Source organism: Cyprinus carpio, chromosome A17 (assembly GCF_018340385.1).
Source record: "Cyprinus carpio isolate SPL01 chromosome A17, ASM1834038v1, whole genome shotgun sequence".
Classification (NCBI taxonomy): domain Eukaryota; kingdom Metazoa; phylum Chordata; class Actinopteri; order Cypriniformes; family Cyprinidae; genus Cyprinus; species Cyprinus carpio.
In genome coordinates this window covers 6,354,756-6,426,347 of record NC_056588.1, presented here as the reverse complement: position 1 = coordinate 6,426,347, position 71,592 = coordinate 6,354,756, and the positions used below count along the sequence as shown (strand labels likewise).

The window sequence follows — 71,592 nt, the reverse complement described above, 5'->3', positions numbered from 1 at the left end:
AAATAATGTTGGGCAACATGCATAATGTCAATACACCAATGAATATCTGGTGCAATTACAGATATCTGTAACACTGCAATAAGGTCTTATTACTTAATGTTAGTTAATGCATTGAATAATGAGCAATTCAAACTCTATACAGTTAATAAAAATAAACATCACACCAACACACAACACATAATCCAAAAACATTATTATATTTTAAAAGCTTAATAACATTTAACTTTAGTAATTCAATACTCTCATTCTGCTGGTACCCATTCGCTGCATTGATGTGCAAGTGATGTAATGCTAAATTTCTCCAAATCTGTTTTGATGAAGAAACAAACTGATCTGTTAATGGCCTGAGGGTGAGTACATTTTCAACAAATTTTTTGGGGTGAACTATTGCTTTAATCAATGCTTAAGAAGTATTTTCTTGGTTAGTTCATGTTAATAACAAATGGATTCTCATTGTACATTGTTAACTACATATCTGATATCAAACCAAATGGCACTGAAACATCACATTTCACAATAAGTCCTTGATGGAAACGGGACGGGACATCATATGTTTCCTTAAAAATAACACCAGTTGCTTAAGTCTTTGCAAAGACGGCATATAAAATTGAAGTTACTTCTGAGAAAAAGTCTATTTTGTTATCTAACGCAACTGAAATCTTTTCAATCTCATGAAGATTTCACAAACCCCTGGCTTGGGTGGGTGATCTGGAGGTCTGCCTTTGTGTCACTGTCACAGCAGCAGATGGTAAGGCTCTTTTTTCATGCATTTTTCCTCCCACTCACTCAGCTCTGGCTCTACTGCCACTGAAACTCAGCTTATCTGGGATTTCACAGCAATTCTGTGCTGCCACGCCCCAGCTCCGTATCCACTCGATGCCTGCCACTGAGCTGGAGCATCGCCAGTGTGTCACTAAAGGATCTGTTACATAAAAGTTTGTCAGGCCTCTCATATTAAATGGATAAATCTGTCCCCTGCACAGCCAGGGCTTTTGTGTTGCAGTGTTTGCAAATCAAAATGGAGAAATTCAATTGGAAATATAAACAAAGCTATCCTTGGACCTTTTATGTAAAGATGGACTGGTGGCACGTAGGAGGCTCTCCAAACGTGCCGTGTCAGTCTCATGATATCCAGCCCTAACTGTGTCCAAATGAGTACTCCCACATTGGTTCTGCGCTAACAGCCAAGTGACAAAGATTGGCAATCTGAGTGACTCTGATTGGAGGTTACTGCTCATGCAGAAAGGCAAGATTTTTTTGAAGTGCGGAACAAAGCACTGTAGGGCTCTTTTGTGTTAAATTTGCTCATCTCCTCCCTAGATGACAGGTGGTGGAATCATTCTCACCATTCAAACTGCTGGAAACCTCAAATTGTGGAGTAATGTTGCATGCATCACTCATATTTAGATAATAAAAGGAGAGTGACAACAATGTTGTGTCTTTTTCACTGTAATTTTTTTAGCACAGATCCATTGATTGTTTGGCAAAGTGCAATGCTCATGTAAACAATGTCATACTGAGACATCCGTTTTACTAGAGATATGATGAAAGAATTGCACAAAATATATGTTCAGTAATGAAATTACAAGTGTTACTCTAAATCATAACATAGAGATTATGTACAGCCAGGTGTTATGCCATTTATTAAATGGCTAATTAGCATATCAATTAAAAAAGTGACATGATATATTGATTTGAAAATCAGTTGCCTGGGAAAACAGTCAATTATGCAAAAATATTTGAACGCCACAATTTTCCCAGTCAGAAACATGTATTCCGGAGAGCTGTGTAAGTTATTCTAATAGTCATTTTGTTATGATTTCTCATACTTTAAATACAGTAAATAAATAAGTGACATAAAATATTGACCTGAGCTGATTTGATCATTTTGCTATGTTTTTATATATTGAAATACAGTAAATATTGAATGAATGAATAAGCGACAAGGAATATTGATTTGAGTTGAAATAATTTTAGTATGAGAAAAAAAGACTAGAAAATCACTTGCTTTAGACAACAGTGAATTATGCAAAAATATTTGACTGTCAAGATTGGACAATCAGAATTATGTATTCCAGAGAGGCATGTAAATTACTGTAATATTAATTTCTCAGACTTGAAATTCTCATAACATAAGAGGTCCTAGCCTCAAAGATTATTTTAATTACAAATCAGATATTGGAGCGATAATAGATTTTAAATATGTTGGAAATGACTGCAAGCTCAGCATAATCCAACAAAGACGAAAGATAAACCAGTTATAAAACTTTAAATTAATACTGTGGGATAATTATTAATTTATGAATATTTCTCAACATTTATAACTCAAGTGAAGCAGACAGACTGACTGTTTTAAAGTGCATCAATCTGAAATAATTAAAAGTGTAAAATCTGCATACTTTTTTATGTGAAACACAATTAATTATAAGCAAACTAAGTTGCATCTCTGCATACTTTTTTAGTAAGGCTGCTGAACCAACAAAAAGCAAAAAACACAAATTAAAAGTGTAAAACTCTGCATACTGTTTTAGTAAGGCTGCTGCTGCAACTCTCAAAGCCATAGCCCTGCTGGTCCTGAATCTTAGAGAACTTTTTAGGTGCAAAAAGCTGGACACATGCTTTTTATGTGAGCCTTTAACACAGACACTGTAAATGTAAGGCTTTTAAAAGATACACAATAGTTTTGGTGAAGAAATATGTGACGTATAAATTACTTCAATGTAATATTCTTCTTGAAACACTCTATACATAAAGAAAAGAAAGAGATAAACGTGCAATTTTTCACAGAGCTTTATGAAATGATCTTCAGTTGCCTTCAAAATCTGTTTCCTAGGTGATAAACATAAAAACGTTGTTCAGTACTGAAGGTTAATTATAGACAAGCAGATCTTTGAGCTTGTTGTTTCGTGCAACATGTATGATTAATTATCTGATATTTTTTCTGAACTCCAGCAATGTGACATGCAGCTTAACTGAAAAGAATAAAAAAGTAAAGCATCTGTTGTCATTAGCCTTTAACCTTACAGCACGAAACATATGCAATCAGAAGTGAAAATGAGGCCTGTTGTTACCATTGCCAATACAAGGGAACATAAAAACGTAATTTAAAAAATGCATCATTCTTTTCATGTTCTCATCTCATTTAAAAATCATTTGTTAGTTTATTTAAGCATATTGAACTTTTTAAGTGTGACCTTCATTTCCCTTTTACGGGGGTGCAAACAAATTATGGCATTTGAAACGTGAAAATAGGTCACAAACAAAAAAAATTGTTAAATTGTTAATTTATCATTAAATTGAATGTTTGCCTCGGTTCCTGACAAATTGAAATGGTTCTTAGATTTGCTGGATGCTGAGAGCCTAAATTATAAGTTATCTTTAATGAGGCACTTCTGAATTGTTAATAATATTCGGGCTGCATATTCATGTGTCAGCGGGAGGTAAATTCACAAGTCAGATCTGCTGTTTTTCCTCCAACTTTTTCATTTCGTTGGGGAAATAGCGAGGTCAGAGAAACGCAGGCTGGATGCTGGGCTGTCCTCACTCATCACAGAATCTGGGGCTGTTGATCAGGGCCAATAGTTATGCAACAACAAAGATTACTTTTAAGAGAGGTTGAAACTGAAGAGAGTTCCTCTGGACTTCAAATCATCTCGCATCATTTTATCAGCTGTTTGGATTCTCATTCTGACGGCACCCATTCACTGCAGAAGATCCAGTGATGTAATGCTAAATTTCTCCAAATCTGTTCTGATAAACAAAACTCATCTACATCTTGGATGGCCTGAGGTTGGATACATTTTCAGCATATTTTCATTTTTGGGTGAACTATTCCTTTAACAAATTAAAGCTATTGTAAAGTTTTACCAAAATAACAAAAGATAAATGATTTGTGCTTCAATCATAATGTTGCACAATAACAAGCAATACGCAAACTAAACTAAGAAGCTTAAATATACATTGAAAATCCATCAACAGTGTGTATGTGTAGCACACAAGAGCAGATGTATCTGGATAACTTGACATGTGTCTGATGTGTACTTCATGTCTAACAGCACAAGTTACATGAAGACTGCTCTCTTTTCACAGAATCAATGAAGACCATGTGAAGAGCCCATAAAGCCTTTTCTTAATGTGGAGCGACAGCTTAAGTCTTGAAGCAATCTAATCCTCTATGACAGCCTCTGATTGGTACATTCACTATAGCTGCTGACTAGTTGTGACTGAGAACTACGGCTGATAGATTTAAATTACATTCGTTTTGACATGGCAACAGCAACACTATTTAAAATGCTGCTAGTAAAGAGTCCTTCTTTGATTCTAATATATTCACACTAAGAGAGAGTTTCTAGTTCTTCACTTCACCCATGTGTCTTAACAATACATAAGCGCAAAAGGAAAAGCCCTCAGTCACAGATGCGTCCCTGCTCTCGACTAAGTAAATAGCGTTTGGCCCTCTGATAGAGATTATAATACTAAACATGAAATTGTCTTACATAACACATTGTAGTTTCACTACAGATGATTTAGTGTCCATCCAGAGAGGAGCAGCTCTTGCGTAAGCGGCTCTGACCTCATGAGATTTACCCATCAGGCTTCATTGCTGAAGCAAAGGTATCCCCTGGGATTAGCGCTGGTTCTCTAACCCCGCAGCGAGACACTTCCACTGCACACGCATTAACCCTGACAACACACAACAACCACTAAAATCAGTTACATGATATTAGCGCCGGGGCGGAGACGGGACCTTGTACTTCCTGTGACGCCAAAGAAGTTAATTGTTCCTTGCAAGCAAAAGCTAAGTGTGGATGGCCTGGAAAGAGAAAAGTGTCTGATTCAATCATCACTTCCTGCATTTGGTTAAATGTGAAAATAAGAATCATATTTGGAAACAAGACATTATGAATTAAGAAATATGTCTATTATAAATTTAGATACGTGGTAGTGAAATAAAATAAAAAAAACTATTTTCCCGTAGTTGTGAGTGACAAAGAAAGGGACTTTTTTTTATTTATTTTTTAAACAAAATCACTTTCATTTTTTTAAACAAAATAAATATGCTGCAAATTAACATAAATTTTTTTTATACTCAATATGGCAACTGTACATGCCAGTGGTTCTCAACCTTTTTGACTCTTAGACCCTTATTGTCAAACACATTTTTTATATACAATATTTTCTCAAGTATTTTTGCTATAATTATGATAAAGATGTTTGTTTTTAATATGTTTTGCAAACAGAAACTACTGTATCAATAGTTATTGAGGGGGGAAATAAAGAAATAGCATTAGTTGTTTAATTATAATATTATTTGTATTATAATAATAATTCATTTGAATTATTTAAGTCATCCTGTGCCCCCTTGGAAGTTTGAAGAGGTCTTCTAATGGGTCCCAGCTCCTTGATTGAGAACAACTGGTATATGCAAAACAACCAATCATATGCTTGTTTGTTCATTTAAAGTTGCTGAAATGCTTCAATTACAATTTTAATTAAATGAATAGACAAAAAAATTCATAACATCAAGTCAGATCAAAAAAAAAATCAACAGCAGATAAAAAAAAAAAAAACATTAAATTAAAAATTAAATTCTACTTTTAATCAAAATCAATTTTTTTTATTTTATTTTTACTACGAATAAAAAAGAAAACAGAAAAGATATTCGTGCCCTAAACGTGACAAAAGTATGATCTAGCACTTGTGACTTTTAGCACAGATTTTTTTCAAGGTAAAAAAAAATATTATTGAAAAAACAAAAAGGTTGCATTCTTTGCAAAACATTTAAAATATGGACAGCTAAATTAGTTGTGCAATATATTTAATGTACACAGCGGTCTGTATTGTCTATTTAGACAGGTAAAGAACAGTAAATGGCCCTAAAAAAGCTGCTGAAAAACTGAAATCACAAATTTAAGTAAATAAAGAAAGAATATGTGAAACTGAATAGCTATTTAACCATCAATAACAAAGTAAAAAAATGGGGCATTCATTTTTAATTTTAACCAATTAAAAATGTATGTAAAAAAATCACTTTCTTGTTTTACCATGTATGATCTTGCATTTGTGACTTTGGAAATTACTTTTACCATGTTTTTGTGAGAAACTGTAGCACAGTTGATTGATTTTGAGTAAAAAATATTAATGAAAATAACAACAAAAAAAGTAGCTTACTTTACAAACTTTGCATGAACAGCTAAGTTAGCTGTGCAAGATATTTAATGCACAACGGAATCTATATTGCCATTTTGGATCACTGAAGAGCAGCAAGTAGACCTGAAGAAGATTCAAAGAACAAGCGAAGTCTGTGTGAAGCCTTCACTCTGGAGTCACTGTAACAGGATGGAGGGCTTTCAGTGCTCTTCAATGAGGATGCACCTGAGTCCCGTTTGGCACGGTCTGCCTGCTCCACCTCCTCTGGCTCAGAAGCTTCCGACTCCTCTGCACTTTCAAGCGCACGTCAAACACCTCTTCTATGGCTTTCTTAAAACAGTGGAAATTGTAATCGATAAGTCCTGGGTGAGCAAAGACAAGTGTAATTAGCCTGCGGTAGGAAAGTTGTTCGACCCATTCCCAAATTGGATCTTTGAATTAAGATTGTGACACACATAACAAGAGATGTCATTTAGCTTTGATCCAGAGAAAGAAAAAAATTGATCTACATAAAATATTTATTAACACCTACATACAGACATACTTTGAAAGCTAGTGTAAAACAGACAGTTCCACTTGACGGGTGCCAACTAAGATTTTTGAACCCACAAATGATTAAATATTCATTTTGAACAGAAAGAAGAGAATGAGTTCAGTTGAATATAGTGAGAAAAACTGAATAAAATGTATATATTACTTTATGATGCAGAACATGTAAGTTATGTCATCCAAGAAGCCAGTGCAAATCTACGCCTTTGTAAAATGCCTTGTTTTCCCCGCTGACTAACATGATTGCTCATGATACTCTCCCTAACCCCCTTAGTAATTCCTAGCATGAATACTGTATTTCAATCTTCATTAGCCTCCCAAGGATTCCACTAATTATCCCATTCTCTCATGTGAGTGCCGCTTTACACCAGCAGGTTCTTTTCTGACTGATTTAAGACAAATGAAGTGTAGTTGTAATTGCTAAAAACAGCTTGTAGGCAAAAGCTGATCTTTAGGTCTTTATTGTAGTCCCTATTGAATCCATATGTGCTGCATGAGGATTACTGGGGGAACTGTTAATAGTTAATAAACATTTTGCTGCATGCTGTTTTTTTTTAGCCTTTTATCATCTTTTTAAATTTTCAAAATTTCACCATATCACACTAAAACACTCAATACAATTATCTTACACATTTTTTTACTCTTGTAAATATTTCTATTTAATTTTTTTTAGTCAATTTCTGTATAGGAACAAACCTAAAACCCAGAGCAATTGCAAAGTGAATTTTTTTTTACTCAATTAAACGTGCATATACACTACTGTTTAAAAGTTTGGGGTCAATAAGTTTCTTCAGGTTTTTGGAAGTCTCTCATGTTCACTAAAGCTTAATTTATTTGATCAAAAATACAGAAAAAAACACTGGTATTGTAAAATAGTTTTAATTTTATTATATTTTAAAATGCATTGTATTACTGTAATGACAAAGCTGAATTTTCAGCATCATTACTCCAGTTTTCAGTGTCACATGATCCTTCAGAAATCATTCTAATATGCTAATTTAATGCTCAATAAATATTAATTTAATGTTGAAAATAGCAAGTGGTAAATTTGTTCAGGATTTTTTGATGAATAGAAAGTTCAAAAGATGACCATTTATTTGAAATTTAGTAATTTTTGTAACAATGCCTTTACTGCCAGTTTTGACAGTGATTAAAATAATGCAAATATATAAAACAAAACAACATAAATAATAAAAAAACTTTTCAACAGTAGTATATAAAATATAAAACATAATAAAAACTAGATGATTGAAACAACATACAGAAGTGCTGCAAGAGAAATCAGCTATTTTTATAAATGGACTTTAACAATAAATTAACAATAATATTTACACCAAATAATCCAGAAAGCTTTTGTGTTTCTCCCGTCTCGCAAAAAAAAAAAAAAAAATAAAATCGTATTTGTATTGATATCTTAAAGAGATTCATCTGGTTGGAAACCTCTTACATCTACACACCAGGGCAAGGAATTTGGTGACCTCTTTTAGGTACTGGACCGTAGTGTTGTTCAAGTGGATTATGGCCATTGATTCTTTATCATAAGGAGTTCCCACCTCATCTCCAGTCAACCTATATAAAAAATAACAACAATAAAAACAAAGCACAACCAAAAACACAACTCTCTCATCATGTCTTCCCTGGTCTCAGCAGTTCCAGAGACATCTCATGCTATTTTTTTGCACTTGTCCTTCAGTTTGTATGATAAATGCACATAATGACTGTGTCCCTGACGGGCGGCTTCCTGTGAGGATGAAGAGCAGCGTGAATTACTGCTCCATCAGGAAGACACTTTCCCAATTCAGCTTGAGAACAGACTGGATACAGCTGAAAAATTGTGCAGTGTGGAACAGATGTTGATTCATATCATAATTATCAAAAATGAACAGATGCCCTGTCATAATCCCCCCTTTTATAACCAAACAAATTCATGCTATTATGCATGGATGTTACAAATATATAAATATTTTCCCACAAAAAAAGAAAGTACGGAAAAGATGATGAGCAAATTGAGTCGACATAATAAAGCATGTAATTTGGAGCTTCCTGAAACTGAGAACACGAATCAGTGTCAATATGATGAATAGGGAACAAATAAGCAACTTATTAATTTCAATGAGTTACAAACAAGGCTTGCGGAAATTTATTCCACAGCAGCTCACCAAATCTACATAAAAGCCATATACTGCATATTAATGCACAAGCTGTCAGTCATGCTGAAATGGGCTGAACTGACATGAAAATCTTGTGCCTTAAAGGAATTCACACAAAAATGAAAATTTTATGATTATTTACCCCCAAACCATTCAAGATGTATATGACTTTCTTTCTTCAGACGAAGGGAAATTAAGGTTTTCATAAAAAAATTACATACTTTTTAACTACAAATACTCACTTTGGTCCAGCTCTCCAATACACGTTCATGAGACGGTTTAGTTCACAACCTCTTGTGTGACATAGTTGGCAAGAACCGGCCAGTTGTTTACAGGTGTGGAGAACAAGCACTGTCCAAAAGTTGAATGGTTGCTGCTGTATAATTGTGTTAATTTGTTGTTAAAAATGGTCCGGGCATGTGTGTATCATAGCTTGTGAGGCTTGTGCCGCCACGTCAGCCTCCTCTATCTAAGTTCTTCATCCATGTACTTGGTATCAAAGAGGTAGTGTTGAGTGAAAAACATCATCATCATCATCATCATCATCATACAACATGGTTGTTTTGCACTGTTTTACATTGTGAAGGATGCTTGACATGTAGTCTTTGCACGTTCCTCTTAAACCAAGTTGAACCAAGGCCAGGCCATTTGTAGTTAAAAATTATGTAATTTTTAATTTTTCCTGAAAATGACTGATTGTTTCGCTAGAAAAGAGCCTTATTTGTCATGTGGATTACTTGCTGCCTAAATAAATGCTGTTGTCACAAAAGGTCTACGTTGGGCTCTTTTCACCTGGAGTGTGAAATTCTGAAATGCTTTCTTCCAAAACCTTAATTTCTTTTTGGCTGAAAAATAGACATCTGGGATGGCCTGTGGGTGAGTAAATAATAAGAAAAAATTTAATTTTGGGTGAACTTTTCCTTTAAACTCCATGCCTCTCAGTTAAAGACTAATACCTATTCATCAGATAGTGATGAGGTGGCCCATCTGCTCTTGCAGGCCACCGAGAACTGACATATGTGGGGCCCCGGGTCAGGCCTGTGTTCCTGTACCTACCCAGACCGCTCTGTCCCGTCAAATTCCAGGACAAACTGGGTCAATGGCGCTGGAGGTGCCACTCTCTGCCCTTCCAATGTTTATAGCCAGCGTTTACATATCCCCAAGTTATATGCTACTAATTCACAAAAAATTAAATTCCATCCAACAACAGCTATAGGGAAACAAGGTTGTTGGATTTTATCATGTATTTTTTAGATGAATGGCAAAAAAGAATTATAGTGCTCTATAGGGTACAAACATGTCTCGCAGTTTAATGTGACTGTGGTGTGATTGCCATCCGGCGTCACTCACCCATAGATGCATGAGATGTCGATAACCACATCTATCATGTCACAACACAATTCATAGGTCTGCATGTCCACCGGGCTGCTGTCGGTTGCTATGTAAATCTTACTGACCACATCAAAGAGAAAAGCCTTTTCAATCCCTGAATTCTGCAATGAGAGCACAGGACGGGGTTAGGGGTCAGCTGTTATTCTTAAGAAGAAATGCAGCGGAACAGGACATCATATCTAAGAACACTTTGAAGTGGAAATGAATTACGCAACCAAGTAATCAACTGCATTGCAAGTACTGTTGTTAGAAAATGCATTTAATTCTATAAAAGCTGTTGAAAGCCTCTTCCCAAGTTATGTGACTTTTCCCATGTGACTTTTTTGACAGTTTTTTTAAGCATAACAGTAAAAAATTATAATCAATTATATTTGTACTTTATTTAAATTTATATTTTACATTTAAATTCATTGATTTACATTTATTTAATAAAAAATACAGTAAAACAGTAATATTGTGAAATAATATTACTACTTGAAATAACTCTTTCTATTTTAATATATATAAAAAATATATTTTTCCTGTGATGGCTTTATTTTATATTATTCAATATTATTCTTAATGTTGAATACAGTGAGAACAGTGAAAACTGCTTAATATTTTTGTGGAAACCATAATATTTGTATCAGGATTCGTTGATGAAGAGAAACCTCAAAAGAACAGCATTCATTTGAAATAGAAATATTTTGTAACATTATAAATGTATTTACTGTCACTTTTGATTAATTTAACGCGTCCTTATTGAATAAAAGTGTTTATTTTATTCTTTTAAAAATGTATCTAAATATAGTTACACAACACGAAACAATCAATCAAAACAAACAATTCAAAAAAAAAAATTAAAATAAAAAACAGATTAAAATAGATAAGAGATTTTAGTCTTCATAATAAAAAATCCATAAATTGCTCAGTTATTGTACTCATGTAGCAGTCTTTTCATCCTTTCAATTTACCCTCTGCTGCCACCAACTGGCTAATTTAAAAAACTAAAAAAGTATTTATGATTCTGCTAAATGTAATTGCTTTCTTGCTCAACATTATAATAAATCAGTTTACCACTCTTTTAATTCTAAACTTTCCATGCATCATTGATTGCTAACATTGACGTCTTAGTTAATCATAAGTTTCACTACCTCAGCTAAAAAAATGAATGAATTACTAGAAATTGAAATGTTCTAAATGATCAGTCATTGAGCAAGAACATAATTAATTCAACACTAAGCACTGATCAGAGATTCACTTTGGTTATCCATGCTGAAAATAAGAGAAACTAAGATATAAAGAGGTGCATGGGCCACACATCTACTCACAGATATAAAAATGTTGAGCAGATTCTCAAGGGTGGGAAGCTGAGGGATGAGTTTTTGCACAACTTTACTGAAGGCCTCAAAGATTGAATGATCATAGATGCTTGTCAAGTAGAAGCTGAAAGAAATAATACATTTCACATCACAAATCCAACATCTGATGATTTCAAGAAAGCCACATAATATCTGAGCTGTTATGATACCAACCTCAAGTGTATTCTTTCTAAACCAGCATCGGCTAGATCATCATTGGTTCGTTTGTGTATGTCCCTCTGTTTCTCAATCTTGTGGTCATCTGAAAGGCCGTCCACCTTGTGGATGAAGACCTCGAAGTTGATGTCAGGATTGACCTTGTAGGCTCTTGTCACGGTGAGGTGAAGTCTACTCAATGCCTCCACGTAATCGTCCTGCACAGTAACACATTTGTAGTGTATTTTTAGAAAACAGACAGACAGATAGATAGATAGACAGATAGACAGATATTTCACCTGAGAGTCTATGACAAAAATGAGAGCCCCTGTGCCACGAAATATCATCTCATAGTCGAATGTGGGGTCGAAGAAATCAATCTGACCAGGAAAGTCCCAGATTTGGAAGCTGACAAAGGAACTGTTGGAAACATCCTCTCGACAAATCTTATTAGTGCTCTCCAGAAACAGAGTCTCGTTGGGTGACATCTTGTGGAATACAACTTTCTGAATGGAAGACTTGCCACTTCGCCTCAGGCCCATGAGCAGGATCCGAGGTTTCACCTCACAGCTGAGTGGATCACTGAAGCCCAGCACTGTACAACAGCCAAACACAGAAACACTGCTTGTGAACCATCAATCATCATAAATACATAAGCCACATTTGGTTAATGGTAAACCAAACCCAGGAATCAAACAAAACTAAACCGAGCCCATGAACTGCTAGTGACATTTATTTTAATACTTTTACTCATCAAAGCAGCAATTACTGTAAATTGACTAAAAGTGACAGTAAAGACCATAAAAGCTGTTTTTTTTTCCAGAACTTTCTATTTATCAAAATACATGACCATTTTTATAAACAGTCTGGGCTCCAGACTAACATTTGAGAGCAGTGGCATTAGCAACACTAAGTTCTACATATGGTGTGGCCATAAGCAGATTTGGTAGCGCTGGGGGTGTGGGGGTAGTAAAAATAAATAATATATCATTTTATAAAAATAAGTGCAGTTAATAATAATATTATATATATAAAAATAAGTGCAGTTACTAATAATATTATATGTAATAAAACATTTATTTCACGGTAATACAGAAAATTTATATATTCTACTCTTATTAAATACCATCATTAACCTTCAAAATCATAATAAAAGAAACACTTTTTGCTTACTTTAACTCTTATTAAATGTACCATTATTCTTCTTTAAAGGGATTATAAAAGAAACACTTTTTGCTTACTTTATGTGTGATTCAAGGCATTTTGTGGCTTTTCTTTCCTCATACACACACACACACAAAAAAGCAAAACTCTGACATAATTTGATTTCTTGACGATTTGATATCTTATAATAGTGATTTTATCATCTTAAAGTATAAAGCAAAAAAGTGGAAATGAAATGACTAATAAGCCAATAAGTGCTCCTCTGGTGCCATCTACTGGTTACAGTGGTAATAACTTTTTTGTTTAATAATTGTTTAAAATTATTGTTTATAATGTTTAATAATTCTGACTGGATTTGTTTATATAGTCAGGTTAAGGCGACTGGTACAGTGGTCTGTTGTCATCTCCGTGTGGTCCTATTTGGTATTGCAGCTTGACTTGTAGTTATTATAGAAAATGCTGTAAACAAATGTGACATTTATATTTTCCTTACATTTTTTGCTGTTGAAAATTGTGAATTATGAAAATTAAAAAAATAAATGCTTCACGTCTTAATAATACTTCAACTATCAATAATCAAAAATCAAAACGCCTCAATACTTAATATTCTTTCATACTTTAAAACAATTATCTTTATTTAAAATGTTTCAAATATTTTTCCTTTTCTTATACCGTGATAAATCATACATACATATACACACATATACACACACATATATATATATATATATATATATATATACACATATACTGATATATATATTATATATATATATATATAATATATATATTATTATTATATAATATAATATATGTCTATAATATAATATATACACCGTACAGACCAAAAAGTTGGAAAAATTACTATTTTAAATGTTTTTGAAAGAAGTTTCTTCTGCTCATCAAGCCTGCATTTATTTGATCAAAAATACAGAAAAAAAACATTAATATTGGAAATATTATTACAACTTAAAATAATATTTTCTATTTGAATATACTTTAAAAAAATAATTTATTCCTGTGATGCAAAGCTGAATTTTTCAGCATCATTATCCGAGCCTTCAGTGTCACATGTAACATCCAGTCTATCACATGATCATTTAGAAATCATTCTAATATTCTGATTTATTATGAGTGTTGGAAACAGTTCTGCTGTCTAATATATTTGATGAGTAAAAGGTTAAAAAGAACTGCATTTATTCAAAAAAAAAAAATCTAATAATATATATTCTAATAATATATTTTCTTTATTTTCTTTACTATCACTTTTTTATCAATTTAACACATCCTTGCTGAATAAAAGTATTGATTTTATTTAAAAAAAAAAAAGAAAAAAAATTACTGACCCCAAATTACTGACCAGTAGTGTATATTGTTATTACAAAATATTTATATTTTAAAAACATAGCTTCTTTTTTTTTTTTTTTTTTTACTTTTTTATTCATCAAAGTATCCTAAAAAAATATCACATGTTCTGAAAAAATATTAAGCAGCAGAACTGTTTCCAACTTTGATAATGAATCATCATATTAGAATGATTTCTAAAGGATCATGTGATAATGATCCTAAAAATTCAGCTTTGCATCACAGAAATAAATGATAATGTAAAGTATAATAAATTTAAAAACAATTATTTTAAATTGTAATACTATATAAAAATATTACATTTTTTCTGTATTTTTGATCAGATAAATGCAGGCTTGGGCATGAGCAGAAGAAACTTCTTTCAAAAACATTAAAAAATAGTAATGTTTCCAAACTTTTGGTCTGTACTGTGTATATATATATATATACATAAATATACACCATACATATATCTGCACACACACAAAAAAAAAAAAAAAAAACATATAAATATATATATATATATATACACACACACATATACATATATATATCTTTTCAGTCTCTCTGGTTGTCTTGAATGTATGTCATATGCCCATAGTAACCACCAGAAACCAGCTCATTATGCCCTTGAGAGCGGCATGTCCTGCAGGTACTGACTACTGCGGTACACAATAACACCTGATTAACATGCCGTCATCAGCCAACAAAGGTTATTAATTACTTTAGTCAGTGTGCTGCAGATTTTGACAAAACAGTTAGATGTGGAGTCCCTCACCTGAAAAGAAAAAGCATGCATTTAAATGAATAATAACTAGTCTAAAATGAAAGTACACCTAATTTTAATAGAAAAGGTATGTTTAAATATAACTGCAGCTGGCTCTAATGTTTAAAACAAACCTAAAAATGACATTTAATAACAAAAATGATGGCTAAACAAGTTTTTTCTTTTATACGAGACAGAACATTTTGACATGAAACGTCGTAAAGGAGGTTTTAGAATAACTGTCATTTTTATTTGATTTCAAAACAGTATCATTCTGCATCACTGCACATACTTTATCTAAAAGAGATGCCAAACCACCAATAATACAGGCTTGTGACAAGTTCATACACTCCCAAGTAGACATGTAGCAAAGTGAAAAGAGAAGTGGCATACTCATCCCATCAGTTTGAATCATATTACCAGAATTTGACTGCTGGAGAGCATGAGTGTGGAGTTGTGGGCAAATCCTACACTGGAATTATTCCACTCCTTCATATCACATGCTGCAGCTGATTTGATGACTGTGACCTTGCTAGCTCTCAGCTGAGGAATGTCAACTGCATTTGGTGAGACTGAGGGACACTTCTAGTCTCAAAATACAGCCTCAGGAATCCTGCAGTGTTTATCGAAGTGTCCAACTGTGCACCACGTAGTGTTTGTTGAATTGGTAAACAAATGTAAACTCGAGTCAAAAAAAACTTCAGCTGACTGAGCTGAAGATAACAGTTTGGAGCTAAAGCTGTGTAGAAACAATGAGCTGTAAGCAATGCCTTATAAACATATAAATCTACCTGCTTTCTAGGAAATCTTGCCTAACAGGTATTATGAAAGTCAAACAGCCAAATATGCTAAAAGCCACAAATCCATATAGACTATATATAATTTAGACATTCTTTAAATAAACCAGTTGAGAAACCAAATGTGTGCACCCTTATTAATAAATACCTTAAAAATAAATTTTATGGTATTTCCAACTTCCAATTTCCAAAGTACCATAGTTACTAAAAACCATAATTGTTTTCAAGTAGCTATATTTTATGATATTGGTGGCCAATACCAAGTTAGCAAAGTTTTACTGTACCATGATTAATATCATGGCGACCATATTTTCCACCAAAACACCTTAGCGTTATTTATAAAACCATAATACATTTTTATGGGTTCTCAATTGTTTATGAAGCTTGGAGAATATTTAATTGAATATTTACTCTCATTTATTTATTAATGACATTGGCGGACATCTAATTACATTAGTTCATTAATAAATCCATCATAAATATTTACTAAACAGGGTTTCCACCAAAAAATTAAGTTACTTAAATTATTGGCGACACTTTCAAAACCATAATAAATTTATATCGGATATCACACAGTGGAAATTTATATAATTTAATGAAATAGTTCTTTATTTATGACTTTGCTGGCTATCAAGTTATCACAGTTGTGTTATAGTAACAAATGAACCTGTCTTTTAAGAGGGAAACATTGTTACAAAGGTAATTGTTTTGTAACGGCTTTATACTTAGCGCTCGTTCAGAAACACGTAAAATACACACGAGCCCTTATTTATGGGTGATAAATGAACACTACCCTCTAACCTCCTTCATCACAGCCGCAGTCTCCGTCCTCGAATGTGTCGAAATCATCATCATCGTCATAATAATCGAACGACAGCGCCTCGTTTTCTCCGTCCACTTCATTATATTCCCGTTCGCTTGTCATTCTCCGAGTTTGAGAAATTTAATCTGAGGAGGCAGCCAAACTTTTGCACATTGTCACCTGATATGGCCAAGCCATGGTGAACTTTCACCTCCCCCTCGCTCTCTAGCTCTGTGACACACACACAGCAGCCCGCCAGGAATCCCAGCACACTGTGACTATTCATCACTATCATCACAGAATGAAGAGCTGCACTGCAGAAGAACTTTTTGAGAGAAGACGGAGAGGAGAAGACGCCTCCCTTCTTATCTCCTTCCTCAAACAAACAGGCTATGCATGGACTCCAAAGATGGCTGTGGATCTCGGGAGATGTAGTCTGTTCTTCACAAAGGAAACTTGTTCTATTATATATATATGAGAATTTATAATGCATTTATTATATTTAGTGAGCTTATAATAACTTCTTGTTCTATTTTTATATATATATATATATATAGATATATAGATATATATAGATAGATAGATAGATAGATAGATAGATAGATAGATAGATATAGATATTCTTATAGCCTGTGTGAAATATAAATGATTAATAATAAGTAAAAGACTAACTATAATAGTAACACAATATTTTACTAACATACATAATAATACTGAAATGTATCAAATATAATAGATATCCAACGATCTTACAAAATACTAATAATTCAATATCAATAATTGACAACAGTAATGATAATAACATTTTTGCTTTTATTATTAGTATTATATACAAATGTATTTAATTGTTATTTAATTAAATAAAACATTATCAACTAACATATATCTAAACAAACTAAATAACTTAACTTATTTCAAATGTTGATTTCGTAGCCAGTCGACAGATGGCGCTGTAAGTGCTGTGATGTATCACTCAATAACTATTTATAGAGAATATTAAAGCACGTTTATGAGAGACGAGTGTCATTTTCTCTTTATGTTCACCGCTGCAAAAACTGTATAATAAATATTTTTGATATTAAGATTAATTTTCTAGTTTAGCTCTCGTTCTGTTGGGTGCAAACCTACAGTCTCAAACTTTATTATTGTACATACTTTGTCCTGATGTTCCAATAGGCCTCACAACCAAATAAGGGAACATTCGATCCATTACCTAATATGGAAATAAAGACAATTGCTTTAGAGAGCTGCACAATCTTCTGATTCCTCAGGGTCATAACTAGTCTGTTTAACTTCAAAGGATTAAATGGCTCTTTTTTACAGCTAATATTTTTTACATTTTTAAGTTCGGAAATCACTTACAGTACAGTTAGGCTATATAGAATAAAGAACAGGTTTAAAGGTATATACTGTAACACTGTAACATACTATACAGTGACTCCAGTTTGAACTACAGCCCATCTTCTCTTGATAGCCATACTGTGGTCTCACAGGATTTGACCTACTGCAATACCTCTGCTTCAATACAGCCACAAAGCCAGCAGACTGCCTGCTCATGTGGGTAATTTCCTCTGGGACAGCAGGCTGTGAGTGTGGTTAGGTGGTGTAATACAGATGTTTAGCGTGTGCACTATGTGAACTCTGCCCTTTTACTTTCTCATTCCAGCCACTGATGCTGTGGAACCCATCTGCCCCAAAAGAAACTCTAAAAAGGTATTTATTAAATTAATAATAACAACCATCATTAACTAATCTAAAATAAAAAATAAAACTTAATATAAAAAATTTATCTTTTAAAAAACCAGACTTTGTTTTGTTTTTAGCAGACACTGCTTCAGAAAAACCATAAACACACTATATCATAAAACTATATTGCACTGGTACAGTATATTATACATGGATCGTATAGAAATAATTTACTAAGCACAGATAATTAATTTAGACAATATACTGTTGTTGCTTATTGACAGCCCAGGTATCAAGTGATTTCAACAGTTTTGCTTTGAATGTACCAGACTTTGTTTTGTTTTTAGCAGACACTGCTTCAGTTTAAGCTTTGAGGGCAGCTGATCATATAAAATAAAGATCAGCTTAGAAATGATCCATGAGGCTCGAGCTATCAGCAGAAAGACAGCAATAGCTGGAGCTTTACATCTGTACTGATTCTAACTGTCATATAAAATAGACTATATACTGTACTGTAAAAGGTCTACAATATATGCTGAAACAATACATGATTTGCATTGATTTATTAAATATTTTAAATGGAGCAGAATTAAAATAATAATCAGAATAGTACAGTATTAAACTATTAAAATGACATGACATTTTAAGTTGAATATTTATTATTATTATTTTTATTATTGGTATTATAGTGTCTGGATGGCATTTCCCTGGTTGTGTTCCTTAGATGAGCAGAGATTGTAACTTCTTGTTCATTATTTTATGATATCTAACATGGATCCACCCATCTGGCTTTCAAACACTTTTCATTTTCGTGTTATCCTAAAATGAATCTTCCCTGTGAATGGAGTAATTCATGAATCCACATGATTTATGCGGCCTTTAGAACAAACTGCATGAGCAAAACACACTCACCCAGAAATGCTGTATTCTTATGATTGCATGCAACATTTCCACCCACTTTAAACTCCCGGATGTTGCATCTCTGTCACCATTAATTAAAAAAAAATACATACAATGACATTAAAAAGTCACGCATAAAGACCTTATTGATATATTATACAATTTTTTAGAATTTAAAAAAAGATAAACACTCATCATTCACCTACCTCCAAGTTTTGTGTTCTTTTTTCTATTTAACTAGTAAAAGAGACACCAGAGCTCTTCTCCATCTGTCCTACCATGACCCCAACATGTGAATGCAATATCATGCTTCCCTCAAACACCTGCTTTACTTTGCTTTAAGGAACAGATTTAGAGAAAAACTTAACATTACATCACTTGCTCACCAATGGATCCTCCGCAGTGAATGTAAGTGAAGAACACTAATGAAAATTTATTCAAAATTTAAAAAAAATAATAAAATTAAAAAATGTTGGCAGTTTAATTCAGTATATGATCAAGCAGAAACTTCTGTCAGTATGATTGTGGGTGTAGAACAGCAAAACTGAATAAAAATATGATTTAATTCAGTCTCATAACTTAAAGAATTTTAAATATTTATGTACAAAGGTTGCTTTAGTGCAGCAAAACATTAATAATTCATTAGCTAGACTAAAAGAGGTTATAAGCACAATTATTTCATGAACTGTTGAGCAAGACCAGAGCTCTTCTCCATCTGTCCTACCATGACCCAATTTAACTAGTAAAAGAGACACCAGAGCTCTTCTCCATCTGTCCTACCATGACCCAGCTGTAGCTTTTAGGACTCTCATCTGGGACATCTTGCTAAACCCATGAGATCAAACTCTGCAACTCTTCAATCTTTCTCTCTAGCACATTTGGTCCAGGCTATTCATGTGTCCATTGTTTAATGCATATTTTTTATGCTGTTTTCAGCAATCTCTCTAATGCTTCACCATTGCTGTATGCAGTCAAAATCACTCTTCAGTGACAAAATGAGATCATCACGTGCTCTTTTCTGAGAAATACTCAAGCCAAATCAACAAAACGCTGATTCTCTTGCCCATAGACCTAAAGGAAAGACTACAATGATTCTCTCTCTGTTCCTGTGCGAAGAGGGATTACCCATGTGACTCTTTTAATGTCAGTAAAGCCAGCTGGTCAAACGCTCTCGGTCTGTAAGTCCCTGTGTGCGGGATTGTGGCGCATCTGCGTGTGATTTCTTTTATGTGAGCATGCGTGTCTTGTTTTCCACAGGACGGCTGCTATCCAGTTCACCTGGTCTCACATAACAGTCACACTGAGGCAGCGCTCACTCCACAGGGGGTAGACGGCAGTTACAAAGGTGGCCTGGAAGATGTAAACTCATGGTCTATCTCTTTTACTTCTCTTTCTGTGTCTGTGTTGACCACTATTCCCTTGAGAGAATGATAAGAAGGCTAAAGCCAATATTTTATTTTCAATAACTTCTAGCAAGTTTTAATGTGGCTGATGTATGACCTCTGGTGGCCTTTGTGCTTAGAATATATGGCCACACAACAGTGCTAAATGTTAAATCAAACTGGATGTGTTTTTGTTTTTTCCAGGGTCATCAGACAGCCCTGCACCGGGCAGCTGTTGTGGGAAACCGTGACGCCATCTCTGCCCTCATCCATGGAGGCTGTGCACTTGATCTACAAGACAAGGTCTGTTCATTTGCAATCAGTAAATCATCTTTTTGTTTCATCATGAATATTAATAACAGAACTGCTGTAATTTAAACAAATCAAGATTCAAGAATCTTGTTAGCTGTAAATAAACCTGTCAGATGTAAAAATCCTGACTACTGTGGGAATGAGTCAGTTTTGTTAACTGAAAAACTGTTTGTTTGTGTTAAAATCAATGCTATCGAATCTGGTTTTCTTTTATCAGGAAGGAAACACTGCTTTGCATGAGGTATCATGGCATGGCTTCAGTTCATGTGTAAAGCTATTGGTCAAAGCTGGAGCCAACGTCCAAGTGAAGAACAAAGTAAGTCAATATTTCAACATTTTCTTTAGGATTAAATCAGATTATATATTTAAAAATGTCAATTTTCTCTAGTTTCTTTAGAGACCCCAACAAATATTTTGAAAAGCAAACATTTCCTTCCTATGTTTATGTATTTCATTTTAAAATAGGATACTCAAAAGCCATCAAATTTACATTTTATTATTATTTAAAAATATTTTGGGGCTTTTTTCATTTAGACAACATAAGGAACTTCTAACACAAACATATCACAACATAAATAAACATAGACAAAAAAGGGCTTCCTAGCAAAGGACATTTCCACCAGTCAGCTTTTAGGTTATGGTCTGTTTGTTTACAGCATGATTTGCTCTTTGATAGTCAGCTGATAGTATAGGCGAGGGACATTCTCATTCTACAGAATATTTGTATTTTTTCACTGCAAGTCTTAAATGCATTTTCCAGGATTTTTCTTTTTCTTTCTTTCTTTTTTTTTAAATGCATATTGTTTTTTTGTTTGTTTATTTTTTTGTTATTTTTTTTATGCATTACTGTAGATAAAACAGCTAGCAGATATGGACTAAAACCTGCTAAAACTCAACATTTTGAAAACTGGAGATTTCTTTTGGTGAATTCCAATGAATTATTATTATGCAATCAGTTTCAATTCTATTATTTAAAGTGTATTAATATTTTATTTTTAAAGGCAGGAAACACACCTCTACATCTAGCATGTCAGAACGGACATTCCCAGACCGCTCGAATTCTATTACAAGGTGGAGCATTGCCTGCCAGCAAAAACAATGCAAGTCCACTTCTAAAATCATTACAATCTATTTTAAATGATTATATTAATTGCAAAGTGAAAATAAAAAGTTCAACTTAAAATACTGAAAAATTTCTTTCAATCCAGGCAGGTGACACTTGTTTACACATTGCTGCACGCTACAATCACTTGGCCATGATTAAGATCCTCTTGGGCTCTTTCTGCTCTGTGACTGAGAAAAACCAGGTCAGATCCTCATTCTGATTGTTCTGAATCCAGCACCGATGTGGTTTATTTTTTTGTGTCACTGCTGTGTCCTAGTTTCTAAATTATTTTGTCTAAGACTATGTTAATAGACAATTATGCTATAAACTGTCAAAAGAAAACAAAACTAGGCTATATAATTATTTATGGCCTGATAGTGTATTATTTTATACTTCAACAAACCATTAGAAACTGGCACACAATGAAAAATTCAGAGACAAATAAACAATTAAATTGGCTGCTTTTAACCACTAGATTGTAGTTTACATTACAGCATCTTCTCCTGTTAATTGCATGTATAATTACAGCTTTTTGGTCATAGTCTTGGGGAAAATCAACATATTTTACAGATAGGAGACACTGCACTCCATGTCGCTGCTGCCCTAAATCACAAGAAAACTGTCAATCTGTTACTGGAAGCTGGAGCTGACGCAAACATCAGAAACAACGTAAGTCATGTAATCTCATGAAATGCATGAATCTCTTTATGATTGTGTGATTATTATGAAAGTAAGTTATAATGAGGGTGGGGATGGGGTTATAACAAGGCCACTCAAATTGAGCTGTAAATTGCTTTGGGTGACAGAATCTGCTAAATGACCATTTATTTACATGCTAAATCTATCAACAGACAGGCCACACCGCTCTTGATAAAGCCCAAGACAACAACAACCGAGATTTGGCTATTCTTCTAGCAAAATCTAATCAGGTAAGTAATGTTATTACATTCAAAGATTTTTAATTTAGAACCAGTTCATTGTCCTGTTAGACATGCCCTTTATAGCAAAGCGTTACATGATCACTTGATTCACTTCTGACACAATCAACTCTACTGAACGAACCGGTTTGATGAATAATGACTCACTCATAAAGGCAGTCCCTTAATTGTTCCTAAATGAACAAATCAGTTTTAATGCTTTAATGGCTCATAAAGGCAGTCCCTTGATCTATTTCTAAATGATTCAGTGTTTTGGAATTAATTGGTTGGTAAATGATTCAAATGACTCACTCGCACAGAGTCAATGAAAATTCTCCAACACTCTCAGAAATAAAGGTACAAAAGCTGTCACTGGGGCGGTACCTTTTCAAAAGGTACACTGAAAAAATATGCTGTTCTGTGTGAACAGAACAAAACTAGTTTCAAGGACCAGAACAAACTTATTAACTATACTAGTATAATAAAATATCTGCAGGAGAGATTTATCTTGTGAATATATTTATTTCGCCAACATACATGTTTACTTTTGAATGTCAGAGGGTGTAGTTTTTTAGTTTTGTATTTTTTGTTTACATTTTAATTTTAGTTAGTTTTAATTAACATTATTATTAATAAAATGTTTTTTGATTTTTTGTTATTTTTATTAGTTATTGTTTTATTATTATTTTTTAATGTCTGTATAAATTTGTTTATTTTTATTTCAGTTTAAATATGATAATAAAAATAAATAAAAAAGAGAAATGTTGATTTTTTTTTTTTTTTTTTTTTTTTTGGTTTAAGTTTTTTCCGTGTACCCTTGTGTAGTTACAGCATCTACCAGCAGGAGCTAAATGAAATATCCTAACCGTCCAAATTACAATCTTTATTTAATCAGTAGCTTCTCCAACTAAAGTTGTATGTCCCTGCTCAGTTGCAGAGGTTTGCTCGTGGAAAGACAGTGAGAAAAAGAAGAGATGTCTTGGGGGCCCAGAGGAGAACTCAGTCCCTCCCCAGAGTTCATTCCTCCCGACAGAAGGTGGAAAATTCAGATAAGATTCACCCATGTAGAACGACATCTGCGCTGTCGCAGATTCATCATTTGTAATATGATTGGGGTCTAGGGGCCAGTGAGAAGAAAATGTCACATGACTACTAAGCTTTCATAACCCTAAAAGAGATCAGAGGTCATGTGATTGTTTTCGCCTAAATATCTCTCTCATGCTAAGCACTCCCTTCATTGCGCAGGACTGTACTGAAGTGGCAGAAGACACAAACAACTGTGATCAAGTACATCACAGGATACAACCTGAACGGAACACGGCAACTTTGAACCCAGGCACAAGGAGAAAGATCAGGAGCCCAAGAATAAAGGTGCTGATATTACATTTATATCAATATTAATTAACATTATTATAATATTATACCATATTACCATGATGCAGTGTTATTGTATGGTGATATGGTGTTGTATAATTTTACATGGTCTATTTTGCAATAATGACATGCTGACTGTACATTATTCTGCTTATTAGAAGACTTAAAAAAATAAACCTGAAAAATGTATTTATTATTTTTATATTAATAAAATTAATCTTAATAACATTAATATTAAAACAATTTACAGATTGTTATATAAATTTCAGAGTGCAATATAATAACTTATATTCACTGTAAATAGTTAAGAAACATTTTTTTTATCAGTTTAACCCAATATGATCAGGTAGACTCATCATTTTGATCGTCTTAAAACAAATTTATTTAGATGTTATCACGTTTTTAGGTGACAATTTTTAAATGATCCTAGAAGGTTTATTTTACAATAATAAAATGCTGACTGTACATTATTCTGGTTATTAGGTGGCTTAGTAACTAAAAAATAAAACATGAGCTATTTGATTGAAGTTATTATTTTAATATAAAAAATATCTTAATGAATCTTAATTTTACTATTAAAACAATTTAGCGATCATTACATGAATTAAACTATATCAATTATAAATCGAAAAAACCTGATATAATCAGGTAGACTCATTAAAAAAAATTGTCTTAAATAAAACAAGTTCATTTAGATGTTATCACATTTTCAGATGATTCATTTTACCTAATTTTTTCCCTTTCTAATAACAGTCTAGTAATCCCTGCTTTTGCATGAACATTTAAAAAAGTGCTCTGTTAAATAATTCTAAATATGTTTTTTGCTATTAAAAGTTGGAACATGTGTTCCGGAGAGAATATCACCTACATGAGAGAGGATCTCCATCCCAGAGAGTAATACACAGCAGCTCCAGCTCTCAGGAGGAAGAGGAAACTCCTGGAAAAGCCTATCAGCTTTATACACTGTACAGGGATAAAGATGGACAGATAAAGCAGGTAAATTCTACATTAGAGTTAATGCACTTGTTTGTTTTAAACCTCTTAACCAGTGTCTGCAAACAGGCTCCTGCGAATGACTGTCATTGTAAGCCCCTCATTAAAACTCTGGAGAATAAGCTGAAAGCCACAAAGATGGAGATGAGGTCAGAAATGCACACTGTCCAAGAGGAGATGAACTGCAGGCTAGGCAGAATAGAGCAAAAAAACAAGCATCAGGTACATTTTACTTTATAACCTTCTATATTTAGAGATGAAATGTATAAATTACTTTTTTAAAGTTTGGTGTACTTTTACAAATACTTTTATAAAATGTCTCTTACAAAAGCTGCATTTATTTGATCAAAAATACAGTAAAAATAGTAATACTGTAAAATGTTATTACAAGTTAAAATAACTGTATTCTATTTTAATATATTTTAAAATGTAATTTATTCCTGTGATGGCAAAGCTGCATTTCCGCAGCCATAAATGATTTGAAATGTTTTATTCATAATTAAATTATTTGAAATATAAATCTTTTGTAAAATTATAAATGTCTTTACTACAACTTTTGATCAATTTAATGCATTCTTGTTGAATCAAAGAAAAAAAAAAGAAAATCTTACGGACCCTGAACTTTTGAACGGAAGTGTAATATAAATAAAGTTTGAGATGTGAAATTTTTTCTATTTGGCATTCTTTGAATTGGAATGAAAAAATGCCTTTCAAAAATTTATCAAAATAAGTATAAATAACTTACGAATATAAGTTAACGAATATAAGACTTGATCATGGTTGGTTTTGATGCATAGCTCATTATTGTAGATTTCTTGGTAATCCAATATGAAAAAAATTAATTAGAAAAACAATTCCAAAACACTGAAAATGTGGGTATTAGAGACAAATATCTCTTTATGTTCAGATTAAAGTTCTTGAGAAACTTATGCAGGAGCGTGTGTCGGCTGAGACAATGGAGTGTCATTATCAAATCAATCAAAGAGCCACCCTGGAACGCATGGAGGATGAGAGAAAACAGGTACAATACCTTAAGAGAAGAGATGCACTACAATTGCATCAGCCTAGACATGATTTATCAAACTTATATTGCTCTGTTTTTATCTTTCATGCAGGTAGCTGCTACCAATGCTGTGAAAAACTGGTGCATGTCTAAGATTCAGGATCTTGAAGTGCGAATGCCTGCAGAGACACAGTTCTACAAACCTCTGCGCTCTCCATCGGTGGATCACTCTCTGGTGGACTCAGACCCCGAGGGTCTCCCACTGCTGTCGCTCATCTCTGAGGAGAGCTCCAGCTCACTGGCCACCTATGTCAATGTGTTACCCAGCCCAGGAGCAGGTCATAACAATGATGTGAAAAGTCTTAAATTTGGGGATGCACTTTGAAGGAGATACTTTGAGATGAACCTGAATGGTTCTTCAGATTTTTTTTAATCAGTGTTATTATTTCCAGTAAAAATATCTAAACATTCATAAAGCAAGATGTACTTTTCAGCAAAAAAAATAAAATAAAATTATATATATATATATATAAATATAGACTTGTTTTCAGAAAATTTATATATATATATATATATATATATATATATATATATATATTAACTAAGAGGTACTTCATATATAAATACCTTTTTTAGAAAATGTATCTTGAATGCAATATATTTATCATATTGAAAATATATGTATAATATTTTACATATTTTTTTTCACTCATGTTAAAGTAAAGATGGACTGACTTCTCCAACCCATTTTACTGCCACATTTTGAAATAGGGTGAAATAGAAAATATGAGCGAAATAGGAAACTCGAAAAGAAAAAAGCTGACTGATGACATCAGCTTAAAATGAAGGTCATTTTTGATGTAATATTATGAAGATTTTTTTATTAAGACCAAAAACTTATACTAAGAAAGTAAATAGGGTTAGTTTTTTATTTCATGCTGACTTTAAGCATTAAACTAAGCATTTTATTTTTTATTGTTTGAGTGTTTTTAATACTCTAAAACTAAATCTAAAATATTAAATGAATATTTGAGAGTATATGACTCTAAACAATAAATAATAACAAAAATAAATGAATAAATATTTTTATCTTTCCATATTCACACAGATGATTATCATAACCTGTCAGCTCCTTCAATGGTCAAACACAAACCTCTATCATGGAAGCTGGTGGCTGCTGACCCCAAGTGGCACAGAGCAGAAGTGCAGGAGGTTGATGCCTCAAAGTCCAGGTCAGACAAAAGGGATGAACTGTGTGAGAGCACTGCCAGCAGCAGCCTGTCCACATCCAGCAAGCGTTACAATGACAGTGACACAGAACCAGTGCCCAGCCTGGCCTGGAAACACAGCAGGCACCTGAAGGACAGGATTAAAACACATCACGCTCAAACCCAGCAGAGCAACACCATGAAGACCCTGGAGGTGTTTTCCCAGCGGCCCATGGAAGCCACCTTCACCCAAGAGCGGGCAAACTTGCATGCTATGGAGGTGACACAGCGTTTCTTTGAGACGGTCTCCACACAGCTGGAACGCTGGTATGAGAGGAAGCTCCAGGAAGAGCAGAAGGTGGCAGAACAGAAAGCAATGCAGGACAGAGCCAGTCTACTGGAGAAGATCAACACACTGGAAGAAGAGCTACAGAAGCTTCGCACTAACACTAATATAAACTTTTGACACATACGGTACTATCCCCTTATACATGAATTCCACTTAATATGAAAGTCGTGGCAATACAAATGAGATTGGAGTTTTCTAAACGCTGAGTAAACTTACAGTAATTTTATTGTACTGCAGTAAAACACATGGATGCAAAACTATTTTAAAATTTATAAGACTCCAAATCAAAGTTTTATTTTGACAGTGGCAGGAATTATTATATGTAGGTTGTGGTTATGCTAACTGTACAACAGTGCTCTATTAGCCAAATGAGTACAGTACTTCTTTGCTCAATGTCAAGTCATCCAGAAATGAAAACTGTTATCATTTACTCGCTATCTTGTCTTTCAAACGGGGTTGAGAAAGATTCAGAATAAAAGAAGTGCCTTCCTTTCACTGAGCTGGAATGTGAATTGAATTGGCCACACCCCACAGGAAGTTCTATTGGAATTTGAATCGGAATGACAGGAAGAGGAACTTGCCGAATAGTGATTCAAAGAAATTTAAATGTTGTTCCATCCTTGTGAAATATATAAAGTGTATATTTTGTTTTCTATAGTACAGTAAAAGTTAATGAAGTCTAGTAATTAAAAAAAAAAATACAAGTAATACATTTCAGCTGACATCACAGGAATACAATTATTTTTTTTTTAAAATATATTAAAATAGAAAAGTTATTTTAAATCATAATACATGAGCAAATTAATGCAGCCTAGATGAGCATATAAAAGAGTCCAAACTTAAAAAAAAAGAAAATCATATTATACAGTTTGGGATGGCATCATAGTGAGCAAAAATTGACAGAATTGACCATTTTTATATTTGTATAAAATATTACTTTCAGTGATTAAATTATCTTACCTCCAAAAATACTGAGTTATTGCTTGTGAGGACTGAAATATTGTGAATTAAGTTGTATAGAAATGCTTTTCAGCTAGTCAAGATTAATAGTAGACTTTTTATAAGACAGAATTACTTTAAGTTACATAGTATTTGTTATTGTAAAATGTAGCTATAATATATTGTTTGACTCTTCAGGCTCTGTACATACAAAATGTAATTAAAATGTTTTAATTAAATTGCATCTATAGTAGTTTAACCTGAGAATAAAGAGAACTGTTTAAAATGCTTGCAAGAATGCAGTATGTTGTGTTTTGATTGATGATACTTGAGAATTCATGCGATACATGTGAAAGCTATTAAAGTTTGATGATTCAAATGTTTAACGCTCGTGACCCACCATGATCTCTGCAGCACAGCATTTCTGTTTTTGCAAGAGTCAGATGCATGATAATCCAATATACAGTGTCAGATTTGATCTTATCTTTTCATAAAGAATTTGTATCTTTTCCACTAAATGATTCATGATCATGTTCACCACAAAGTTGAAAACTATCTAATACTTTGAAACTCTAAACTCTAACTCTAACTCTTTAAGTACGAGGCTAAAAAAAAAAAAAAAAAAAAAAAAAAAGAAAAACTCAAAGTCTAACATTATTTTATATGTTTTCAAGGTAACGCTATTCACGCTCTGTTCTTCACCCTGTTCACACCCTAAACCACTTCTCGGTAAATATCCGCAGGCGTGTTAGAATCTCATTATCTCAAAACAGTCAGATCAGGGCTGCACGAGTCTGTATTGATTGAAATGGATCAGAGTGAAATAATCTATAAACGTGGTGGACGTCCATCCCACTGCCTCCATCCAACTCTCGCCCCAAACAACAAATATTTCTACACTACAACTAAAACAAAAGGCTGTTGCAGTCGCATTTTTTTAAATATTTTATTTTGTAAAAAATTTTTTTTTACATTATTACATATTTAAATATTTATATTTTTGCAGTGATTTTTTAATAGTATTTTTTAAAAAAAACTCAAAAATATTAAAACAAAGTGACAAAAAAAAAGAAAAAAAAAAAGAGTTGACTCCACAGACGGAAGGGTAGCCTAAAGAGTAGCCTGCAATCTATTATATATGCACAAGGCACATCATAAACCCATCTTTTTAGGTAAGTACCAGGAGTGGGTGTCATTAAATAGTTTTTTAATAGGACTGTATTTGTATTTAACGTGATCACAACTTAATAAAAACATTGTAAGTTACTAACACTTTCATTCCCACAGATATTCAAACAGCGAGCAACGAACATACATTATCAGAACATTATCACTTCAGTGTACTCTAGGGTGAGTTTGAGCACTCTCAAAAAAAACTTACATTATAATAAATGAAGTTGTCTACATTATGAAATGAATCTCTTGTATCTCAGCACTTTGTTGTTTATGAGAAAATTCTCGAGATTGCAGAGTTCGGCCCACGAGCCCGTGCACAGAACAAAACTCTGGGGTTTCAGCGATGACTAACCTGGACGCCTCTGATTGCCCACTGCATTCATAAAATCAGCAGAATCGTGTGTGATTGGTTACAATGCGCAAAGCATTGAAAACATGATGAAATATGATTGCAACATGGCCAGGTTCACACAGCAGCAGAATACGGTTTTCAGTCCTGTGAGTTCACTAGTTATTTTCAGGATTGACAACCGCATTGTAGAACTGAACTCACACTCATACAATTTTAGGGACTCACAAATGTATTTTTGGTGCTGTGTGAAAAGAACCATTCTGGACAACTTCTTGTCACATACACCTTTTCCACCAAGGCAGTCTGAGTGCTGGTTCAGAGCCAGAGCCTAGTTTTAAATCGGTTCTTTGTCTTTCGATACCCAAAGCACCAGCTCTGAACCAGGAAAAATGGTTCATTAGTAGCACCAAAATATTGCTGGTTTAGAAGTAAGAACTGCTTGCATCAGGGGCTGGGGGCGGGGTTATTGTGACAAACAAGAACAGAAACTTTTGAATGCTAATTTTGAAATAGCAGTTAAACACGATGGATGCGATTAAGCAAAAACAACAGTGGTCTGAGAAGGAAACAAGCTGCTTTCTTGCACTCTGGTCCTCTGCTGAAGTCCAGAATAAATTAGACGGAGCTTCACGCACGAAACCGGTGTTGCACCAAATTTAACGCGAGATGGCTGCAGTGGGGTTCGACAGGAACATTGAACAGATTAGCAACAAACTTAAAATATTGAAGAAAGAGTACAGGGACCAAAAAAGGACCTCGGTTGAAGCGGCAATGGCCGGCCACATCGAAACCCACATTTCGACAAAAGATGAGATGTATTCAGTGACGTAAGACCTGGCTCTGTGGTGGCTCTCTAGACCATGGAAAGGCAAACCGGTTCTTAGAAGGCTTGCCAGTCAAACCAACTCCAAACCAGCAATAGCACTAGCTCTGAACATGCTGGTGGAAAAGGCTGTGTGAACAGGAAATTTCGATACTCACACCTATAAGTAAAACACTGACAGTGTGAACATTATATCATAGCATTGTGCCTGGTAACCAGGTCTTTCAGGCTGTGATAGCTTTATGTCTCTCTTTTTTTCTCATATAGTAAGTTAAATTCAAATCAATTTTTTTTTATTAAATGTAAATTTATTTAGGTTACTTGGTGAGCAGCCGCATAATAAGTGGGATAATGTTAAGTCATCCACTCATTATCGCAAAACAAACCCATTCACAATGGTGTGAAACTGTTTATTTTAATAAAATTACCAAACGGTTTATTTTAAGAAAATTACAACACATAACCTATCACCACACATCCACTTCTTGCACTTTTTCAACTTAAAAGTACAATTTCCCCTAGTTGCAATACCAACAACCTGTTCCTCAAAATTCAGTGCACATTTTGGCCCTGATCAAGGCAATTAGACACAACGAAGTACCGCAGAATAATGACCAATAGATGGTTTTCTGCCTTTTGTTTGGTACCATATGAACTCATTGTGTAATGCAACGTCCCTGATGTGACTTCTGGCATTTGCAGTTCAAGCTTCTGCAAGGGAAAATCAAATCAATCTCCCATTGACTCTGTCAGCATGTGATGGAAAGCTAATTAAAGGCCCTGAGGGATGGCTGGTCATTTTATGAAGCATGTAGTGTGATCGGCGAGATGATCCAGTTGTGCAGTGCCTGAAAGGTTCGGGTAGGGACGAATCAGGATAACAAAATCACGTGCATGTGCTGACTGGTGGATCACGGCTTGCCTTGTTCCCCCCGTTGTTTCAATACAAAACCATGTTTTTTAAATCAATTGCTATTGGATTTATAGTGTAAATGCACAATACTGTGCAAATACGCTTTTAATGAGATTTGTGCCACATAAAACTAGAAAAAAGAACATGCTAAACAAATCACTGCAGTATTGATGGATTGAGTTTAGGAGGGGGGCATGATGCAATCGAGTGCAAGGTCTTTCATTTGACATTGAGTGCTCACAAACGTAAACAACATGGAAAGCTCGGCAAAACTCAAAGGGAAACAAAGGAAAATGGTGAAATAGAGTTGATCAAATTGACATGCGTCATTTTGTTCGAGGTGCAGGGTTAGATAAAAAAAGATCCCCTTTTTGAAATCTGTCTAACAGATGTGCACAATGTAGTTATGAGCTATGAAACTGGGCTTTAATTGACTGGCATTATAGATTACACAAAAGATTAATCCTTAAATAGGAAGGATTTACATGCTTACAAAAGTTTGAAACCCATTTTCTTGTTCGAGCCAACATGATAGTTGGGTTTGCAAGAAAATGGCTTGCTGGAGAGAAATATCATGAAATTTTGCGTGGCAGAATATACTGTATTGACTGCATGAGGGACATTTGGTTGGTTGGCATCGCGGGGAACTTTTTATGTGTGTGTGGGTGCTGTTTTCAGCAATTGCTTGATAAGATCTGCCATGGGGCATTGTCCTGTCAGTTTCTGATCAATTTCTACATCCTGTGAACTTGCTGCATGCAACAACTGTGGGGAGCATTCACTGTAGCCGACATTATGCGGAGAGACCGGCTGCGTTTTAATGTGCAAACTCCATGGCTGTAAAATGAAGGAATGATTTTCCTTGTTTGGGAAAACATGCTTGTTTATATACCAAGGAAACAAGACAGCAAATCCCACTGAAACGTAAGTTCATTTTAGTTTGGTTTTGTGGAAAAAGCATTGATTGGCTATGGACTATTATTTGGGCAAAATTACATACAAGCAGTTTGTTGCTCCATGTGCATGACTTTCTAGACTTGGAATTTATGCTTTTTTGTTTGTCGAATACATGCAAAAAGCTTTATGCATGATGGCTAATGCATAAATGCAAAAACAAAGAAAGAAAGAATAAAGCAACTTGAACAGTAGCCTAAACTCCTATTTTTTTTGTCTTAAAATAAGCACGGACATGTGGCGGTGAAGATGGGGGACTGGAACTTGTTGGGGAGCATTTTAGAGGAGGTCCATATTCACTCCACCATCGTGGGTAAAATATGGCTGACCATCCTGTTCATATTCCGGATGCTGGTTCTCGGCGTGGCGGCTGAGGATGTTTGGGTGGACGAGCAGAGTGAGTTCATCTGCAACACAGACCAGCCGGGATGCAAGAACGTCTGCTACGACCAGGCATTCCCAATATCGCTAATTCGCTTTTGGGTACTGCAGATCATTTTTGTTTCCTCACCTTCATTGGTGTACATGGGACATGCTCTGTACCGGCTGAGGGCTTTGGACAAAGAACGGCACAAGAGGAAAATCCAGCTAAGAGCCGAGCTGGAAGAGATGGAATCCCTCTTGGAGGAGCACAAGAAGTTGGAGAAGGAACTGAGGAAGCTAGAAGAGCAAAAGAAAATTAGGAAGGCTCCTCTGAGGGGCTCCTTGTTGCGCACATATATAATTCATATCCTTACCAGATCAGTGGTAGAAGTGGCATTCATTGTGGGGCAGTATATCTTATATGGGATTGGACTGGATCCTTTGTACAAGTGTGAGAGGGTGCCTTGCCCGAACAGCGTGGACTGTTACGTTTCCAGGCCGACGGAGAAGACCATCTTCATGGTTTTCATGATTGTCATCGCAGGGGTTTCGCTGTTCCTGAACCTTTTGGAAATATCCCACTTGGGGGTGAAAAAAATTAAACAGACTCTAAGCGGACTCCAGCTTGTTGAGGACAACAGTCTTTGCAAACCCAAGCACTCGACCATTCAGCAACTGTGTGTAATGACGAATATGTCCCCCCACAAAAACCCACAGTTGAAAACTTTTATCCAACAGGGGCAAATGGACCCTCCACTGTTTCTAACCAGTGCTTGTGTCGGCTCGAGCAACGACATGCTGCAGCACAACAGTTTCACCGCAGCCACCCTCCCAGTGTCCTGCATAACCCAGCAGCCCCGGCAAATGCGGCAGCCTAGCCAGGGAATGATCCATGAACTGCACTCCCAAGGGTCCATGGAGTTACTAGAGGACCGGGAAAACCGCGGCCAGCATCTAGAGAGCAGTAACGGCTCAGAGAGGGATGTTAGGCCTTTTAACTCGGGTCATCTGGGTCCTGAGGGTCATACAGAAATACCAGCCTGCCTTCGCAACGCTCTGCACAGGCCCAGTCGTGTGCCAGACCTGGGGGACGATGCTGTGGAGTCCTCCGAGAGCGACTTCTGTCCGCCCAACAGGAAAGCCAGTTTTATGGTCCGTATGCCCTCGGACAGCATTTCTGGCAGTCCGTCGTGTCCCTCCACAAGGAGTTCGGAGTCCGAGCTGGGCTCCCTCAACGACCTGCCAATGAACCCACCACCAGGGGGAGGAAGACGGATGTCTATGGCAAGTAGACACAGTTGACACACAGCTACTAAGCTAGTAATATTGAGGCATTTTATTTCGGAACAGAAAAATAAATTTATTTCTAGATCAGATTCCACCTGTAACATAATATATATATATATATATATATATATATATATATAGTGTAGAGTGTGTGTGTTTATATTAATGTTTTATATATTAATATTATAATAGCATTCAAATTACTTAACTAAAAATATTAAATAAATACTAAAAATAAATACTGATGAATGTTATTTCTCAGATGTGTGCCTAATTTGTTTATTGAAATGAAAAATGTCTCTTTTTTTACAGAGTGTATTCTTGGATATCTCTTCCATCATGAAAAAGTGAAATTAAGAAGGGCAGAAGGACAATAGGAATGTAACAGGCCGTTCATGAGCAGAAATGAATGGAGATATCAGCGACAAAGGCTCTGCAGGATAGCACTGGTTTAACACAGCTTCAGCGTGGTATAAGTTGTGCTGTTTTATACTGTTAATTTTTTATTTTATGCACCTTAATTTACCAGTAAAGCATGGTATACATTTTTTCCAAGTCCAATTATGGAAGCCAAAGGTATGGTGGCCTAGAGAGCCCAACGCGCTGCAACTTCAGAAAACACACGCAAATAGAAAAAGCACCAGCAAAAAAAAAAAAAAAACATCCGTTTAACAGCAGGTGCTGCAAATGCTCACAATGCAAATGAATAAAGAAACGCACTGGAAATGCTCACCAAATAAAGAATTTTATTTGCAGTGTGTTTCTTTTTTTGGTTGTGTTGTGAACATTTGCAGCGCGTTTGTTGTCAAATTGATTAAGTTGTTTTCTTAATTTGCAGTTGTTTTTTCAATCTGCAGCACATTGAGTTCTCTTGCACACCGTACAAAAGACATCTGTGCATATTTATAAAAGCTTCAGACCTTCCAACAGCTGGCAAAAAAGAACATTTTTAAATCATTTAGCTTACATCCATAAAATGTGATGCAAGCTGATGGACTCTTACATCAAATTCAGAAGAAAATAAAAGTTTTCTCATTTCCAAAACTGTTTGTGTTTGAATTCAGTGTGAATACTGATCATGCAAATTTTAAACTCCTCAGAGCAAATGATGCAAAACACATTCAATCTGCATAAAACATGCTTGGCAATTTATTTAATATCCTAGTAGACAAATTCAATGTGGACACATTCAAGAATGTAACAAATACAGATTATGAACAACATTGAGGTCACAACTTTGAGATTTAATTAAAAAAAGAAAGCAAAACAATCATTTTCAAAGAATCGCCTATAAACAGAATATGTACAATACATGTACAATACATACAAAATCTACATAAAAGAAATGATTGTAAAACATCTTTAAAAAAGGTTGTAAACCAGTTCTGCTACAGACCTTGTCTGAGACGAGAGGTATATAGATTTTACAGGTAGCTCTGTGAATGTCAAAACTCTCCCTACTGCATGTAAACTATAAATATTCTTATTTGCCCTTATCATAATATTCATATCACAACTGTGGTGCATCATGTAACAAAGGTATGATAAATTGATTTATCCAAATCCATACTCATGAGAATACAAATTCAGAATATGCACAGAATTCTAAAGAATTTATAAACATTATGAGGACATATTTGAAGTCCTGACAATCAATTATTTGAGAATCATCTTTTATGGTGCACAAATTAACTTAATTAAATTATGGCCAAAGCTTTTTTGATTGATTTTGCTCAATATAAGCTAACATGTTCAATCAGATTACCAAAAGTTTTGGTAAAACCAAGTAAACACGACGCTTAATCATGCCTTACATCTTATTAAAGTCATGCAGTTCACAATAATTTAAAGTAAACAATCTAAATTCATTAAAACATTAAAACATATACCCCATCTCACCTTTGAACTTTAGTATTGTGATGATGCAGATGTGAGTGGCTCTTACACATGGTAGCTTAAAGCAACAACATTAGAAACAAAAATAGAAATGCAGCATTAAGCTCTTCCAACTCTTGTTACCTTAAGGCTTGATTTTTCACCTCGTTATTAAATCAAACATGTAAAAGTGTTATAAGACCAGTGAAAATTACATTGAATTGAAGGAGGGAGTGAATTGAGAACTTGTAAGAGTGAAAATATTAGGACCATGGAAATAATTAAACACTGAAAGTGGACTGTGGACAAGTATACAAACTTTTTATCATTTTAAAAATGATAAAGGTCTGCAACCCACCCGAGAAAAAAGAAAAAAAAAAAAAACTTAAGAGAGGAAAATAATATGGATTTGCTTTGATTTCTGACTCCAGTAAAATTATCATGTGCATAACGTTCTGAAGGAATCAAATCAGATCTGAGAGATCCAAGTGTGAGCTGCCAAAATGAACAAAGTCAGAATAACTAAATTTACTAAAGTTTGCTTGGAGAGTTTAATACAACAGACATCCCTGATCAATCATTTGAAAAGTCTAGAAAACGGAGCTTCGAAAAAAAAAAATATCTGTAGAAAATTGCTTCCATATCAAATGATGCTTCATCACAAAATGTTTTGAGGAACATGCAGGCAGCTAATCGTCATTGTTTCATCATCTATTTTGTAGAAGAGCTCTCCATTTTGCTAGTTTAGAAAGAGATGATCAGATGTTGATTTCTCCATGCTGACAAACAGATTGCTCGGCTTCTTGCAAATTGAGGTGAGCAGCTGTTTAGTTTTCTCCATTATTCTATTTTGTTAGGAATGCTTTAATGCACAATAGATAAAAAACACTTTTAAACACTCAATATCACATTTGTATATGCTGCTTGATTTAAAGTTGCGCCAAAAAAATCTGAAATTCCTGAGATAAATCTGAAAACCAGATAGCATAAAATTAGTATGAAAAAAGGAAGGTATTGTTCAAAATGAAATTATTTTAGCATCCTATGCAGCATGTATGTGAAGAAATCCATATGCACACACAAACAAAAACACCTCAGGTGATGGACCATGAACATAACAACAGAACAGTCCTCTAAAGTAGTGACAAACAAAACTTAACAATGGCAAAAAAGTAATATTTGAACACAGAACCAATTCTTATAATAACAGATAAAAATGCAGTTTACTGGACTCAGTTTCTCTCGGGCAGCTCTTCTGTTGTACACTTCTCTGTCATTTCCTGGCAGAAATCAGTCGTCACACTTGAGCTGCCCACGTGGGAAGGTTCTGACCTCTCAGAGGTGACAGTGTCTTGGGTCGTCTCTCTGTTCACTCTTAGGTGTGAGTGTGGTGGTTTGGCTACGGCCTGGCAGCCAGTTAAGCCTGGGGACAACACCACACTGTTGTGTGAGGTGAGAGTTGTGTCTATACTGGTGGGATTGGGAGAGATTCTAAGGTCTGTATTGGTTGGACTGGAAAAAACTGGGTCTGGGTGTAGATTATACAGAGACTGAGACTGTCCTGGACTCCATTGTTCTTCCCTGCAGACCTCCTGAGACAAAAAGGAGAAGTTTTCCCACAGCTCCCCCATGCAGGTCTTCAGCTGGCTGCGTTCTGTTAGGAGCTTCTGTCTCTCACAGACCTAACGGAGGAGAAACACATGCAATAATGAAGGTGGTATAGAAAAATCTAGATTCTCGTGGAGAGTGCAAACAAACACTTTAAGGTTGTTGGTCGCAGCCTACCAGTTTGTGAATCTCACGCTCCAAGTTCTGGATGCAGTCCAGCTTTCTTTTCCTGCAGCGCTGAGCTGCGATGCGGTTTTTACTGCGGCGTCTCATATTGTGGATGAAGTCTAGCTGATCTGAGGTCAGCGTATGCATCTTAATCATCAGCTGAAAGTCATTGCGTGGAAGCTCTGTGATATGGTCTATTGAGAAAGGCAGTTTGACCTGCAAGTGTACAGCACATTATAGTTAAGATGTATATTACAGCGTGCAACATTGTACACTGGAAGAAACATAAAATAAACAAATTACAATATATATATATATATATATAGAATGGCACTTCCTTCACAGAAAATATGGCACTTTACCACTAGATGACACTGCCATCTAACTTGCATGAAATGTTTTATTTATTTGCATCCAGAGCACTAATAATAAAGGCATTGATAATAAACTAGAAAACTAAACTTAGGACACTCAAATATAAACCAAAAGTTTAAGAAGAAAAGATTAGAATATGAATTTAACAGGATTAAATCACAGGATTAAATAATATCTTTACATGTATTAAAATAGAAAACAGTTATTTTAAATAGTTATGTTTCATAATATTACTGCTTTTACTGTATTTTTGATCAAATGCATGCATAAACTATTGACAGATTCCATAAAATGCTATATGATTAATTCATATATAAATTTCCTTTCAGACAAGCCACTGAGTCTACATTTTGTTCTTTAACATGTGCTGAAGGATTTTAGGTGGGTTGGTAATATGTGATTGTCATAAGCTACACATTATGGTTCAGTTACAAATTCTTCAAATAGAACGACTGAATTCTCATTTCTCATGACAAAGATGAAACCTGACTTAAAACTCTGCTGAGGGAGTTGGTCATAGTGATCACCATGACGAATACTCCCTCTCTCTGCTGTGTCCTTGTGGCACTGCTCAGTCTGTGTAAAATGGAGGCCTATATTTAACCGCTCTACTACAGAGGGCTCTGTAATAAGGCTAGAATGACAGATTAGGCTTCCAGCTGCACAGGCACGTTTTCTCCTCTCCTTCTCTCTGAAGTCAGGTCGTTTCTGGGAGAAGGCACTCATACAATGAAGTAGGGCTCATCTGTTAGCCAGTGAGGTGAAGCGGCCCATCATCAGATGGGAGCCTGGGGGCCGCTGCCCCACTTCTGTCTGGGGACCTGCAGCTGGGAGCTTTAAACTCAGGCAGAGTGAAGGGCAGAATAAAGACGGCTATAGAAAGATTGTTTCTGCACAGATTTTTACACTATATTGGGTCAAATTTTGCATTTTGTCATGACAGTTTTTTTTTCTTTAATTTGTGACTACTAAAATTGCAGGGTATTAACATGGTGCTTTGGAGATATACTATTGTATACTTAGAAGTACCATTTAAATGCCATGGTTCCTTTTTTTGCCATCATCACATTCATTAAATAGTTAACATTTATTATTATTGACAATCATCATAAACAGTTTTCCAGTCTAGTTTTCCAGTTAATATCTAAAAACACCTGAAACTAGATAAATGTACATATTTAAAGGGATAGTTCAGCCCAGAATGAGTTTCAATTGTATGGGAAGTTCCCTAAAAATACTACAGTATTTTTTTTAAGTCAATGGGGACCAGAAACTGTTTTGTGTACCACATTCTTCAAAATAACTTCTTTCGTGTTCTACAATGGGGGCTAGAAACTGTTAGGAAGAAGAAATCCATACAGGTTTTTAACAAGCGATCACTTTAAGAAACAAAACTCCATAAGATATTGTTTTCAGAGAATGTTCTTTCTTTAATCTTTTATAAGAGTACATTTTAACCTACTTGCAGATTTTTTTCATTTGTGAAGTACAAACAAGTTAAGAAAAAAATTTAAATATGCCACTGCTGCAATAGAGAATATATTTATATTCAAGATACAATCTATGAAAACATGTCTTATCTTATTCGTTGTTGCTTCAAGTCAGTTTATCTTGTATATGTATATATAAATAAATAAATGGAAAACAAATAAACCCTAATTAAAACCCAATTAAAGAGTCATTTTTGCTTATAATTGCCAGGTAATGCAGCAACTTGACACATCGACACAGAACTGATGTTTGGTCCTAGGTGTGCGTATATCACCTATTTTACAGCAGTTTAAAAGAAGCTCATTCAATCATATTGTAGAAGCTGTCAGTTTCATAATGCTGCTGTGAAATATTTGGGTTTTTATGCAGCTGCCTTCAAAACTCTAAGAACCCCCTCACCCTTCCCAAAAAAACTAAACAAAAAAAAAAACATAATCTTTGTAGTCACATGAATACTAACAACAACTGGGTCATCAAAAATCAGACGACTAAATGAGACAGCAAATTATCATACACAGATTCTTGAACTTGCAATGTGTCTGTTGTCAGGAGGAGGAACAATTATGTCATTGGGACCTTGGGAACAAGAATGGCTCAGAGCTTATTGCCATGGCAACCCTCCAGTGTTTGCCAAATTGATTCTTGATTCTCAGTCTCAGAAGCCCAGGAATCGAATGTGGGAATGTTTTGTAATGATTATATTTTTCATAATTATTTATGTGGATTTTTCTTTTTTTAATGGGATCAAGAATTGGATTTGAACAGCATATGTGCTAACCACTGCAATAGGGCTGCACTATTTAGGTCAGGGTATATACAGGAATCATGGATTTAAATTTAATACCTTTTTTAAGACTCTTTCCATACATTTTAAGACCTCATCGCCACTTCAAGTTTTTAATGGTTACATCGGCGACACTTTAACTTACATTTACTATAGGCCTGTATTGATTGTAAGATAGCACAACTAAACAGATCTACTTTGTGATAACTCCTTATCAATACAACATAATTCAGAAGAGTGGGGAACGAAGCCCAAGATAATTAACGGAGTGTCTAACCAATGCAACCCAAGAAACGAGAATTAGACCAACAAACAAAACAACTGAAAAAACTTATTGAGGAGGGAAAATTATGCTCTCCGAGCTAACGGGGCAACGAGTTCACACAGTATATTCAAAAGATGTATTTGTAACATCAGCTCTTATTACTCTCTGCAAATCATAGATATTTTGTGGAACACATCTCATGACAAACATCTGACTGGTCAGACAGTTTACCTGTGATTACGGAGCGCTTGATTTGATAGTGTCAGTACTGCACCTGATCAAGTGTGAATGATCATGGAAGGTAAAATAATGATCACAACTATTACATCTTTTAACTGTGCATCCCAAGCCCATGCCAGTAAAAAAAACAACAACAACCCAAAGTAGCGCATTTACCATGTCTCAAATATAAAAATGTAATTTCCATCCCTAAAATACATATTTTACAATCACTGCAGACCCCAAATTTATCATAAACACAGCTCAAATGCTTCCTACTAGTGTGGCCCAAACCATTTAGCACAGTTTTATTACAGGTAGAATGCAAAATGTTTCAGTGCAAGCATTTCAACCAAATGTAAGTTATGCAATATTTCAAACCTTTAAACCTTATTTTAATGAAAAGATGATACAAAATGTAATACTTTGGTAAATGGCATTTAAGGCTTTTTAATATTTTTAAAGGGCCTTAATTTTCTCTAAATTGATTGATTAACTAACAATAAATACTAATAAATAACTCACACACACCATGTAAAAGAAAAAAAACTAACTATTAATCATACAAAAAAAAATTATCACCACAAAAAAAATTAGATATAAAAAAAAAAAAAAAAAAAAAAAAAAAGTTTCAGGTATGTTGTACTTGTCTGTAGGGATGCACAATTTGGCAAGTAATATTACTATTGCTATATTTAACTGGAAATAAAATTAAAACAAAATCAGTATTATTAAAGAAAAATATAATTATTTTATTTTACATATTACTTATTTACATATCATAAAACATTGAGCTTTGATTTTTGGTGGAAAAAAACACAGGGAGCCCTAAAATCCCTAAAAGCAACTGCTTTGTAAAGTTCTTCTCGTAACAAGTTTGAGAAGGTGGTTGGCAGGTGGTAGGTTGCCAAATGCACATTTAAGCGACTGAATTAAGCTGCTGTAAAAAAACACTAAAAACACTGGATTATGAGCTTCTCATGTGTAAATGAACACAGTACCATGCTACCATCTGAAACATGCAGCTCTTATATTTATGTGATTAAATCACAGCCTTTGTGATTTGATAATTGCACTAAGCCATATCTCGATTTCAGCTTTACACTTTAAGTTTAAATTTTCACTTTGTTATTTATTTGGAACACAGAATGTGCAACCTGTATTCCAAATAATCCTAAATATCAGTGCATTAGACCAAAACTAATATTTCCAAACATACACCAACCTCTTGACTGAGCTCTTTGGTGGGAAAGGATTCGCTATCTCCATCGGAAAATGATCCAGATTCATCACTGGAATTAGTGTCGTAGGACTTCTCGCACTTGATCTTTGTTGGCCCCGAGATGCTATGCTCCTGGTGTTCAAGAGCCAGGCATCGCGCCATGGTGGAACAAGGAGAGGTAGAGAGCTCAAACTGTGGCAGGCTGGAAGAAGATCCTCCACTGCCATCCTCAGCGTAGGAGTAGGAAGAGCAAGAGCTGGAGTTTCTGATGTGGCTCTCGGCACGAGACGAACGGGGACACATTTTAATGGGCACCGGACAGCTGCTCTTTGGCCGGCGGCGGTAGGGCAATGTGGGCTCTTGAGACACAGAAGTTGGGGAAAGTGTTTGGGAGCAGGGGAATGACTGGCTGGAACCTGCCCATAAGTCATCCGGGATCTCCTGCCCCAAACAACTCTCACCCGGATAAGAGTGCGCGGGTGCCACCAGATGGTAAGGGGCTTGAGAGGAGAAAATGACACTTCTTCTGTCGCTCTCCTGTTCAGATTCTTGGGAACAGATAATCTCAAAGGAAAGTGACTTGAGGGACACGCCATCAGTTAATTTCTCAGCCTTCTTTGAGGATGTCACTCCAAGTCCCCCAACGAAGGCCTGATAGTCTTTTTGGAAGTAATTTGGAGCAACTTGTCGTTCTTGAAGGGGAGAGGTTCTGCTGGTGAGTTGCAGATCAGCGCTAAGACAATGATCCGAAGACGTGACTTCCTTTTTAACAAGGGACCGCAGGCACACTGGTGAATGTTTGCTCACAGGCAGGTCAATGGGTGTTGAACAAAGTTGTCTTCCTTCAAACTCCATTTCCATCTCCATCTCATTCCCTTTACCCCTGACCAGACCGTCCTGCTCCAACTCTGCCAAGTCCAGTGGCACACAGTCTTCCCCACTTGCTGGTTCTGCTTTAACCTTGGAAAGATCAAGGCCTCTGGCATCGCTGCTGGTGACGGTATCCAGCAGGGAGCCGTGTAAGCTTGAGGTACTGCTGTGTGAGGAGGTGGTTGCATTGTGCTTTGCCAGAACCTGATGGTACTTTCTATATTTGGGATAATGAGGGATGTCAAAATCTGGAGGTTGGTCTGATTGATGCAGGTTGTTGGTGACTTTTAATTGCTCATTTTCAGGGTGCAGGCTTGATCCGAACAGTGGTGGTTTGGAATCACTCAACTGCACATTTGCGTCCTCTGACCCGTTATCGTGATGCTTCTGAACCAGGGTCCGAGGTGAAGGGGGATTCTGGTTGGTGTGCATGCCAGGAACCTCACTTTTCATCTGGGCCTGTAGAAAGTGGAAGCAGGAGTCTTCGAGGTTGTGCATTCCTAGGAATTCTGCACAACACATAACATCCTGGATGTTGTCGCTGTTGAGTAGCAGCTTGGCTGTGTAAGCAAACTGCAACAGTGGGACAAAGCCTTTCTCTGTGATCTAAAATAGAAAACAAAACAAGCTGACATTTCAGGGTCATCAGTGGTATTTTAATCAAATTAAAGTGACACTTTTGTGATGTTTTATTTGTTTTCCCAAAGACCACTTATATTGTTACTCAAGGTTTCCATTCAATTTTTACCTCCTTTAAGAGAATTCCAAAAGTCTGTTTACTACTGTACCTTTAAGACTTAAATAATAGTGATGCACTGATATTTCTAATTAAAGGTAGACATTAAAATCTGACACTACTTTGTCTAAAAACATATAAAAGAAAAAAACCCAAAAATAATTCAAACATAACAAATGAATGTAGTTATTCTAACATTAATGTGCAGTATGAAAAACATATCTAAATAAATAACCATGCAAAATAAAACATCCAAAATCGTCATAAAACAATAAACAAAAAAAAATACAAAAACAAATATAGAAGAAGAAAAATAAGCATCAAAACGACTGATATATAGACGCACACAACCATTCAAAAGTTAAGTAAGAAGTTTAAAAGTTTTTGAAAGAAGTCTTTTATGCTCAACAAGGCTGCATTACACTAAAAATAAACGTTTTCTAATTGAATATATTTTAAAATGCTGTTCATTCCAGTGATGGCAAAGCTTAATTTTCAGCCAATTTTACTCCAGTCTTCAGTGTCACATGATCCTTCAGAAATCATTCTAATATTATGATTTGGTGTTCAAGAAGCATTTCTCATAATTATTAATGTTGAGAACAGTTGTGCTGCTTAATATTTTTGTGGAAACTGTGACCACAAATGACTGAGAATAAAATGATCATGCATTTAAAAATCATAACTGCATCCATGCTACAAAGTATCTGAGCTTCCTATCAAGGTCTTACAAGGCTTTATTTGAAGTAATAAAATGAAATGAACTGCATAGTGTCATGAACAAAAATAAACCACCCCTCTCATCACTTCAAATCACTCTATCTCTCCCACAGGTATCTATGAATGCTTGGGGCAGCGCAACCACACCAAGAACATCATCTTTAAAATAGAAAGACATCCTGCTGAAAATACAGCTCTCCCAGACATTCAGTCAGTCCTCCCAGTGATGCAAATAAATAAAAAGGCTTTGGGGGTGGGGGGTGGTGGGGCTGAGCATTCTGTGGATCTATTTTCAGCTGGCATCAGCAGCTGCCGCCTGAAGAAGCATGTCTTTATGGAAGCCAAGCACCATATGAGACTCCTTTAATGTTATAACCAGCAATCCTAATGAGGGCAGCAGGCAGGGACGCATGTACACACACAAACAAAGCAGAAAGCAAAGACTCCACACTATAAAGCAAGAGGGAAGCAGCTCAGCATGGCTCTGAGAAGAGAATGAGATATGAAGCCAATTTCCCGGTCATTACAGAATACAATTTGACATTAAGTGTTTTGAAGATGAACGATAATTAATATATAAGCAGAGGCAAATGGGGGCCTTCTGACATATCTGGGATATTGTAATATAAGTTTGAGCTTTGAGATCGCAAAGCACCTAAAGTATTACAACACAGAGGATCAGCCATGAATAAATCATACTTCCTCAAGCAGAATGAAGTTCTGAGAGGGAACTCTGCTAACACTCCTGGTAAACAACATAAGCAATTATGCCAACTCAAAGCTGCAGACGATGAACATGTTTTCTTTACTGACACATTCCTGCTGGACTGCTCTATCTATCAGTACACAAAGGAACACATTTCTTGATGTTAGAACACAATATTCCTAAAAGGAAAATAAATTGATACAGTAAAACAGCTATATATATATAGGAGGATATATATACTAATATCAATCACAAAATAAACGATATAATATTTGAATATATTTTAAAATGTAACTTATTCCTGTAATGACAAAGCTGAATTTTCAGCAGCCATTACTAAAGTCTTCAGTGTCACATGATCCTTCAGAAATCATTCTAATATGCTGATTTGGTGCTTAAGAAACATTTTTATTATCAATGCAGTGCTGCTAAATATTTTTGCGAAAATATACTGGATTCTTTGATGAATATAAATAACAGCATTTATTTGAAATATATTTTGTCACATGTCAAAATCTTAATCTTAAAAATATGCTGATTTGGTGTTTAGGAAACATTTGTTCTTATTATGAATGTTAAAAGGGTTCTGCTTCATAATAATTTAGACAAACCATAATACATACAATTTTCATAACAAACTTGATAAATATAAATTTATAAAGAAATTCATTCAAAGCAGAAAAAAATTATAAAAACACAACTTATTAATGGTAGTAAGTCATTGTTTGCTCGCTGAATAAAAGTATTAACACCCAACTTTTGAATGGTAGTGTATATTCACTATTGAAATTTCAAGACATTTTCAAATGTTATTCATTTCCAAGACTGTTTCAGACATTTGGACATTTTTAAATTTACATAATATTTTACATGACTGTGGAACCGTACACAACATTCACTCTAAATGCAATCATAAATACTCCAAAACATAAAATGCATTCTCTGTTGAAATTACATCTTTTAATTTTCAAGGCAGGCATAGTTATCTCTACAACAAATTGTCTGATTAATTGCCTTATCCTCAGAAAAATAAAAGTAGTCCTGAAACTGACAAATAAAATGAATAAACAAAGAAATGAAAATAAAGATGTTTATATGCAGTAATCTTTAAAAATGCAAGGATTTCAATTTTTATAGATCTCATAGTTAACCTTATCTAGCACAGTTGGGATATTTGTGAGGTTTTCAGTGCAGGTCATTCAGGTGTATCCTTGCAGGCTGTTAATGTATGCTGAATCTGTACATCTGCCAAATGAGGACACTCACCTTCTGTGGCAGGTTGATAACCGCCGCATGTTCCGTCTGGCCCCTGAGCAGTAGGGAGAAATACTGGCTACAAGCTGCCAGCACTGCCCTGTGGGCACGGATCTCCCTCCCCCCCACCAGCACTGTCACATCACACAGGACGTCCTGCTTCCGCTGTTCATTCAGGCACAGGAGGATGTTTGCACAATGCACCGTCGACTCATAGACATACATGGGAGCTTCAGGCTTCTCCTCCGTAGACATTCCTTGATTAGAGCCTGTGGATAAAAGTGACATGACATGACTGCTCCACATTTTATAAAATATTTATTGCACATGCTATCCATATCAATGGCAGTTCTTCAAAACCAATAATGGACAATTGCACAATTGCTGATGCAATCGCACAGATGTCTCAGTTTGAGCTGATGGCCAATTAGCAGCATGTGTCAGCTTTAAAAGTGGACTAATAATTAGGACTTTGATATCTAAATTTCCAAAATGACTCTAGTGGAGTTTCAAAGAGGCTGTAGTCACACATAAACAGCAAATGTTTTAGCATGTCATGGGTAATGGTCTCAAAAATAAAGAATATGTCAAACAAGCCCACTGAAGCTCACATTCAGAGCAGTTGCTACATACAGAAAGCCAAAAATGTGTTGCCAACAGTAAAAAAAATGTGAGTGTATAATAGTACGTGTAGCGATCTCAGGGGAGTCTAACAATGGATTTGCATTACTTCATAATAAATTTCTTGAGGATGACAGAAGACCTGATCCAGATTTATTTTGCAATAATGATTGGTTGACTGTGCATTATCCCTCACATATACTTCTACAACAAAATAGAAAAAAATACTTCTATCACACTTTATTATATTCATTCCTAGAGGCAGTGAAAAGCTGAGAGGAGGACCTAGTAAGGGGGATATTCCAATTATTTTGAACCATTCTAGTGAAGATTTGCTGTTGAATAGCAGTTGTTCACTCTAACAAATGGAATTACAGCATCTTGGCTTTGGTTATCTTAGCATCAGCTTGTGAATCATTAACACATCTCCCAATAAAACACATTCAGAGCCACTCACACTAACAGAGAAATGTCTGATAGCAGCTGTCACTCGCTCGCTCTACCCACACTAATGAGATATCACCAGTATGTCAATTCATTCAGAGATGGCGCTCTGAAAAGGAAAAATACCATGCAAATAAACAGAGGGAATTACAGCATGTTTCATCATCAACACTGATGCATGACTATGTCAGACAATCATGACCATAATGCAGATGAGCATCATTACAATGGTGCTCGAGGTATTGTGTATTGCACAAGCAGTACAATGAAAAGGGTTATCAACAGACAAATTACTCTGAGAAAAGTGATCCACTAAAAACTTATTCAAGTGCAAAACTAGACTTAACCGGTCGCTGTGGAAACAAACATGCTACAGAACTAGCCTATTCTGTTTCTGCTCCTCCAGGACTGAATGGAAATATAATTAGAAAGCATTTTTTAAAATGCCCACGATGTTGACCAACCCTGCAGTCTCCCTAATTTATGAAGCCCCTAATTCCCCGACCTAGATCCACTGCCAACAGAAATATGGCTTCATATGCAGGAGTAATAACTCCTTTGATTGAAAAGAGACTGTAATTATGAGCATGTACACACTCTAGGATCAAACGGTAATCAGATAAACTGCATATATATAAAATGTATAAATCTGGATAATAAAGCTTAATTTATTACAAAGTTAATGTTCGATGTTAAAAGGGATTGTTTTACAATTGATACACAATTGTGTAAATGAAGACAGAATTTCCATTTTTGAGTGAAGTATCCCTTAAAGGTTTGTTCGGAGAGCAGTTGTAATTGTGATTTTTGCTTTAGTGTTTCCATTTAAACTCAACAAAAATTAAGTTCAAGAAAAGAAGTCTGTTAGATCCCACATGGACAAACATTAAATAATTGATTACACAGCACAAACGTGGTGACCCCATTTTCCATACAGTCACCAAGACAATAATTAAAAAGTGCATATAATTCAAGGCCTCCTACTTCAGGGGGTAATATGGCCGTTATGACCACCAAGAGAAGCCTGGCCTAATTTCATACTGACCTGATTACAGCAGCTCTTCTTTCAGTTCCAACCACTGAAGAGCTTTCTGAGAATCACAGTGTGCTGTATTTTAAAAGAAGCTGAAGTGAGATGGTTTAACATGCTAAAAATGAGAAACTATTAGCCAATAACTTAAATAACATGATTAAATGTTTTTAGGTTTTTTAGAAACTTTTATCCAAAGCAAATTACTATACAACTTGACAAATGAGCAAAGAAAGAAAGAATAGACATCACTTCAATAAAAAAAAAAAAAAAAAATACAATTCAGTCCTAAACTGATTTTTTATAATATTTGCCTTTATTTATTGTTTTCTGTATTTATTTTAAGTTTATTCTTTTATTTATTTTATATCTGTGTATATTTATTCATTTATTTACTTATGCATTAATTGGTATATTTATTTATTAATGCATTAATTTCTGCAGGTTTAGTTCTCCATAAGAGTGTTTGTGTAGAATGAACATTCAAACCTCAGAATAATATATATATATATATATATATAAATATATATATAAATATACAATTATATATATATATAATATAAACAACAAGTTCATGTACAAATGTCTCCAATAAAATGGTAAATGTAGAGATTAAAATTTTTAAGCTCTCTCTTGCGCTCTCTTTCTCTATAAATATAAAATATATCATAGATATAAAACATTATAATGAAGTATAATAACATAGAACAAGTTTTCAGTTACCAGCCAGATTTGTTAACCATGACACCACACCACTGTACAGTAACTGTCATTGACCTACACATGAACTCTATGCCTTTCTGATGCTCGGGTTGAGAGAACATTTGATGAATCATTGTGCATATTCTCGTAAAATATATAAGCGAACCGCTATCTGCAGATTCCATGAGCTTACACTTTGTGTTGCGAGATGTGGAAGGCTGCTGGAGCTGTGATCCAGTGCTGCCTGCTGCTTTAAGCCTCCACGTCAGGATAGAAAAACCACACACAACTAAACAGAATGACAAAACACCTCAGATAAGAGCTCATCTTGGAGGGATTTTCCAGCTGGAAATTTAACAATGACATCATTAGTTTCAACAATGAACTATTGTGCTCAAAATAAGGTTAGCTGTCTCTCTTTCAGAGGGCCACTGTCATATTTACATGCCAGTATAAAGGATGTGAACAAATGGTGTTTGAAAGAATGGATCTCTTTGAAAAATGCAAGCTATTTTTTGGCACTCCATGGGAAATGTCCCACAATGCATTCACATCTAGCCTGCTTCAGTTCCCTATGCAATATAGAAACAGACTACCAATGTCCTTCAGGAGTAAATCAGTGCACTTGTGCCAGCTCATTTAGTTCTACAAATTACTGTTGCTTATTCAAAGGAAATCAGGTGTTAGCTAAACAGCTGAAATACCACTCCTCAAGTCAATCAGGGCATTCCTAAGCAGGCTTTCCAATGTAAAGATAGGGGGTGACTCCATGCCAGAGTATTTTGGGCATTGGTTGCTGAAACAGATCTTGAATGAATCATGGTTTCCCAGACTGAAGTGAGAAGTGACTCATAACTGTCTTTAATATGGGCAGAGGCAACCATGACAAAAAAAAATAAAATAAAAAAAACAGCAAGCAGGCTATAAATATACGTAGAAGCTTGCAATGAGCTGGATAAACATACTTCAGTACAAGCAGTACATAATACAATCAGCAAATGGTCATGAACGAGTCATTAAAAACATAGATCATGGATATTTTAGACTAAAATCACAAGAGACTGTGCATTAATTTGCCATAAATAATTAGTACATTAGATTAACTGTTAGATTGAATGCTTGTGAAAATGTTTTCTTGCTCACCAAGGCTGCATTTATTCGATCAACAGTAAAAGCAGAAATATTATGAAATACAATGAGACTTTATTATTACAATACAAAATAACTGTTTTCTATTTAAATATATTTTAAAATGTAATTTATTCCTCTAACGCAAAGCTGAATTTTCAGCAGCCATTACTCCAGTCTTAAGTGTCACAAGATCCTTCCGAAATCATTTTATGCTGATTTATTTTTTCTTTTTATGCTGATTTGTTTCTCAAGATACTTTTTTCTTCAGGATTCTTTGATTAATAGAAAAGAACAGCATTTATTTTAAATGTCTGTACCATCTTTTTGTCTTTTGATCCATTCAATGATTTAAAAAAGTATTAATACTTATATGAATAAAAATAATACTTTCTTTCAAAATAAATTTTTTTAAAATCTTAATTACCCTAAAAATTTGATTGTTTTTTGACAAGAAAACTGATTAAAAAAAATGTATACTGAAGCAATTTGCTAAAGGAGATTTAACGCAGATTTAATGTAATGAAATTAATTTGTTTTGCTATCGAAGTTTAAATATAAGGCAACATTTAAATAGCTTGTCTTATGCTCTCATAATCAAAATCATAAGACATTGCAAAAATATTTTAATGAATCGGCCCTTAAGAAACTAGCAAAATACACAAAGACATTAAAACATTGAAATATTGACACTGTTGCCTACTTTTATTTTGCCATCAGCACAGATCAGCTTCTGAAGTGAGGAGATTAAAAAGCTGAACTTTTTTCTCATTGCCTTTTGTAACTTGTCTACACTATTAGTAATGCCTGACAACGCAAAACTAGAACAGTCCGATATAATCAACAAAGCTGCCTACACTGTGTGCTCATTGCAGTTTTGCTTTTCACACCTCTGTGGTCTAAACAGGTTTCTTGATTAAAACTGGAGCATGCTAGTTTTGTCACGTCATGTCGCTTGCGTACAGTGTAGATGAGATGTCAGCATGACCAAGGTCTGGACATCCTTTCTAAACAGATGGTAATTGAGGCCAGCATGGGAGGCAGTAGCCATCTGAGGGTGACTGATGGTTCAGGCAGCAGGTTGCACCTGATTTTCACCATACAGTAACAGGAATAATAAAATACAAGTACCATGGGCTCAAATAGCTTGGAAGAAATGATTAACATAATCAACTAGGAAACACTGAAAAGCTTTGAAGATTTAATTCTGCTGTGATCTCATAAACCAACTGCAAAACATCAAGAAGAAGGCATGCAAAAAAAAAAAAAATGCTGAAAGGTTTGTGTGCTTATTAAAATTTCATCATGCTCTACAAATTTGATGAAGAGCATAATCACACATTTGAAGACAGTTTACTACTTTTTATCCATGTAAGACAACCTAGACATGAATGAAGGCATGTCAAGACAACAAACTGTTGAGAAATGCTAAAGAACATCTCTGAAACATTTATTTTTGTGGTAAGATCTCTTTCTGTTCTAATGAGTGACATTTGGCAAGGTAGAGATGTTTACAAGTATAGTACCATAACCATGTTAGTGTCCTAAAAATGTATTGACTCCTGATGTATTTCCTTTTTTGTTTTGATGGCTAATTAGGCAAAACTGGTTGATTAATTAAGGCCTTGATTTGTGAGAAATTCCCTGTTACAATTACAATTCATGATACAGTCATGCTTTTCAGGACTCCTTCAACTGCGGAAAACAATATTACAATGACATTTAGAATCACTGCCCTGAAGTTGAGCTGAAGTTCACTGTTGTCATTTCAATAGATCTTTGCTAAAATAAGCACAGGTATTTTAATTCACTGGGAATGACCTTTCTTTCCTGTCACTCCATTTTCTAGGATGTTGTCTACACCTCTCTTATTTCAGCTGAACCACTGACATCACATCTCGCCTGAGGCATGTTTCCTCGGTCTGCAGCGAGAGTAGAGCTGGACCACTCATTTGAAGTCAGTCAAAGCAAAAGATAGCAACAAAAGAGGTAACAAATGATCAGATCAGATTGATGATCAGAATTACACATTATCAAATAGATAACTCCAGTCCTGGTTAATGATTTTAATACAGTGCCACATTGTGCTTAAATGAATAGCTCACCTAAAAATTTGAATTCGCTGAAAATTTACTCACCTTCAGGCTATCCAAAATGTAGATGGATTTGTTTCTTCATCAGAACAGAATTGGAGAAATTTAGCATTACATCACTTGCTCACCAATGGATCCTCTGCAGTGAATGGGTGCCGTCAGAATGAGAGTCCAAACAGCTGATAAAAACTCCAGTTCATCAATTAACATCTTGTGAAGAGAAAAGCTGCATGTTTGTATTAAACAAATATGCAATAATCAACCTCTCCATCCATAATATTTCTTTTACTAGTGAAAAAGTTGTCTTGTCTGAATCAAGGGAAAAATCTGCACAGATCAAGCACAGTTTACAAGCAAAAACAGCCAGAGACAGATCTAAAGAGATACGTCAGTGGATTTTAATCTGAGAGGATTACAAGTATTTGACTTTTTTCACTGGAGGAAGCATTATTACAGATTATGGACCAGAAGCAATGTTTCAAATATAAAACATCTTGATGGATTTGTTTCTTACAAACACACAGCATTTTACTTTACAAGACAACTGATGGACTGGAGTCGTGTGGATTACTTTTTTTTTTTAGCTGATTCTGATTTGACGGCACCCATTCAATGCAGAGGATCCACTGGTGAGCAAGTGATGTAATGCTACATAATTCCAAATATGTTCTGATGAAGAAACAAAATCATTTACATCTTGGATGGTTTGAGGGTAAGGAAATTTTCAACATATTTTCATTTTTGGGTGAACTGTCCTTTCAACTCCAATGTCCTTTAGCTGTGACTAAATTTACACTACTGCATCATGTACCTTAACTGAACTACTATGAAAACTAGAAATAACGGCATGAACCGCACATGTCATATAGAGCGTGACCAAAGAGTTTATCAGGGTTAAATGTAACCCACGCCATACTGAAACTCCTACACATTTATTGCTTACTATGCAGCTGGTTTCCTGCATTCATATTCAGCTGTGTTACTTTTACCTAAGTCAGCTGATGACCTACTTCAAACAGAGGATAAGGGTCACAGCTCCTCTTTCATCTGTCCGTCAAAGCAGAAGATTCTGGTAAAATACAAAAACCACAGCGCTAAACATTGTGACACTTATATTCAAAGGAATAAGAGAGATCAGATGGGGGTGTAGCTGGAGATTTGTGCAAGCTACTTCAGCATGAATGCATCTTGAGGCTATATATTTGGATCTCCAGACTGAAGCTGTAATGGCTGAGATATGCATAATTTCATAAAATGCATGGTAACATAGCTATAGAAGCATCTTGGGAATCTTTAAAAAAATTTTTTTTACATATTTTTGATTAACACACTGCTGTATTTTATATCATTTGAATATCCACATTTTTAGGATTTTATTTATTTATTTATTTTTATTATATATGTATGTGTGTGTGTGTGTGTGTGTGTGTATGCATGTACGTTAGCAGGTGACATTTTAATGGTTCAGGATACAGCAACATGTCCCTTATCAGTCTGTCCTGTGTTACTTAAATAAAAAATGTCCTTCACCACTAAGGAAATCTTTTAATAGCCCCATTAGCTGTGTTTATATTATCTTGGATTGTGTCAATGTCTCTGACTAACTCCACTCTAGCTGTCCAACAGGAAGTGAACCAGTACTCAATGGGTTAATCAAGTCCACATAGTTAATAAATGACAGCTGTGGCCAAGTGCATTCCAGCTCTGTTTCTCTCACCCTTTGGCCCATCTGTGGGCTTTATATGCATTATAATATAACCTGATACTTCATTATTAGCTTTAATCATAATATGTTCGGGCACAGAGGGGGCAAAGAAATGACTTAGCAATATAGTGGTGACAAATCATACCCGCAGTCAGCCGAACTGAAACTAAATGAGCAAAAACAAAACTCTGAAGAAATCAGTCAGTGATTTGATGGTGGTGAGATTGAATACAATTGACATGCACATACACCAGTGAAGTCTTTGGGCTTATTAGTGTTTGTAGCAAGCAACAAAGTTATTAATGCTCGTACTTAGGATTACTTATTTCATTAATGTGAACTTCATGCTACAGACATGAATTATACCTCAAATTTTGATTGAGGAAAGGGTCGCAATATAATTTTTTTAAGTGATTGGACAAAATGGCATCAAACTTCCCAAAGATTTACATTGAAAGCGGGTGTTTTTGAATCGGGGCAGCAACCAAATCTAGCAACCACATCATGTACACTAAAAAAGTGCTATGATTTTTTTGTCTAAAAATATGCTGATGATGATCTGTGCACAGAGAAGTTCCTACTTGACAAATATTTCAGCTTCTACTGCTGAACACTAAATGTCACATATATGGTGACTCAAGCACTTCTTGGCACAGAACAAGAATTCAGTTTGCTTTATCAAACTAATTCATTACAGAAGCAGTTTTCAGCCAATGAAGAAACATCTGTTGTGTTGCAAACACAGGCAGAAGACAAATAACATCTGTTTTTCAACCAGCGATAAGCGACAAACCCATAACTGCTGTGCTTTCATCAGAAAAACAAACTACTGTTACATGACTAAGGAGAAGTTTCTGCACAGTCAACAGTAAAGACGAACCATTGATTAGTCACTGGCCATTGATTTGACCCATTTTTGGAGTATAGGATTAACAATAAAACAGATCCAAGTCCTAAGCCAAATCTTTTACTGTTATAAAGATCCTGAGAGCACTGAAAATCAGTAATTGGTAATGCAGTGCAGTTAAACCTCATTATCACATTAAGACCAAGATGTCTCATGATATTACCACACTAAGGTCACAGCTCTAAATAAAGATGCAGGTAAGACATTCAAAAGTGTCAAAGAAAGAGCAAATTTAAGATGAAAACTAAAGGTGGATTTTCTATCCATAGTCAATCTGAAAATTTCCAGAATCAGAAAGGGATTTCTACAATGAGCACAGGAAATAGCTACTCTATATGCTGTGCCATAAAGATGTGTGAACATCTCATCTCACAGGATGTAAACCACAAACAACTCATCCACTCATTAACCATATCTTTACCCTTCCTGTATGATCAAAAACAAATCAAATCTGGGTCTGTGGTGCAACGCAACTGGTTTCATAAACAGCAATGGAATAGATAGGATAAAGATGATATTTCATAAGATATTCTAAAGCATAAGTGTTTTTAAACTGGTGTAGTTCAAAATATACATATAGTAATGAGAAAGCAACAAACACAAGTTAAAATTGGCAGTCTGACAGTAAAGATTCACAATGCCAACAAACAATGCCCTCTCGCACTTCTTCTTTTATTACAACACAGTGCTGCAATTCCGCTACTTTTTTTTTTAAGTATGTTTCAACATCCCTACTTTGAAACAAATTCAAAATATACGAAACATTTCAGGAACAATGAAGTCTATTATTTCTTGATTTATGTTTTCATTGTACCAAAGGCTTGGCTATCTGTTGACCATTACCAGCTTTACTCCCTCCAAAGTCATCAAACATATAACGTTTATATAAGTACTTCATTCTGAGTTATTATTCTATATAGTTTAAGTTTAGATATATAATTTTATATATTTTTTTAATATTTATATTTTACTTCAGTTAATTTTATTTAAAGTAAAGTGTTTTTTTTTTTGTTTTTTTTAGCTAACTAATGACCATGGAATAATTTTTATTTTTTACATTTTGCCTTTACATAGCTGTACTAACTAGACTGACTATAGTTAGATAGATAGATGCTTGAGAGGTATGAACACACACAAAATATTACACAAAAAGGCATGAAACATTGTCTTGCTGAATCACTGCTTCCCATTGTCTCAGCCAGAGTGCATCCGGTCCAGCTCATAATTGTACCTGACATCTACAGTACCAGTGACTACATGCAGCACGAACCTGCAGACCTAAAAACGTCAGTGCAGCTCCTCTGACTGACTGTACATCCAAACCGTTGACGTAAGCTTTCTGTCTGTGCAGAGACATTGCCTCTTCTGCGCAAGGCATGCATGGACCACAAACAACTTACTCTTAACAGCAAGAAGCACATAAACTGTAACAGCACCACAGGCGGCTTAATCACTCACCTAAACTTTCACTCGTTCCCGCACGAAGATATTCTGCAAGACGCCTTCACATGGTCTCTTTCTTCGCGCTTCGCAAACAGCTGGAGGAGCGTGCACGGTTATTGTTTTCTTAGAAGCCGGAGGAACGCTGTGTTCAGTCTCCGTCTGTGTTGAGTTACATTCGAGACCGCGTACTTTTGCTTTGCTCTTTGCTGATTGTGGCATTTCCAGCACGCGCCTCCTCTATTTGCTACATTGTTGACATTGGGGCGATGACGTCATGGCGATGAGCCCATAGTAAAAGAGGGAAAAATAGCACGAGCCATTCAACGTTTTCACAAATTTGTGAATCTAACGAACTAACATCTTCACACCTGTAAATTAATCACTTAAAATTAATACAATCTATCATTCATTTAAACTCATTTTCCACCTTTTGCAAGAAAGACAGCCTTGTAGCAACCTATTGTAAGTTTTTTATTGAAAATAATGGTTTGTAGTTTATCGTTTATTAAATTATTCATTAAGTTTATTTTGTTTATTTTCCTGTATAAATTATTTATAAATTAATTGCATTAAATTCATTAAAACTCATTTAAATCAATTCATTTTATTCCCTTTCTGCAAGAAAGCAAATCTGTAGCAGTAACCTATTGCAAATTATTCAAGTAAATAATCATTTTAATTGTGTTGTTTATTGAATTAATTAAAATTTAAAAATATAAAATTATAACACACAAAATTAAAAAAATAAAATCACAAAAATTATAAAAAAAAAAAAAAACTATAACAAAAACACACTATATTGTAAGTTATTAATGTTTTAAAACTTCATGTTTTTTGTTGGACCACATGCACTGTGTCTGTGACAATGAGTAATATCTAAACGATTTGATCTAATAACCTTTATTATTATTATTTTTTTAACTTCCAAAACCATTACTTTATTTTATTATTATTTTTTTTTAAAGTGCAATAATAACAGTAGCCTGTATTTTAAGAAAAATTGTGAAAATTGGATTGCAACCACATTTCAGGTTATTCATACATTAAAACTGGATAAATCAGAAAAAAACTGATCCAATTTTATAGTGGTTGTATGTATATTTAGATTAGAGCAAGGCCAGAGTAAGCATAACAGCACTTAATCTCACTGTACCCCGAAGGAGCTGGCAAGCAATTATGTGAATTATCAGGTTGTCGCAGACAGCTCTTGCTTCTCCTTTGATTCTGATCCAAACGAGCCATAATTTCACTGTTAGGTTCAAAAATAACTGTGACAGATTCTCAAAGGCACAGAGTGGCACTGACATCAAAGTCTTATTTATCAGAGAAAATGGAGACCTTAAGATGCGAAAAATGCCTCAGCTCTGCATCCGTCCTCATAAGGCATCAGTGGAACCTGTCATAGTGTGTGTGCATGGTGCACTTTGGAAATGATTGCTTTCAAGCTTTGTTTGATTCACTGAACTCATTTCAAACACCAGGGATTGATTGTCACTTCTGAAGCAGCTCATTGTTGACAATGGAGTGTATATATGTAGTCTAAATCTACATCCAAAAGGCTAGATTTAAAAGTGGAATTGTCTGAAATTTATTGTGGCTTTTATTTTGAGGTGTGCAGACCCAGAACTTCATCTTTTTACTTTTACGTATTAGCCAAATGTATTTATTTTTATTTTATTGATGCCGTCTTGTGGAAATTCACAAGAAAAGGTTCCTGATGTATATGCTTATTATGAACATATCGATGTTCAAGATGCATTCAGAAAACTGCACAAACACACCACTTCTATGTGCCTAATGTAAGCCCTGTAGTCTTCCAGACCCTTGCCTCTCAACCCATTCATTTTAATGCAAACAGTGCCCCCCCATGCCTGCGCATGAAAATGCGACTATTGAAAACTAATTTTAATGAATAAAAATAAGAAACACAAAAAAATCTTGAGTGTAGGACTAAAACTACGATATATTGCTGTAGGCATTTTTAGTAAAAAAAAATCCTGTTTGTGACAATACATGTAAGCTGCAATTGAACTTATATCGCACATATTTATTTTGCTCTCAAGGAAAACGTGAAACTCCGCAGAGGAAATGAAATGTGAACTTAGCTGATGCAAACTGTAACAGACAATGAATAAATGAGGCGATGAATTACTATAAACAGCCGTCTGGCAGCTGTCACAGAGGGTTAGTTTTCACAGCTCCGGTCAATGAATTTACGAACGCTACTATGGAGAATACTTAGCTCATGAATATTAATCAGGCTTCGTCATTGGCCCTTCGCCGAGAAACGTAAACGCTATCTAATAATTATTCATGAGTTCACCCTTCTTCATAGTAGAATTTATAAATTCACCTCCCGTCCAGTAGAATGCAGTAAAGCTCGCTTATATCTACAACTGCTGAATAAAGACAGAAGCAACTACTGGTCACTGATACTTCCGCGTTAGTTTAAAGTGTCAGATATATTCAGTATTCATAAAAAAAGATGTGTCCCTTGACGTCTGCCAACACAGGTATGACGCTGCATATTTTTAAAATCCAATGATTATAAAATGATGTTGTTTAATTTCAGTCTCAGTTATACATGTGTCAGTGTTAAATAACTGTTCCATGTGTCTCTTTTCTATGAGATTTTGTGATAACAGTGTTCACTGTTTGCCGTTTTAGCTCTAAAAATATGAATTATTTGTAACAACAATTTATTGATTTTTGTTAATGGAACACTTGTTGATTATTCTAATGCGTTCCATTTAATAGGTTACCATTTAAATGCAATAACGTTCATGCACTTGTCATTTATTTTAGTGCTATGTCGAATATATATATATATAAGCAGAAATGTCCATGCATTTGCAACATACTTGTACTGCCTATTTAAATGAATACAGAGAATTTCACAAATATGCTTTTGGCTCAAATCGATGTAGAATTGACTAAAAGTTAATGATTAAGTAAGTTGTGCAACTAAATGTACAAGCTGGCTTTATATGATCTACTGTCTTTTCACAGACTGAGTTTTATTTAAACGTGTATATTTTTATTTTATTTATATAAACAAATGATAGTAATACATGAAAATATATAATATATACATGTATATAAAATCTATTTATTTAGTGAGTTATTTATTTATTTTACAGCTATTCTAGTAGAAGCTTGAAGATGAAGAATGAACCTTGAGGGTTCCAGTTAACATATTTGTTCCACCATTTACTGAACATCTTCGGTGGAATGGACTTTAACCAACCTCCAGGGTAATGGCACGGTTTAGGCGGAAATCATGTTGTGCACTTATCATATTAGCCTTGGCCGTGTTTATTATAACAGTCATCTTAAAGTCTCTGAGCCCTGAGGGTAATAATTTTGGCAGTCAGTTTGCATTAAGACTTATTCCACCTCCAAGACAAATGGAACAAGATAACAGCGTTGTTGTTTCTGCTAAACCTGCACAGATGATACCAGCAGAGAAAGCTGATAGAATGGAGATAAAAATGCAAGATTTTCCTGAGCCAAATTACAATGTGCACGCTTTCTACTATGTGTGGTATGGGAACCCGCAATTTGATGGAAAATATGTTCACTGGGATCATCCACTCTTACCACACTGGGACCCCAAGGTGGCCTCAGGTTATCCAACAGGACGACACCAGCCTCCTGATGACATTGGGGCCAATTTCTACCCGGCACTAGGTCCATACAGCTCCAGAGATCCATCGGTTTTAGAGGAACACATGCGACAGCTGCGAATAGCTGATGTTGGTGAGAATCCTCTTTGAAGCATTTTCTTTACTGTATTTGCTCCATCTACTGAATATTTTTTGTTTATTTTAGGTGTTCTAGCAGTTTCGTGGTATCCACGTAGTATGAATGATGACAATGGTGAAGAAGTTGATAATTTGCTGCCTTTGGTTCTGGATGCAGCTGACAAATATCAATTGAAGGTGGTGTACAGTAGATACAGATGGAGGTTTGGAATGCATAGTCTTTGCTTTTGTGTCTCATGCATTTTTTTTATTGTCCCTGACAGGTTGTTTTTCATATTGAACCATACAAAGGGCGAGATGCTGCAAATATGCGTGAAAATATTAAATATATCATGGAGCGGTATGTTTGATGCATTTCTTTCAACTCTATCTATTCATGCTTACAAAACATAAAAAATAAATAACACTTTAAGTTTCTTAACATTAGTTAAAAGTATCGTGTATCAGCTAACAATGACAATACTTCTACAACATTTATAAATCTAGGTTAATATTAATGGAATAGTTCACCTAAAAATTAAAATGTACTGAAAATTTACTTACCCCAGGCCATCCATGATGTAGATGCATTTGTTTCTTCAAAAGAACAGATTTAGCATTACTTCACTTGCTCAGCAATGGATCCTCTGCAGTGAATGGGTGCCATCAGAATGAGATTTCAAACAGCTGATAAAAACATCACAATAATCCACATGACTCCAGTTATCATCTTGTGAAGTGAAAAGCGTGTGTTTGTGAGAAACAAATCATTTAAAGGATTAGTTCACTTCCAGATTTAAAATTTTCATGATAATTTACTCACCCGCATGTCATCCAAGGTCTTCATGTCTTTCTCTCTTCAGTCGCAAAGAAATTAAGGATTTTGAGGAAAAGATTCCAGGATTTTTCTCCATGGACTTCAGTGGTGGCCACTGAGTCGAAGGTCCAAATTGCATTTTCAATGCAGCTTCAAAAGGACTCCACATGATCCCAGCTGGGAAATAAGGGTCTTATCTAGAAAACAATAATTTTCTTAAAAATGTATATATTTTTTTTAACCACAAATGCTTGTCTGTGTGTTTGTAATTGTTTATTACAAACACACAGCTTTCCGCTTCACAGGACATTAATTGATGGACTGGAGTCACATGGATTACTTGCGAATTCATGTGATGTTTTTGAACTCTCATTCTGACTGCACCCATTCACTCAAATTGTTCTTTAGTTAATCTAAATAATAAGGAAAATCAAAGGTGATTAATTACACTTATTGTATATTGCATTTTACAGGTATGGAAACCATCCTGCTTTTTATAGATACAAAACAAGCACTGGCAAATTTCTTCCACTGTATTATATATATGACTCCTACTTACAAACTCCAGATGTTTGGGCACAGCTGCTAAAGCCAAATGGTATATCGACAATCAGGAACACACTTTATGATGGCATCTTCATTGCTCTTCTTGTGGAAGAAAGGCATAAGAAGGACATACAGACTGCTGGATTTGATGGACTCTACACGTATTTTGCCACCAATGGCTTTACTTATGGCTCTTCACATCACAACTGGAAATCCATCAAAACCTTCTGTGACTATAATGACTTGGTATTCATTCCAAGTGTAGGGCCAGGTTATATCGACACTAGCATTAGACCTTGGAACTCCCAGAATACAAGGAACCGCATTAATGGCAAGTACTATGAGACCTCATTTAATGCGGCTGTGGAGGCAAGGCCTCAGATCATCTCTATAACTTCATTCAATGAATGGCATGAAGGAACGCAAATCGAAGAGGCCATCCCAAAGACATGGGGTAAAACTGTGTATCTTGACTACCTTCCTCATAAACCTACGGTTTATTTAGAGGTAACGCAAAAATGGGCCAGAAAATACAGTGAGGAGCAGAAGAAATGGCTGGAGTAAAGAAAAGTAGATTACTTTATTGTTAATCCTGAAAAAAAGTAATGCTTACAAGGGCCATGGTTTGTTTTATTTTGTTCTGTTTGAGTTGTGTGCAGTTTGATTTACTTACATGCCTTTTACTACTGTATATGACATCTTGACTGATTAAACTTGTCAAATATTAATACTAAATCCTAATCAGAGATATTCTGCCTTGAAACTGTAAATAAAACACAGTTTTACATTATACTTGTTTAGCTACACTGAAAAAATGATGTGGAAACAAATTTCACTCAGAAATTGCTAGTACATTTCACAAATAATTACAAAGAAACAACAAATAACACACTGAAATAAAAATTAATGAAATGTTTATTTACAAACTACTGTTATAATATACTGTGTACTTATCTTAAAATTGAGATTTAAATAGATTACATTTATTTGTAAATATGCATTTTAAAATACAGTTCGAAGTCTTTCAAGATTCACATATGACATTCATAAACTTTCCTTCTCAGAACGACACTAACACACTGTGTCACATGCTTTAAATTTTAATGTGCATAATAAAACCACCTAATATAAAGTGTACATAATTGGCAGTGCATGTTTTCCCTGGCATCAAAATTAATTGATTAATTAAAATGATTATTTCTTATATGAATGGGAGTTATTAAATGACAATAAATTATTTAAATTAAAAACATTGTGTTGTGCATTTTCATTCAACATATCCATATATTTTATCAATAAAATTTATTATTTTTTTCTGTGAAATGCAATGGATCCAAACAAATATAAAATTTGGCCACGGTTTATTTAGTTGTTTTTGAACAGACGTTTGTTTTACTTGCATGCATTTTTCTCCTTTATATGAAAACCCGACTCATTAAACTCATCCTAAACTAATTGCCATGTGGTCATCACTTGCGCACATAGGAGCCATGTGTAATGTCTGGCAAAAAAAATCAAGTCATACTCCACATTCCATACCAGATGGGGGCAATATGCCTCAATAAAGTGAATTGGTCTACTCTAGAGTAACAAACGAGAAACGGCATAGTCTCTATGCTCCGCCCCTACCTTCACAACAACCCTAGAGCCATAGCCGAAGCCTAAGAGGACGTTTTGCCTCCAGAGGAACGTTGAGTGATGTCAAGTGATTTTGAAACATGACATCTTCAAGCTACTCCCCTTCACCTTTACCAGTGAATATGTTCATATTCGTTTTGTTCATATTACATTTTGAATTGTATATACACATTATTTGAATTAAATTAATTTGACAGACAGCATTCTGTCAACATCATTGGTCAACATCAGACAGCTGATGTTGACCAAGCTAGCGCCAACCAACGTAACCAGAGCTGCCAAACTCTCAAGCATTCACCGTGAGACACACACGCAATTGACTCTTTTCACACGCTTTCAAAAACTTGACCGCTCTGAATATAGTGAGAGAGTGCGCGCGCGGCCGGGGCTCTCTCTCTCTCTCTCTCTCTCTCGGGTTCATTATCATCGAAGACATTTCAAGCTTCTTAGGTAATGTTACATTTTAGCATCAGCTTGGTAGAGACGGGCTTTGGTAGATAACAGGTGAAAACCGGATCGGATCTGTGGGTAAGTTATAGCTAGCTAACTATCAAACGCAGCTACGGTTAGCCATCGAACAGCCTTCGATACATTTCTATGTTATAACTTCCCGAAAAAAAATACGCAAACATATAAAACAAACTTCTAGTGAAATACTAACAGCATCTTACTTACCAATCCAAAAGAAATGTTGCAAGTTCGGAGTCGAAGCTCATTTCTTTCAAGTCCATCAGTTGTCTCCAGCGATGGAAAAGCAGTGCCGATGTTTACTCTGTTTCGGCTCCTTTTCTTATCGGATTTGATTTGGTGATTCCGAGCGCGGTTGCTTGACATCAGGTTCAAGTACGCCCACAAGCCGTGCGAGTTATTCGTGTATTGCAGGTTGGCTGGGGGTTATATTGCCCGCATACCCGCCTCCCATGGCCGAAACTGGTATTACGACACCTGTCGGGCCGTGGCTAGTAATGCTAATGCTAATTAAGGTTGATATCTCTGCAGCACTATAACTTGACATTTTTTTAATGACATCATCGCCCTTATTTCTTCTCATTCTTTTGATGCGTAAACTAATTGCCATGTGGTCATCACTTTAAAACAAAATATAAAACTAAACCTTTAAATAAACTAATTGCCATGTGGTCATCACTTGCGCACATAATTGATTACTAATCTATGAATGTGTGCATTATTATATTAAACCGATTTTAAAACAAATTATTAAATGAAATTAATATCTGAACCAAGTTTTTTTTTTAATTTCCATACATAACATGCATTTATTTATAAATAATACACTGACTTTATAAAACTGTCATAGGCAGTAAGCCACTGAATGCAAACAGCAATGATAAACAAAGGGATAATCCACGAGTACATACATAATCCAGTGTAACGCACTGTTACAAATTTAATTTCCTCTTCCATGCATTTCTTTGCATTCTTGCGTTTGCATGTATTAACTGCACACACACGTACGCACGCTCACGCGCGCGCGCACACACACACACATACTCTAAATCTATAATTGCATCCATGCATATGAACAGCACGGGGACGTTATTCTACATCATATCACACTGCGTTACATGGCGTCCTTTCCAGCGACGCACTTGCTCGCGTTCTCCGTTTCTGACCCATAGGATCGTACATTTTGACTTGCACGCGCTGCTGATTTGAGTCTGTCATCACTGTGGACACATTGTAACATGCAGTGAAGCTCTGACGCGAAGGCTATGGGTCCAGGTACAGCCTATCCGAATATTGCCACCATCGGAGATTTTTCAGCACCATCCCGATATGCGAGGTATGTGGGATGTAAATAAAAGAAGCGCATGATGTGGCTTTCCCTCGAGGATGTTTGCTGATGGACAGGTGAGACACGATTTACTGATATGAATATTACCTGCATGATTTGCATATATTGTATGACACGAGTTCAGGCTTTAAATATCACGCACTGCGTGCACAATAATTTTTTCATTCATCTCTTGGGGCATTTTTGAGCTATAATAATTAAACATGGCACGAGCGCAGGGACGATCATTCTCAAGGGATGCTTCATGCGTCCTTTTTGGATACAATGCGGTTTTGCTTAAAATAGACAAAGCAGTCGAGATGTTGGAGAGAGGGAGCGTGTCATATTTAAGGAATAGCCATATTTCGTGTAGTAATATGTCAGATGTGTGTGACAGTCTGTTTTAAGATGACCTTCAGCATCACTGGCGAAAGCACAACACCTTGCAGGGTATTATACATTCATTTATGTTTTTATGAACGATTTTAGATGTGTGTTCATTAAATATTTTACCCTCATGTCACTGATGGGACAGACACGAATTCGTAAAGCCTACTAAATAAACTACAGAAATGCTTCATATTTAATGGTTCTTCTTTTCATCTTCACGTCCTTCATCCACATCTTCTATTTATTAGACGTCAACACCGAAGTATACCAGCATGCAACTCTGTGTCCCAAATACATCACAATACATTTAAAACAAAAGGCCTTTCTTTATCAAAGAGAAAGAGAGAGACACAAACATGCAACCTCATTGATCTTTGTTTACTTTAATAAAACCATACATCATATGTGTGTTATTGGCCAAAAATATGATTATTTCCCAAAGCTCTTAAACATAGAGAAATATATAATACATTAGAATAATTAAGCAATGTTTGATTTAGCAGGTGTATAATCTATTTCCCAGAAGCCTCATCTGTGTCCGCTCTTTTACAGAGAGCTTTCGCTGTGATATGAGATGATTGAGTCACAAATGCACTGATAAACCTTTTAAACAGCTCTTCCATGTATCCATGTGTTGTGTAGTGTAACGCGTGTGTAAAACCCCACAGCCAAAATGCATTATGAATATGAGATGTGAATAACAGGTGTGTTAGAACGGATATATCTCACATGCTGGACCTGAGAACACTGGCATACAAGAATCCCAAATCATTTTATTGTCATGTTTCCTTTTTTAGTCCGCATACCTGTACAATGTTAAAGTGGTAACAAATTGGAATGAGGTTACATTAGCTAACATTATTTAATGCGTCAACTGATATTACCTAACAATTAGAAATACATTTGTTATAGTATCTATTAATCCTTGTTAAAATTACAACTATTCATTGTTAGTTCATTAAATCTCAAGTCCATGACATAATATTAACAGTTACAACTTTTGATTTTAATAAGTAGAAGTATCTCTCATTTTTAGTTCATGTTATCTAATGCAATTAACTAATGTTAAAAAATGGAACCCTATTTTGAAGTGTTGCTGTGAAAGTTAATAGAAAGATATGTGACTCATTGGTTGTTAATTGATTTCTTCAATTATTAATTTGCTTATATGTGTCAGACTAGTACATCTAATTAAACAGAACAGGGTGATATTAAGTGGAAGCTGTGAAGATTTTTTTTATTGGCAGATGTCCCTGTGAAATTGTACAATTAATTGAGCTGTTGATTCAGTCCATTGAAGTTAACTGAATAAGTTAATTGAATCTTTATTTGATTTTTAATGGTATGTTTTAATACTAATGTTTTTTATAGCCTCTTGAAGTCATTGGTTCACTTTTGAAGAATTTGGATGTAATATGCAGTGTGGTTTTATGAAAGACTGGGAATTGTATTGCATTATAGTAGTCCCATGGTCTTCATTTAAAAAAAGAAAAAGAAAGGAAAGAAAAAGATTTTGGATTCTGTTCTGGATATGTATTCAGAAAACAAAATCTAGTGTTTCTAGATCCAAAAACTGTAAACTCATTTTAACATCTTGCCAAGGTGAAAAATTGGTGTAAATAATAGGCCGTTTGTTTCTATTATCTGTTGACATCCTGAAGATGGCAGTGTTCCCATGTGTAAAACTGACTGTCTAATTGTTCTTGTAATGATCCAGAATTAGTTTTGAGGATACAATCCCACAACAGACCCAGGACCACCAGAGACAATGAGGTAGGTATATCTCCTTAAAAATACTGAACAGTGGTCAAACAATATGGAGTTTTTAATGACAAAATCTTAAACTTTCACATTTGGATCCCCCCAGTCTAAAATGTTTGTTTACACCCTTTCTACACAAAGCGTTATTTAATATTCAGTTTTATAGTCAGTCTGCAGCTTTATTCCTTAAAATGCTTGACATCTAGCAGTTGATATTGATTGTACAGTGATGCAATCTATTTTCTGTCTTTTTCCCCTCATGAGAAGACCTTTGATTTTAAGACTGACATTCTTCTGGTAATAAAAAGAAGAACCCGGAACATACAATCATTTTACCTTCTGAATATCAGCAAATCTGTCAGGTGAATTTTTAAGATTATTTTCTTTGCGTTTACATTGGAATTCACAGTGCTTGTGATTAGTTGATTAGTTAGTCATGTTAAATATATTGACCATAGTTTTTTTTCTCTCTAAATAATGAACTACTATTCCATAAAAAATTAATGAAACTGATCTCTTTCCCTTACAGCCTTGTTTTCATTCCTGTCAAAAATTATATATGGCATTACCTTCTATAGGCAGGTCTATAAGGTCTATAGGCAGCTGTTTCATTTATTGACCCTTTTGTTTTTTGCCTTTTAATCTTCATCTGCTTCCTCTTTAAAGGCCAGAGTATGCCATCTGCACCAATTTACAGAATCCTACGACCCCTCCTGCTTGGTATCTTTTTATTAGGATGCTTTGTGACTTTGTTTTTAATGTACATCAAACCATCTACGAGCTGGTTGTCAGGCCCGGTCGAGTCAGAAACATCCACAGCCCGAGTGAAGAGTCTCCTTTCCACCAGAAGTGAACAGAACCAGACCACCATCCTGGTATGGCTTTGGCCTTTCGGTGAAACTTACGACCTGAACGTCTGTAGCTCTTTGTTCAGTATTGATGGCTGCTTCATCACTGCCGACCGAAACCTTTACAACAAATCTGACGCCGTGGTCATACATCACAGGGACATCACCAGCGACCTGTCCAACATGCCACCGATGTATCGGCCCACGTTGCAGAGATGGATTTGGATGAACTTTGAATCACCTTCTCATTCATCTCAGTTACCTGGAATTGAAAGCTTGTTTAATTTGACTCTAAACTATCGGCGGGATGCTGATATAGAAGTGCCTTATGGATCGATTGTCGCAGCCCAAGGAAAGGAGGACTTTGTGCCACCAAGCAAGAACAAGCTGATTTGTTGGATCGTCAGCAATTGGAACCCAGACCACGTCAGAGTGAAATACTACAATGAACTCTACAAGCACATCGAGGTTCATGCATACGGACAAGCATTTGGTGAGTACATTTCCGACCAGGACTATTTTCCTACAATTGCAAGCTGTAAATTCTATTTGGCATTTGAGAACTCAGTTCACAAAGACTATATCACTGAGAAATTGTACAACCCACTTTCCATCGGCACCGTACCCGTGGTGCTTGGACCACCAAGGGAGAACTATCAGAACTTTGTGCAGGGAAATGCTTTCATCCACGTCGATGACTTCTCATCTCCAAAGGAGCTGGCTGATTACCTCCTGTTCCTTGACAAAAATGAGGAGCTTTACCTGAAGTACTTTGACTGGCGTAAACACTTTAAGGTGAAAAAGGCGTACTTCTGGGCTGAACACACATGTCTGGCTTGCGATTACATTAGAAGGCACAATGAGTACAAAGCAATTAACAATCTTGACAAATGGTACTGGGGTTAATCCACAACTGAACCACTGGACCAGCTTAATGAAAGTTGCTTGACAATAAGAGCTTCATGTAACTTAATTCAAATGAGGGTCTGTTTTGAGCACTTTTATTTTTGTAAAATGTCCCAAAGTAGATGTACATTTATTTTGTGTTCGGTTTCATGTGTTTATTAATCTGGATACAAATTATGCATTTTAGAATTTAATAAGTTTGTATTTATTTGGAAAGCTGATTTTGACCAAAATGCACAAAAAGGGATATTTCACCCAAAAACAGAAATTCTGTCAGTTACATACATACTTGTTGTTCCAATCCTGTATGACTTTCTTTCTTCTGTGGAGCACACACACAAAGATATTTTGTAAATTATATTTTAGATCAAAACAAAGCATAATAAATATAAATAAATATATAAATATTATTAAAAAAAAATTCAAAAAAATACACAAATTTACATTTAAACCAAAAAATCAACCAAAAAGCATTTGCACAGCCTCATGTTTTTCCAAACCAGTAGGACTTGTATTTATTTTGAGGAACATAAAATAATATATTCTGGAGAGTGTTTCATTTTTTATACAAATAAAATAAACAAAAAAACCAATTCCAACATTAAACAAAAATATGATATATAAACCATTAATCATGAGAAAAAAAAAAACAACTGCAAGAAAAAAAGAGAAAAAAAGTCATAACTGCAAGAAAAAAACAAGAGAAAGGTACAACTGTGACATAAACTCAGAATTCTGCAAAAATTTTCATTCTTCAGGGGAAACAAAAAAACAACAACTGTGACATAAACTCAGAATTCTGCAAAACAAAGTCTGAATTTTGAGATACTGTATAAATGAAGAAGTAATAAATCTAAAAAGTAAAAAAAAAGTTTTCTAAGAATTTATGAGTTTGAGAAAACAGGCTTCCATAGTTTTTTCCAATACAGTGAATGTCAATAGGGTCCAAAATAACACACAAAAGTAATTAATTTGTGTTCTGCAGAAAAAGTAAGCCATACACAAGGGTGACTAAATGATGACAGAATGTGTGAAATATTGCTTTAAAACATCTCGGGATTCACATGTAACCATGGTTCCCAGAGAGAGAACGAGACGCTGCATCCTCTAGCAGAGACTATGGGGACTGCTGCCAGCAAGACCAGTGTCTGAAGCACATGTGAAACAACTCCAATCCCATTGGCCCATGTAGCCTGGGACATAGGCAGGTACCCGGCAGGTCATAGGCAGGTACCCGGAAGTATAAGAGGGCACCTGCTGAATACGTCACCAAGTAGTTGTCTGAAGGAGACGTGTAAATAGGCAAGCCCTAGGCAAGGTGAGGGGATGCAGCATCTCGATCCCTCTCGAGGAGCCATGGTTATATGCATAACCTGAGATGTTCCCCTTCTAGGGAAATCACACTGCGTCCTCTAGTGAACACTGTGGGGAACAGAATGCCAACTAATCCATGCCACGTGCATGCCTGTTCACCTGGTGAGAGAGCACCAAGGGAAGCGACAGAAATACACCAAACCTTCCCTCAGAAAGGGGTCAAGCCACTGACCCCTGGGGCAACTAACATAACTTAGAAAAAATGGGAAACCCAACCAAACAGGAGGGACATCCCATTAACCAAGCTAAGTACATAGCAATCCTCAGAAGGCTATATTACACAGAGCCAAAGCAGCATGCACTTAAAATCCCTGTAGTTAGGTGGGGGGCAGCCCACCCCTACTGCTGATCTCACTAACTCCATGTGGAGGTTGGAAAGAAAGAGGAGACTCCTGGGGGAGGGGAGGTCATGACTTGCCAGAAAGCGCTCGTCCAGTCTGCCACAGGCTTCTGCCTTTCACATGTTCAGACTAAATGAAGCCTCTTAGTAGCACACACCATTACATCCAGCCCTCGAGCACTGAACACATGTGCTCCTCACCAAGACACAGAACGCATAGATTGTGTGTCCATGGGTGTCAGAGACTTCAGACACAGAGGCACACACTTTCTAAAACGCTCACTTGCCTTGGTTTTCTCCATTACGCCTTCACACTTACTGTCAAACAAACGGCTCCTGGAGACAACAAAAGTTGGTGACGTATTTGGCCTGTGATGTCATGGGCTATGTGGGCCAGTGGGATTGGAATTGTTTCACACGTG

The 71,592-nt window shown here is 35.3% G+C and overlaps 6 protein-coding genes across 12 annotated transcripts; 4 read left to right on the top strand and 2 right to left on the bottom strand.

Moving 5' to 3' along the window:
• Positions 1-5,662: 5,662 nt before the first annotated feature.
• Positions 5,663-16,933, bottom strand: LOC109057163 (ras-related GTP-binding protein D-like). Its single transcript, XM_042773761.1, has 7 exons — positions 16,610-16,933; positions 12,037-12,332; positions 11,756-11,955; positions 11,552-11,666; positions 10,200-10,342; positions 8,140-8,268; positions 5,663-6,541 (listed from the first exon to the last, which is right to left on the bottom strand). The coding sequence occupies exons 1-7, from the start codon at positions 16,731-16,733 to the stop codon at positions 6,361-6,363; spliced, it is 1,188 nt and encodes a 395-aa protein (XP_042629695.1). The 5' UTR covers positions 16,734-16,933; the 3' UTR covers positions 5,663-6,360.
• A 654-nt stretch (positions 16,934-17,587) lies between these two features.
• Positions 17,588-29,073, top strand: LOC109057169 (ankyrin repeat domain-containing protein 6-like). Of its 2 annotated transcripts, XM_042773759.1 has the most exons (16): positions 17,588-18,167; positions 18,277-18,323; positions 20,454-20,566; positions 20,783-20,881; positions 21,108-21,206; positions 21,892-21,990; positions 22,099-22,197; positions 22,566-22,664; positions 22,847-22,924; positions 23,844-23,948; positions 24,158-24,283; positions 25,121-25,282; positions 25,349-25,501; positions 26,187-26,300; positions 26,395-26,620; positions 27,391-29,073. In XM_042773759.1, exons 3-16 carry the CDS (start codon positions 20,564-20,566, stop codon positions 27,954-27,956), a joined length of 2,028 nt encoding a protein of 675 aa, XP_042629693.1. In that variant the 5' UTR covers positions 17,588-18,167; positions 18,277-18,323; positions 20,454-20,563; the 3' UTR covers positions 27,957-29,073. The 2 variants fall into 2 exon arrangements, with proteins under 2 accessions (XP_042629693.1, XP_042629692.1); XM_042773758.1 differs by lacking the exons at positions 17,588-18,167; positions 18,277-18,323; positions 20,454-20,566; ... (1 more) ...; positions 21,108-21,206; positions 21,892-21,990 and having other exon boundaries at positions 22,081-22,197; positions 26,214-26,300.
• Positions 29,074-32,693: 3,620 nt separating this feature from the next.
• On the top strand, positions 32,694-34,670 carry LOC109057170 (gap junction alpha-10 protein-like). The gene is made up of 2 exons (XM_019074381.2): positions 32,694-32,966; positions 33,225-34,670. The coding sequence occupies exon 2, from the start codon at positions 33,246-33,248 to the stop codon at positions 34,659-34,661; it is 1,416 nt and encodes a 471-aa protein (XP_018929926.2). The 5' UTR covers positions 32,694-32,966; positions 33,225-33,245; the 3' UTR covers positions 34,662-34,670.
• A 1,100-nt stretch (positions 34,671-35,770) lies between these two features.
• On the bottom strand, positions 35,771-57,277 carry LOC109057164 (transcription regulator protein BACH2-like). Its single transcript, XM_042773757.1, has 5 exons — positions 57,028-57,277; positions 46,952-47,208; positions 42,657-44,129; positions 38,307-38,513; positions 35,771-38,203 (listed from the first exon to the last, which is right to left on the bottom strand). The coding sequence occupies exons 2-5, from the start codon at positions 47,192-47,194 to the stop codon at positions 37,754-37,756; spliced, it is 2,373 nt and encodes a 790-aa protein (XP_042629691.1). The 5' UTR covers positions 47,195-47,208; positions 57,028-57,277; the 3' UTR covers positions 35,771-37,753.
• Positions 57,278-59,395: 2,118 nt separating this feature from the next.
• LOC109069166 (glycoprotein endo-alpha-1,2-mannosidase-like) lies at positions 59,396-62,908 on the top strand. 4 transcript variants are annotated; one of them, XM_042773753.1, is made up of 6 exons: positions 59,396-59,525; positions 60,153-60,266; positions 60,465-60,771; positions 60,844-60,953; positions 61,040-61,116; positions 62,046-62,908. In XM_042773753.1, the coding sequence occupies exons 3-6, from the start codon at positions 60,465-60,467 to the stop codon at positions 62,680-62,682; spliced, it is 1,131 nt and encodes a 376-aa protein (XP_042629687.1). In that variant the 5' UTR covers positions 59,396-59,525; positions 60,153-60,266; the 3' UTR covers positions 62,683-62,908. The 4 variants fall into 4 exon arrangements, with proteins under 4 accessions (XP_042629687.1, XP_042629686.1, XP_042629685.1 ...); XM_042773752.1 differs by having other exon boundaries at positions 60,153-60,366; XM_042773751.1 differs by having other exon boundaries at positions 60,153-60,771.
• Positions 62,909-65,217: 2,309 nt separating this feature from the next.
• On the top strand, positions 65,218-69,831 carry LOC109069167 (4-galactosyl-N-acetylglucosaminide 3-alpha-L-fucosyltransferase 9-like). 3 transcript variants are annotated; one of them, XM_042773756.1, is made up of 4 exons: positions 65,218-65,628; positions 67,659-67,714; positions 67,970-68,064; positions 68,369-69,831. In XM_042773756.1, exon 4 carries the CDS (start codon positions 68,377-68,379, stop codon positions 69,454-69,456), a length of 1,080 nt encoding a protein of 359 aa, XP_042629690.1. In that variant the 5' UTR covers positions 65,218-65,628; positions 67,659-67,714; positions 67,970-68,064; positions 68,369-68,376; the 3' UTR covers positions 69,457-69,831. The 3 variants fall into 3 exon arrangements, with proteins under 3 accessions (XP_042629690.1, XP_018941381.2, XP_042629689.1); XM_019085836.2 differs by lacking the exon at positions 67,659-67,714; XM_042773755.1 differs by lacking the exons at positions 65,218-65,628; positions 67,659-67,714 and having other exon boundaries at positions 67,761-68,064.
• The last annotated feature ends 1,761 nt before the right edge of the window (positions 69,832-71,592 follow it).

Excerpts from the sequence above, each read along its gene's own strand:
- LOC109057163 (XM_042773761.1), bottom strand. The coding sequence starts at position 16,733 with ATGACAAGCGAACGGGAATATAATGAAGTGGACGGAGAAAACGAGGCG. Across the intron at positions 12,333-16,609 it reads CTGCGGCTGTGATGAAGGAG|TGCTGGGCTTCAGTGATCCA; the intron begins GTTAGAGGGTAG and ends GCTGTTGTACAG. Across the intron at positions 11,956-12,036 it reads TTTTTGTCATAGACTCTCAG|GACGATTACGTGGAGGCATT; the intron begins GTGAAATATCTG and ends GTTACTGTGCAG.
- LOC109057169 (XM_042773759.1), top strand. Across the intron at positions 25,502-26,186 it reads AGCAAAAAAACAAGCATCAG|ATTAAAGTTCTTGAGAAACT; the intron begins GTACATTTTACT and ends CTTTATGTTCAG. Across the intron at positions 26,301-26,394 it reads TGGAGGATGAGAGAAAACAG|GTAGCTGCTACCAATGCTGT; the intron begins GTACAATACCTT and ends TCTTTCATGCAG.
- LOC109057170 (XM_019074381.2), top strand. The coding sequence starts at position 33,246 with ATGGGGGACTGGAACTTGTTGGGGAGCATTTTAGAGGAGGTCCATATT.
- LOC109057164 (XM_042773757.1), bottom strand. The coding sequence starts at position 47,194 with ATGTCTACGGAGGAGAAGCCTGAAGCTCCCATGTATGTCTATGAGTCG. Across the intron at positions 44,130-46,951 it reads TTATCAACCTGCCACAGAAG|ATCACAGAGAAAGGCTTTGT; the intron begins GTGAGTGTCCTC and ends TTTCTATTTTAG. Across the intron at positions 38,514-42,656 it reads CCAAAGAGCTCAGTCAAGAG|GTCAAACTGCCTTTCTCAAT; the intron begins GTTGGTGTATGT and ends GTACACTTGCAG.
- LOC109069166 (XM_042773751.1), top strand. The coding sequence starts at position 60,270 with ATGGCACGGTTTAGGCGGAAATCATGTTGTGCACTTATCATATTAGCC. Across the intron at positions 60,772-60,843 it reads GCTGCGAATAGCTGATGTTG|GTGTTCTAGCAGTTTCGTGG; the intron begins GTGAGAATCCTC and ends TGTTTATTTTAG. Across the intron at positions 60,954-61,039 it reads CTGACAAATATCAATTGAAG|GTTGTTTTTCATATTGAACC; the intron begins GTGGTGTACAGT and ends TGTCCCTGACAG.
- LOC109069167 (XM_019085836.2), top strand. The coding sequence starts at position 68,377 with ATGCCATCTGCACCAATTTACAGAATCCTACGACCCCTCCTGCTTGGT.